Source organism: Papaver somniferum, chromosome 11 (genome assembly GCF_003573695.1).
Source record: "Papaver somniferum cultivar HN1 chromosome 11, ASM357369v1, whole genome shotgun sequence".
NCBI classification, from domain to species: domain Eukaryota; kingdom Viridiplantae; phylum Streptophyta; class Magnoliopsida; order Ranunculales; family Papaveraceae; genus Papaver; species Papaver somniferum.
Window position 1 is genome coordinate 76,970,331 of NC_039368.1, and position 72,089 is coordinate 77,042,419.

A 72,089-nucleotide genomic window follows, 5' to 3' on the forward strand; every position below is an offset into this window, starting at 1 on the left:
TTAACATATGACTTATTCAAATACTTCACCAAATTGTTGAAAATAAAAATAAGGATGATTTTAGGTTGAAGGAGCTGTGAATGAGGATGGAAGAACTCCGAGCATTTGGGATACCTATTCTCATTCTGGTTAGTCTCTCTCTCCTTGTGTTAGTAGAAGGATATGCAAGAGGAGGAATTGTATGTCCTTGACACTGTTGTAACAATGTAATATCCTCGTGAAAATTTTATAACGAAGACAGCCAAAACATGGATTGTAGTCCCACTGGATTCGTGCAATACAAAAACAGTCTAAGCCCATTCTCTGTGTTGTAAAAGAAAGATTTTTTTTAGGGACCATGGTTTTTTTGAGAGGACCATGGTTTTATTAGGCCACCCTCCCTATAGTTATAACGGATGTCCTAAAGCGTTGACTAACCTACTCTTAACCTAATTTAATTTAAAACCAATCTAATAACCACCTCTATATATATATAACCACCACCTCCTCCCACCACCCCTGATTACCACCACCAACTCCTCCCACCACCCCTGATTACCACCACCACCTCCTCCGATTATCACCACCATCTCCTCCCACCACCGTCGCCCACCACCGCCGGTTACCACCACCGCCGCCCACGATATCACCACCACCAACCACCGATTACCACCACCACCACCTCCGATTACCACCACTACCTCTATATATATAGCTTAATTTAAAACATTAACAAAGATATTCTCACAAACTCATTACTTGTCATTTGTTTTTGGTTGAATAAATGAGAAGTAATCATCAAAATGAGTTGAAAATGGAAGTTGCAGAGAGGTTTAATGGAGTTTTTTTTTCCAGAGAAAAGTTCGGTTACGTCGCAAAACGTTCGATTTTGTCGCAAAAAGTTCGGTTATCACGAATTATTCTTTTCTTAACCGAACTCAGAGTTCAGTTGATTCGCAAAAAATATTTTTAACCGAACTCCTTGTATTAGAACAACACAAGTCCATAAGTTCGGTTCCTTCGTAAAAATGTTAAGTTTTCTTTGTAACCGAACTCTACCTTTGAAACTTCGTAACCGAACTCTACATAATTCGCCAAGAAATAAATTTCGTAGTAACCGAACGTTTGCCTAATTGCATGTATGCATATATAAGCCCAGTTGGGTTGATTCGCAAAATATGTTGAAGTTTGCGAACCAACCGAACTTCTAATACTAGGTTTCTTTTAACCTGCAGTTCGATTGGGAGCTTGGTTGCGTTGAAGTTTGCGAACTAACCGAACATACCTCTGTAAATATTATTACTAAAGTTCGGTTACCTGCGTGTTTGAAGAAAGAAACCGAACTCTGTGTTCGGTTATATGTTCTTGACATTTATTAACCGAACTCCGTGTTCAGTTACATGTTCTTCACACTTGGTAACCGAACTACCTGAACCTAGCAGGAATTTTTTATAAAAATTTACAGTTTTATGAATATTTGGACCAATTCAACCACCATTATCTAGGTTTGAAGCATACTTGGGTACCCAAATACTCTTTCTCCGGTTGTGGTTGGTAAAATCCATCATTTTCATCTTGAGATTGAGTTTGTGGAAGAGTACATTCACCATCTAAGAAATAACTCATATCTAGATCATTGTGAAGATTAACAAATACTTTAGGAGAGGATGGAGATGAAGAATCAGATGAGCTATCATCACTTGAATACTCAAGCTTAGTGAATTGAATTTTTTTTTCCATGTTTTTCTTCTTCATCTTCTCTAATTTTACTCTCTCAATAATTCTACGTCTCTAGCTTAATCATTTCACTAATCATTACCCAAAATTAATCAGGAGGGTAGTTTAGGTATTAATATAAATATCTAGATAAGGGTGACCTAAATTTACTTCTAAATGTCTTACTAAAAATAGAACCATGGTCCCTCAAAAAAACCATGGTCCCAAAAATATCATTCTAACATTCTTGTAAAAGGCAAGCGCATCGCCAAAGGCCCACTAAGCTAGGACCAGCGCCAAGCAAAAAAAGGCGCCAAGATAAAAGAAGGCATTGTTGGCGCCTCGCCTCGCCCATGACCAACATTTGTGTTTTTCACTTTTCCTAGATTTCTGATTCGTAAATTTATATTTAGCATGAAAAGTGTGTTGAACTTTTTTCTTAAGATTTTTGGCTTTGAAAAGAAACACAATTTTAAATTTCAGGAAATATACCAAACAACAGCAATGCGGACATAGCTGCCGATCAATATCACAGATATAAGGTTTGTAATGTTTGCTTTTAGAAGTTGAAAGAGCCCGGCTTCTTAATTTGGGCATATCAATGTAATTTTTCTTGTTCGTTGCAGGAAGATGTTAAACTCATGAAGGATACAGGTTTAGATGCCTACAGATTGTCCATCTCATGGCCGAGGCTTATACCAAGTATGATCCTACTAGTTGTCTCGTTTGTGATTTTTGTACACATTTGAAACAAAAGAAACTTAAATGTTTCCTCAAAAATGTTATACACATCATTTCTATGGTTATGCAGATGGAAGAGGACCCGTGAATCCTAAGGGTGTGGAGTACTATAAAAACCTCATCAATGAACTTATCAGCCATGGTATGACCGTGTTGACTTAATTTCGAAATCAGAGGACAATATCTTAATTCATGATTATTTTGACATCGGCTTACTCATATATATTTGTTTATGTTTGATTAGGAATTCAAGCTCATGTTACACTTTTTCATTACGATCTTACTCAAGCAATCGAAGATGAGTATGGAGGATGGTTGAGCCGAAAGATTGTGTACTTCTCTACCCCATCTTAATCTAATACATGTGTTCTAGCCTTATAACATTCTCTGATTGATTATTCCAGTGATACTTGGATAATGCTATTTTGGTGTAAAATGGTTCAGGAAAGACTTCACATCATATGCGGATGTGTGCTTTAAAGAATTTGGTGATAGAGTTTCTACACAGACAACGATGAATGAGACTAATGTGTTTGCTTGGGCTTCCTATGGCATGGGAACTCTGCCGCCGCAAAGGTGTTCTTTTCCATTTGGGGCCCGTAATTGTACAAGTGGTAACTCCACAACAGAGTTGTATATTGTTACTTATAACTGTTTGCTAGCTCATGCATCAGCTGCAAGATTGTACAAGAACAAATACCAGGTATGTCCTAGCTTTGGATGTCTTTCTCACAAGTTAATTTTTCGTTATAATTTTGATATATAGCGTTGATAATGCAGGCTAAACAACATGGACTTATAGGATTCAACCTCTTCGGTTTTGGGTTCAGTCCTGTAACAAATTCTGTAGAAGAGCCAATGATTTCTACTTGGGTTGGTAAGTCTCACCTGCGGCTACGGATATAAACATGGGCCAAGTTTTGAAAGAATAATGTATTTCATCTGTGTCTAATTTCAGGTTTGCTAGGCCTTTTGTTTTTGGTGATTATCCTGAATCAATGAAGAGAAATGTTGGCTTGAGACTTCCTTCTTTCACTTCACATGAAGCAAAACTAGTTAAGGGCTCTTGTGATTTCTTTGGAGTGAACCATTATATATCGATACAAGTAAAGGATAAGCCAGAGAGTCTACTGATCCAACAACGAGATTTGATTTTGGATATGGCTGTCCAATACATATGTAAGTTAATCTGGTTTACATTTTTAAAACTAAAAGAGATCATTTGTCTTGCAACTTGTAAGAAGACTAACCAAAAGCTTTATGTTTTTAACATGTCACTCGTATTGTAGTTAATTGGTCAGGAGAGGTGTATTGCCTGCCGAAGTAAGGAAGAAAACATTGTTTAACTTCATTCTACAGAGTTAGTATGTCAATTTCTTAACTTATATGATGTTGTCCTGATTCAGTTCCCTATTACACCATCGGGGATGCAAGAAGTTCTGGAGTATTTTAAGCAATTCTATGGAAACCCCCTCATGTTTATCCATGAAAATGGTATTACTTCCTCTAAGTTCATCTTCCCATCGTCTCTATTGTATCCTAATTAGCTTCCCATAGTAACATCCACGACCATTCACCAAGAAAATAGTGGTGTTGATTATCCCTTCTCCCAATTTCACATGATTATTAATTGGTAGTTATAGGGAAGAAATGTAAGCTTTTGTTTTTTTTTACAGGTCAAAGGCTGTTAAGCGCACCGCGTGAAAAATCAATGAATTACACGTCGAGGGTGAATTACTTGAAGGGTTTCATTGGAGGTTTGCTTGATGCAGTGAGGTACCAGCTTACTGCACTGGCTTTGCTTTAACCCTTAGTCTCAAACATACAGAGGATCAAATTTGACATAGTTTGCAACTTTGCAAGTAAAGCTAGTTATGTTTGTCAATTGCATACACAATATTTTCCGATTTAAAAGTATATTAAAGGGTCTATAGCGTAATTCGTTATTCCAATTAAAAACTTTATTTCTTAATCTCTACCTCGCAGAGTACAGATTTGAGAAAGAATATACACCCTTGTGATTGTGTTCCATTTTTTACTTACCATTGTAATCTTTTTGGAGCAGGAACGGATCCAACACAAAAGGGTACTTCGCATGGAGTTTCCTGGACTCATTCGAATTGTTAGACGGCTACACTTCATATTTTGGCCTTTATTATGTGGATATGATCAATGACCCGGATTTAAAGAGATACTCAAAGCTTTCAGCACATTGGTATTCAAATTTTCTTAAGGGAGGGAACAAAATAATCAGTACCATTTCGACGTCAACAAATGAAATTTCTCATTTTTCACAGTAGAAAGTTGATTTTCATTCACATGTAATAATAATATCCTCTTGATAGGTACTCCCTCGGTCTAAGTTATATCTGCGGAGAACCGAAATATCTTAGATTCAGAAAAAATATATTCCGGTTCATCTCGTTTCTTGTTTTATCCCTTTCTATATTCCCAATGCTAGAGACTGTAGTTGCAAGTTTCCTCACAACTACACTCCACTATAACTATAATCAATATTAGGTAATCATCATTAAACTCTTCATTGATTATCAAGACTTAAGTCGGTTTACAAGATGGATACAAGTATTACAACAATCTTACTTGCTCCTAAATTTACTTTCTCTCTCCTAATTTCTTGTCTAACACTCACTAACTAGATCTCCCCACAAGTAATAACCTCTTCTCTTTATATAAGATCTTACATAGTGGATGACAACTAAGAGATCCTTTATTTTCGGAATCTCTATGCGATACACTCGCTCATGTACAATCACTCGTTCTCGCACAGACTACACTTCACACAGATCTTCATACTTTACTCATGACTTTGCTGGCATCATCCATTACGTCATCTCAACCTTGCTGTGTGCGATCTCCCTCGTTTAAGTTATATAGTCTTCACTTCGCATACTTATTAACATGTACGATATCGCACTCCTACAGTCTGCCTCTTCTCATTTCGCTTATTCTACAGGGTGAGCGATATGAGAAACTCCCGCCCTATGTTATCACACATGCTTGTCATTTCAGATTTTGCTTTGTTGACAATTCTCCGGAATCCAAGTTTATCTATTTACACGTGTTGATTTTCTTCCTTTTTACTGGTTCAACCGTTTGCAACCGGTCATATTCTTTTACCTATTTACTGATTCTTCGTGGAAAATAATCCTTTCCTCTTTCTTTCATCGTCTGCAACTACAGTTCTCTTCTATTCTCTCTCTTGTCGCTGATGTTCCTTTTTGTTGCTGCTGCTGTTTTATTTCTGCTATCTGCTACTATTTTATCATCATGAATCCCGAATCAAAGTTTGTTTTCTTCTATCATGATTTATTTATTACAACTGTTACTTTTGGCTAACCCAATTCCCATACTGTTGCAGGAAAAGTTCTTCTCTAAGTGCTCTTAGAATAACCTCTAAATCTTCTTCTGGTGTCGAGAGTAAAGAATCGCATAAGAGGAAGGCTTCGCATAACAAAGAAGTAAGAAACACCCAATTTTTTTAAAACAATATTGTTGCCTCTATTTCTTAATTATTTTGTTTTCGCAAACTTCCAATTCTGAGATGGGTGACGCTAAAGGACCTAAAACTAAAAAATCTCGCAAGCTTACTGTGATTAAGTCGAACCTTTCTATTCTTGATTTTAATATCGGAGATGTCACCCCTATAACAACAGTTAAACCTTTGCACACAAATTCTCCTGTTACTCCTGTAACAACTCAAACTTCTGAGGAAAATATTTTTATTTCTCCAGTTCAAGCTTCTGATGCGAATGCTTCTGTTACTTTTGAAGAACTTTTTCCTGAAAAGGAACCTGCTGCTGATCAAGGGCTAAAAGGTGCTTCTACTATTGCCTTTACGAATGTATTGGATATGGATCAAACTTCCTCTTCGTTCATCAATACCGATTCTCAACCAAACCCTGCTGATTTGTCTATCCCTACAGATTTCTCCATGACTTCCCCTTCTATGTCTATTCCTTCTCCTTCATCTTCTCCTTTTTACTAAATTCCCTTTCTCTGAGTAAGAAAGCTTTGGATAGTGTGAAGTCTGCTTCTCAATCTCTATCTGATATTATCAATTCTGCTCAATCTTTAACCAATGATCCTTGCAAACTTCGCATATGTTCAGCTTTGAGTAAGCTTATGTGTGAATTCCCTTCTGATAAAGCTACAAGGAATGAGATCCCCTCTCAAATTGATCCTAGTTTCCACGTTTCTCTAGATGTCTTGGTAACTATCTTTCATATATTAACTTTATCTTCTTTCATATTATTTTAATTATGACTTCTTAATCTCTGAACTCTATCTTCTTTCTTCTTTAGAACTCTCATCGTCACATGATTTTAGCTGAAAGGAATTTTGAATATAGTTGTTCCCAGCTGGAACTTTCGCAACAGAATGCTTCTTTAGAAAAGGAAGTCACTAGACTAAAAGGGGAACTCCGGGAAGTGCAAAAGTTGAGAGGAGAACTCGAAGTTGCGAATGTTGATGCCGAGAATCTTCGTAGCGAAAATAGAAATCTTAGAGGTAGTTATCATCATATCCAAATTTCTTGTTGTACTCTATTATACATTTCTTCCCCTTTCCACATTTTTGTACATTTCTCCATGCATTTATTAAGATTTAAACCAGAAGTGAATATGGGAAAAATATAATTTTCAATATCTTGCTGATAATACCCAAGCGAATAACAAGAAGTTGTAGACTCAACTAGATCAATTATCTAACCATCATTCATATTCACTTGATCAGATTAACAATTTAACCCATGAAAATAATATTCTCATTCAAGAAATAGAAGAATTAAATAGTCAAATATCCCACTTTTCTAAATTGTCATGCGAAGCTGATCTGGTACACGAAACTTTATCAGAAGAAAATCGTATTCTTTCTAAGGAGAAGCGTTCTTTCTTGAAGAAGGAAGCGATGTTTTCGCACCAATATTCAATTCTTCATGAAATAAACGATAACCAAGCGCGAACTCTTCGCTCGTTAAAGGAGCAGTATGAAACATCATCTATGGAGTTAAAGTCTGAGAATGAAAGAATTATCCAAATTAAAATAAATCTGACTGTGAAGAACAATCATCTTCAAGAACAATATGATCATCTAAAGCATTCCCACGATGTCCTTACGAAAAAGAATAAGTCTCTCTCTGCTGACGAAAAGAAGATTCGATCCCGTCTTCGTGGTTCAGTTGGTGATGAGTTTGACAAGACTATGAAAAATATGAAGGATAATACCCTTGCTCTTTCTAACTTCTGCGAAGGTAGTCAGCTATAGTTGACTGCCTCATTATTCTTTAGTCATTTCTTCGCATCTTGTTGATGTAGATTTTTTATTTAATATTGTTTACTACTCTTTGCAGATTCTGAAGATTGCATCAATCCTCTATTACCCAATTGAGATCTGATTTATCCAAGGCTCGCAAAGAATGTACGAACCTAGAGTTTTCTCTTCCTGCTTCTCGTGGCAGAGCGCATATCAACAAATTTTTTTGGAGATCAATGCTAGAAACCTTGAAAGAGGAGATATTCGCAAGGCTCATGCCAATTCTCAATCTGTAATCAATGGAATTCTTCTAAGAAACTCTCTTCCTGAAGTAAAAATCCCTTCTCTTACCATAGGCGAAGATGAAGAATATCCCGAAGCAGACAGTGATTATGACTTTGTGAGTGATGATGAAAGAGCGAAAGAGGGTGAAGAAGATCATCTTGAGAAGGACAAGCCTGTGAGCGAAACCAATGCTGAAATTGAGGATCCTGGGCCCAGTATGGATGCTCCTTGGTTGAGAAAAATGTCGTTGTTGAGCATTCTTAGTTTTCTTTTCATCCAGATTTCCCTTCTTTGTTTTGATGTACTTATGTTTTAAACTTGTTTGTTACAAGAAAGATAATATTTTGTTACTTCAATTCCCATACTTGTCTCTTATTATATTTCTTGTATGAAACAAGTGTGCAGTATTATGTCTTTGAATTTTACCTGCAAAACGATAATTAGCCTATATAATTTTTCTCATGAGGTCTTATTATGACTTCCTATGTAAAGGTCTTAGCTTGCCTTATTTCTGTGCGACGATATCGCAGGCAGCCTTTACACTGTAGTGTATCGACCCATTGATCTCGTCTTACCTTTTTCTTGTATTATTACCTCTTCAGGTTTTATCGCATAAATATGACAAGTCTTAATACTCCCGTAATTCTCATGACATTTACGTCTTTTGACACAATTCAGCTCCCTAATGGAGGGTGCCATCCTTATCTTCCTTTCTGATTGCCCCTTCAAGGAATCTTACCTCTACCGGGTTAAGGTTATGGCTCTTCCCATCCGGTAATTCAACAACCAGTTAATTTCGCAGTCTCGCATACACTACCGATGAGGTTTATGGTTGTGAGACTGCACCCTAGGTGGGGTATCTTCCGACTGAGTGCATCATAGTCAGGACTTGTTAAGAGTGGAAAGGTACGCTCCAGACTCCCCGTGCACTATTGACTCAACCGGCTACCTTGGCTCCCTGATCGAGTTTCTGCACTCCTTGAGAGAGACTTTCCCACCTTAGGCTCTCAATCTAAGATTATTATCTTAGACTGAAATTTAAGGTATCTCTCCCGGATGGGCATTTTCGTTTATTCTCACCCCAAATCTCCACAACTCAAGTTCCAGGGTCGGTATTGCTTTCCCTTGAGTCATGCTTTCTAGGTTTCTCCGACTATGACGTGCGATATGTCTTATTTTTATATATTCTTTTGCCTCTTGCCTGTATGCGAACTAGGTTGCACGCCACATTCGGATTCCTAGTCTATCTGATAATAAATATCATTTTTGTTGCCTTATATCAAGGTCTTATTTTTCTTTCAAGAAAAATTTCTTAATTCTTAATGAAATATGCGCATTCACTTATTATATTCGATATCACATCCTTGCTTAACTTTGTATTTGTGCGATTTATCTCGCAAGCTTCTATGGATAATACTTCTTTAAGTATAGCCTATTCCAAGGTCGATCTAGTTTACGACCTGTATCTCTTCCCTATGGATCCATTAAAGGATAAGCTCCATTTCCAACTACCCGTTTTATTATATAAGGTCCATCCCACTTCTTTTCTAACTTCCCATCTCCTCCTTTCTGGTAAATTGGAATTTCGCGTAACACTAATTCACCTGGCTGAAACTCTCTTATTTTAACTCGCTTGTTGTATTCTCGGTCTAGTCTTCTTTGATAATTTTCCATATGTTGTAAAGCGATTTCTCTTGTTTCTTCTAGATCATCCAGTTTTGTTAAAATGAGATCTGCGATTAGGTTCTTCTCCCAGGCTTCTTTCTTTGTGGTAGGAATAATGACTTCTGTTGGTAACACTGCCTCTGCCCCATATGTCAAACAGAAAGGTGACATTCCTATTGCTTCCCTCCTTGTCGTTATGTAATCCCATGCTACATTATGCACTTGTTCGCACCACCCTTTATTATGCCCCTCTAACTTCTTCTTCAAAGTTTCTGCGATCATTTTGTTTGTTGCCTCTACTTTTCCGCTGCTTTGTGGGTATAAAGGAATAGATTTTCCACTTTGAATTTTGAACGCATTAAGCAACATTTCTATATTTTCGCCTTCAAACTGTTTCCCGTTATCAGATACCAGCTGTGCAGGAATGCCAAATCTGCATATAATATTTTCAAAAATGAATGTGAATATGTCCTTGTCTCGAATATGTTGAACCGCCTTTACCTCTACTCACTTTGTGAAGTAATCTGTTGCGACGATTAAGTATCTATTTTGTCCTGTTCCTGGTACGAAAGGTCCAACAATGTCTATTCCCCATTTTCCAAAGGGCCATACGTTTGTTGATGTATTTAACATTGCTCCGGGTGCATGTATTTTTGCCATGACGCTGACATTCTTCGCATCATCTTGAGACTTGTTTTGCGTCTTCATGCATGTACGACCAATAGTATCCTTGAATCTTTGCTCTGTATGCGAGTGACCTTCCTCCACTATGATTGCCAGCATCTCCATAGTGTAATGCCTTTAATATTTCCATGCCTTGTTTTCGCATAAGACATTTGAGCGAAGGTCCAAGAAATGATCTTCTATAAATCACACCATCTCTTAATTCGTAATTTGTCGCACGACTTTTTAATTTATGTGCTTCTAACCTTTTTCTTGGTACTTCTCCCTTTTCTAAATACAAATGGATCTCAGTTCTCCAATCCTTATCTTCACTCACATTTTCCTCCTCTGTATCTTCTACTAGCATCACATTTGTTTGTTTTTCTTCACCTTTTTCTATATATGTTAAAAAAAGTGTTTGTATTTTGATGTCCCTTGCAACCGGATCTACTAACATGGATGGTATGAAGGCCAATGCATCTGCGAGTCTATTGTCCTTTCTGCATATATGTCTCCATCTTATTTTTGGAATTCGCACTGCTAACTCCATAACCAGCTTCCTGTATTTTTGTAAAGATAGTTCATTTGTACTATATGTACCTTCTATCTAACGAATTACCAATTGGGAATCACAAGTTATTCGCGTATCTTCTGTTTTCATTTCAATGGCTAGTTTTAGTGCACACACCACTACTTCATATTCAGTTTCATTATTTGTGTATGCGAATTCCAACCTGAATGAGTAAGCCATTCGTGCTCCTGTTGGTGAAATGAATACAATACCAATTTCATTCCCTTTTCCATTGGATGATCCATCGAATAATATCTCCCATCTATTTGGATTTCGATCAGTTAATAAGTCTTTAGGATTCCCATGTTCTTCATCCACTTCCATCATATCTTCTACATATTCATCTTCTTCTATTGGAAACTCTGCGAGAAACTCTGCGATAACTTGAAATTTTGGTGAAGATAAAATTTCATAACCAATTTCATAGTTTCCTAATTGTGTATTCCACCTTTCAACTCTCCCTGATCTTTTTGAATTCTTCATTGTGGCTTCAATTGGCACTCTTGTTAATACCTTTATCTTATGAGCTTGGAAATAAATGCGAAGCTTGAATGATGCATACACCAGTGCGAGAATTAATTTTTCAATTTTTGAATAATTTTTCTCTGCTGAGTTGTATGTTTTACTTATATAATATACTGGTTTTTATATTCCTTCATCCGAACGTAACAATGCTGCACTTAATGCATGCGATGTTGATACTAAATAGAGTAACAATTCCTCTCCTGGCTTCGCCTTTTGCATAATGGATAAATTCACCAAGTAATTTTTCTATGCTTCGTAATGCTTTATCACATTCTTCCGTCCACTCAAATTTGGTTCCCTTATTTAATATGTTGAAAAAGTGTTTACACTTATCCGAAGAACGCGAGATAAACCTTCCCAACGGTGCTATCAACCCATTTAGTTTTTGAACATCTTTCACCGTTGCAAGGGGAGGCATATCTCTAACTTCCTGTACTTTTTCTGGATCAACTTCTACTCCTTTTTTTGATACTATGTAACCCAAAAATTTTCCTGATGATACACCAAACACACATTTTTCTGGATTCACTTTAATATTGAATTGTCGCATATGTTCAAATATTTCTCGCAAATCGTCAACATGATCCTTCGTCTCTTTACTCTTAATTAGCATGTCATCTACATACACCTCTAATGTTTTATGTATCCAATTTTCAAATACTTTCTCCACTATTCTTTGATACGTCGCACCCGCATTCTTCAATCCAAACGGCATTTTTGTATAGCAGTATAAACCTCTTGGTACGAAGAAAGCAGTATGTTCTTGATCTTCTTCAGCCAAGGGGATTTGATTATAGACTTTATACCCATCCAGCATCGAGACTCTGCCATTTCCGGATGCCGATTCTACCATTTGAGGGATATCTGGTAAAGGAAACCTGTCTTTAGGACACGCTTTATTTAAATCGGTGAAGCCTATGCAGATTCTTATCCCCTTATTCTTTTTTGGTACGACTACCATGTTTGCTATCCATTTTGGATGTTTTGCTGGCCTTATAATTCCTGCATCCAGCATCTTCTGCAACTCCGCTTCTATTTGAGGATGATAATCAATTGCAATTTTCCCTATTCTTTGTTTGAACGGCCTTACATTCTTATTAATGTCCAATTTATCGCATGCGACAGACGGATCTATTCCTGGCATTTCTTCCATACTCCACGCGAAGATATCGTTATATTCTTGCAAGATATTTATGTTTATTTCTTCTTCTTCTTTATCCATTTTAGTTGCTATTCTTAATATCTTTGGCTTGTCTTCGGATCCAACGTTTATCTCTTTTGTTGGTTCAACTGTAGTAAAGTTTGCTTTTGGTTCTCCCATTGGTGTTGGTCCTTTAATTTCTTTAATCTGTTCACCTTCCTTCATTGGTACTTCACTTGGTATTACTTTTCCATCCTTCGCTCTGATCATATATGTCCGAAGCTCATCCTCTTTTTTTAGTTCTTTTTCTTTTCTCCATCGTTCTTTTCGATTTTTTGCTCTTCCTTCATAATTTCGTGCATATGTGCGATTGCAAATCTTCGCACTCATAAAATCTCCTTTAATTTCACCTATACCACTTGGAATTGGGAATCTGATGCATTGATGCAATGTTGATACTACAGCCGTTATCGCATGCACCCATGGCCTTCCCAATAACATGTTGTACGATGATTCTATATCAATCACATATAGTGTTATCTTTGTTTCTATTTCTCCCAGTAATATTCGCATCACAATTTCCCCTTTTGGTTTTGTGACTGCTTTATTGAATCCATGTATATTATAAGTTGGACGTGTCATCTCTGCATCTTCGTATCCCATTGCTTTGAATGTGCGATAAAATAAGATATCAACTCCGCTTCTTGTATCTATCAGCGTTCTATCGATCATCCATTCCTCTGATTTCTTTTTGATCGCAATATTTTTTCCTCGTTCAGCTGTAACTGTGATTACCAATGGATTTTATTTGGTTTAGATTTTCTTCTGGAATTTTATCTGCTGCAAATGTAATCTCCACTTTTTCCCATTCTTTTAATGGAGACTCCTTTTCTACCGTTTCCACCTTCTTTCCTTCGTGATTTCGCTTATGAATCCTTCCAGTTATTCCCGCTTGAAAATCCGCATCAGAGATTGATTCTTTGTTTATAGAGTTACACTGCATATCTCTACCTCTTCTTTGTATTGTTACGATTCTTACTTTTTCCATAGATTCTTTATTGTTCTTTCTTAGTTTTTCTTAAATCTTCAGATCTATCTTCTTTTTCAAGATTTTGTAAACTTTCTAACAGGATTTATCACCCAAACCTGTTTCTAGCGCCAAAAATGTAGTTGCAAGTTTCCTCACAACCACACACCACTATAACTATAATCAATATTAGGTAATCATCATTAAACTCTTCATTGATTATCAAGACTTAAGTCGGTTTACAAGATGGATACAAGTATTACAACAATCTTACTTGTTCCTAAATTTACTTTCTCTCTTCTAATTTCTTGTCTAACACTCACTAACTAGATCTCCCCACAAGTAATAACCTCTCCTCTTTATATAAGATCTTACATAGTGGATGACTGCTAAGAGATCCTTTATTTTCGGAATCTCTATGTGATACACTCGCTCATGTACAATCACTCGCTCTCGCACAGACTACACTTCGCACAGATCTTCATACTTTACTCGTGACTTTGCTGACATCATCCATTATGTGATCTCAATCTTGCCGTGTGCGATCTTCCTCGTTTAAGTTATATAGTCTTCACTTCGCATACTTACTAACATGTGCGATATCTCACTCCTACAGAGACATCGAATTAATTATGGTGATACCTATGCAACATTCATAAGGACATATATGTCAAAAATAACCTAGAAATATGAACTCAAGACAAGCAAAAACTACTTGTCCACCTCTATAACTTAGACGGTGGGAGTAATATTTTTCATTTGTAAGCCATGGAACACTGGAGTTAAAATTTTATTGATGGAAAAATGAAAACAGTCTGGCCCAATTTCTCCAGAGTCCAGAGACACTGACTAGACCCTTGCCGCTCTCCTATCAGCATTAAGCACCAGATTGACCGAGCAGTTTGCGATAATAAGCTTAAACTTTTCACCTCAATGATTCTGGAGTCAGTTAGGTCTCTTGTTTGCTAATCTGATGACATTCCTTTCACACCAAATTATTGCAGAAGAAATTAGATCCCGCAAGAGATGAAAGCGTTGTAAATTAAGAGTTATTAGATTTGAAACATGATGTAGGTGATAATGGTAGTGCTGTTTGGTTTAGTCAAGACCTTGCAACTGAACAAAACGCTGAAGGGACCACAGATATTGAGCAATCAGGAGTTTTCACGGCAGATGGAATTCGTTACCGTAATACGGCAGTGATAATGACAACAGCAACTGGGGAGATGAAGATTTCTAAGGGACGGCAAGGTCCAGAAGCGCAGAATCATGTTAAGGTTTATGTTGCAAATTTGCGGGTAAGGAAGGAAGTTGGGGTGATTGTCCCAGCAGAACCATTTGTGAAAAATCCTCTGCGTGGGAGTGCAAATTCTGTTGGAGCTCGGGTGATTGTCCCAGCAGTGCAGTCTGGATGTACACCAATGTCTGAGGTTTTTAGACTTGTTGATAACTTCAAAGTCCATGACTGGAACCGTTACACTGCTTGAAGCTTGAAAGAGTTTGGAATTTAGGGAACTGTAGAACTTATTTTTGTTTATTTAGCATGCAGCTTCTTGAATTTCCTAGCAGTGCAAACAGTTTTTGAATGTAAAGCAAATGCTTTGGTGGTCCTCTAAAAACCATTTGTTTTAAGAAGCATGACCCATTTTGGATTCCTCTTGTTATTTGTCATGTTGCACAAAGATAGCATCTTTCTGTTGGTGATTTTGTAGCCAGAGAATAATAAAGTAACCATATCATCAAGATAAGAGACAGTATATACGAATTTATTGAGAGTACTGGAAGATAGTAGAGAAAGAGAGATGAGAAGGGTGTTATGTACATTTTCTTCATTTTGGTCTCTATTTATCATTCTTCTTTTGGTATGTTCTCTGGGATTTTGTAGTGGTCAAAACGAGAATGGGTTCAGCAGAAATGATTTCCCACCAAACTTTATCTTTGGTGCAGGAAGCTCAGCTTATCAGGTACCTTTCTTTTATTAACATATGACTTGTTAAAATACTTCATCAAATTGTTGAAAATGAAAATTAGGATGGTTTTAGGTTGAAGGAGCTGTAAATGAGGATGGAAGAACTCCTAGCATTTGGGATACATATTCTCATTCTGGTTAGTAAAACAGATCACTGTAACAATGTAATATACTCATGAAAATTTTATAACGAAGACAGTCAAAACATGAACAGTCTAAGCGGCCCAAATCCATGGATTTTACCCAAACCAATCCGTATTTTGACGGGTGGATATCCAATCCGTTCTCAGCGGATTGTACATGGTTAAAATTTTGAAAACGGTCACTTTTACGGGTTGGACGCGGATGTGACATCACCCATCCATTGGACACCTGACTCTAAAGATAAGGCTAGCATTGTAGATATATGAAAATTATTATAGAAAATTGGTAGATAATATATATAGTTTGGTATTGAGAAGTATCGAAGATCCTCGATGATACTCCAAAATTATCAATTTTGGATTGATCGGACGTCTTCAAATCACTATATATATACATTATAATTTTGGTTGTTCATAAATCATTTTATTACTCTTGTTATACTAATTACTTATATTTTATTCCCTCCGTTCCATTTTACTTTCTTTTGTGTTCCAAATTAGATGAGCGTTTAAACTTTTTTCCCAAATTCTCATTAATTTGTCCTTGCTTTGGAATCATACAATACCATTAATTTTCATTGAAATTAGTAAATGGATAATTAATATAATTTTTAAATCCACTCCATAAAGGATAAATACTCTATCCCAAGTAAAATACAATAGGATTCACAATTTACACTAAATATAGAAACTAAAAACTAGGTGCTTTAAATTTTTAGAAAGCTATTAATATGGGTAGATTTGGAAAAAACTTACTCTCTATGTTGTTTCTTAATCTGCGTGAAAAACTCTACAACATCAAGTAAAATGGAACTGAGGGAATAGTAATCTAAGTTTTAATTAAATTATACTTTAATTATTTATCCGTTTTGCTACAAAAAATAAATAAATCATTTATCCGTTTTGGTTTATAATCTTTCTAGATTCACAAATCCATTCGTATCCAATCCACTCAACCGGGGGTGTAACATCTGACAAGTAACGAGTTGCACGTGGGTGAAAATCTCAAATCCATTTAGATGAATTGGACGCCGGTGATACCAAATTCGCATTGTTCATCCCTACTTTTTCTAGACTTCTAATTCGTTAACTGTTGTTTAGAAAATAAATAATGCAACAAGACATATAAAGCGTGTGTTGAACTTTTTTCTCATGATTTTTAGCTTTAAAAAGAAACACAATTTTGAATTTCAGGAAAATTACCGAACAACAGCAATGCGGCCATAGCTGCTGATCAGTATCACAGATATAAGGTTTCTAATGTCTTCTTTTAGAAGTTGAAAGAGCTTAGCTTCTTAGTTTGGCCATACCAATGTAATTTTTCTTGTTCGTTGCAGGAAGATGTTAAACTCATGGCGGATACAGGTTTAGATGCTTACAGATTTTCCATCTCATGGCCAAGGCTTATACCAAGTATGTTCCTACTATCTAACTCGTTTGTGATTTTTGTACACATTCACAAAAAAGCTGAAATGTTTCCTTAGAAAGGTTATATACATCATTTCTTTAACTATGCTTATGCAGATGGAAGAGGACCCATGAATCCTAAGGGTGTGGAATACTATAACAACCTCATCAATGAACTTATCAGCCATGGTACCACCTTAGATCGTTTTGAATTCAGATGACAATACTTTAGTTCATGATTATTTAGGCATCGGTTACTTATGTTGGATTAGGAATTCAAGCGCATGTTACACTTTTTCATTATGATCTTCCTCAGACGCTCGAAGATGAGTATGGAGGATGGTTGAGCCGAAAGATTGTGTAGAACTCTACCCCCATCTTAATCTAATACACGTGTTCTAGTCCGTCTAACTTTATCTTATTGAGTATTCCACTGATACTTGAATAATGCTATTTTGGTGTAAAATTTCTCAGAAAGGACTTCACATCATATGCGGATGTGTGCTTTAACGAATTTGGTGATAGAGTTTCGACATGGACAACAATGAATGAGGCTAATGTGCTTGCTTTTGCTTCCTATGGCACGGGAGTTCTGCCGCCGCGGAGGTGCTCTTTTCCATTTGGGGTCCGTAATTGTGAAAGTGGTAACTCCACAACAGAGCCGTATATTGTCACCCATAACTGTTTGCTAGCTCATGCGTCAGCTGCAAGATTATATAAGAACAAATACCAGGTATGAATTAACTTCAGATGTCTTTATCGTATATCAATTTTCGTTATTATTTTGATATATATTAGTAGAGCAGAATAAGAAAACAAAACTGTAATTCATTGAGTTGTAAAGATATCTGTACAGGGCATTAAATACAGGACAAATAGTCACAAAGTAAAGCTTGACCAAACACTGACCACACATGTGACAAAAAGACAACTCATTAAAGCTGTAATAACAGAGACATTATAATATTACTACCCTCCCGCAAAATGAAGGGGTGTAAGAACCTTCAGTGTGGACTTAAGAAACTCAAACCTAGGTGTTGCAAGACCTTTAGTGAACATGTCAGCTTCTTGTTCAAGAGTAGAGAGGTAAATAACCTGCAAAGTCTTTGACTGAACTAGCTCTCTGACAAAATGAAAATCAAGAGCTAAATGTTTCATCCTGATATGAAACACTGGATTTGAATCTAGAGCTATTGAACTTTTTTTGTCACAGGCAATAGTTGGATAAGTAGGTAAGAAGATATGTAAATCTTTAAGTAGTTTGGCAAAGCCAAACCACTTCAGCAGCAGTTGAAGCTAGACATCTATATTCAGCTTCAGTGCTTGATCTAGAAATTGTAGCCTGCTTCTTAGATGACCAGCTGACAGTATTTTCACCAAAAAATATACAAAAACCACTTGTTGATTTTCTGTCATCTGGATTACCAGCCCAATCTGCATCTGAGAAGCCTTGCAGAGCAGTGAAACCCTTTGCAAAAAGAAGTCTATGATCCAAAGTTCCTTTAATCTCAATACTCTTTTAGCAGCAATAAGATGTGCAGAAGTAGGTGGTTGCATGAATTGACATAGTTGATTGACAGCAAAACACAGCTCAGGCCTTGTCCAAGTGAGGTATTGTAGTGAGCCAACTACGGACCTATATTCTGTTGAATTAGTAAGTTGTTCACCATCATTAGCACCTAATCCCTGAGATGAAGAATAAGGAGTAGAACAAGGCTTAATTCCCACAAGATTTTTTTTTCCTAACAAATCAAGTGCATATTTTGTTTGACTAAGAAAGAGACCCTTATTATTTCGTTTCACTTCCAGACCCAAAAAGTAGTACAAAGCACCTAGATCTTTCACTGGAAATTTAGTACTCAAATATGCAATGCTATTATCACAATGTGTAAAGTTGTTACCTGTGATGATAATGTCATCCACATACACTAAGATAATAGTAAGTTTGGAGCCAATCTTCAGAACAAAAAGGGATGAGTCAGCTGAAGAAGATTTGAAATCAATGGCAATTAAGACATCCATAAGTTTCTCATACCAAGCCCTAGGGGCTTGTTTGAGACCATAAAGTGATTTATGTAGTTTACAAACATAGTCTGGATGTTCTTTGTCTTCAAAACCAGGAGGTTGCTTCATAAAAACTTTTTCTTTTAAATCACCATGTAAGAAAACGTTACTTATATCTAATTGTTTGATATTCCAATCAAAGTTTATTGCTAGAGAAAGAACTAGTCTTATAGTTGCTGGTTTCACTACTGGACTGAAAGTTTCAGTGAAGTCAAAACCTTCAAGTTCATTGTAACCCTTAGCAACTAGTCTTGCTTTATGTCTGTCTATAGAACCATCAGGATTGTATTTTATTTTGAAAACCCATTTACAACCTACTAAATTTTGATCAGGACTAGGTTGTACTAAGGAATATGTACCAGCATCCTGAAGAGCAATATTTTCTTTCTCCATAGAAGAAAACCACACTGGTATCTTAACAGCTTGAGAGTAACTTGTAGGAGTAGTGTGACTCAAATGAGATAAGTAAGCAGTAGGTAAGACATATTTAGTAGATAAAAGTACCTTAGGCTTGAAGGTACCTACTTTAGCTCTTGTTGTCATGTGATGAGAAGAAGTATGTAAAGAAGTATCATTCTGAGGTGATTTTGCAGAAGTAGTAGAAATAACAGATACTGAAGTAGGTGCAACAACCTTAGAAGTAGTAGTTGATGTAGAAATATCTGTAGTAGGAGAAACAGAAACAGCAGTAGGTGCAATAGTCTTAGAAGTAGTAACTGAAGTAGATGTAGCAGAGTCCAAAATAGCAGGTATGACAGGAAAGTCTAGAAATGTATGAGAATCCACATTTGTATGTGTGGATAGACTTTTGTATGTCAAATTATCTTCATGAAATACAACATGTCTTGAAACGAAGACCTTACCAGTAGACGGTTTAAGCATCTATATCCCTTATGATTTCCACTGTAACCAAGAAAGACACACTGCACACTTCTTGGTTGTAACTTATTATCAGTGTAACGTTTTAACCAGGGAAAACACATACATCCAAAAGTCTTTAAAAAGAAATAATTTGGTTCTTTCTTAAAAAGAGTTTGAAATGGATTTGCAAAAGATAAAGATTTTGTTGGCAATTTGTTGATAATAAAGTTTGATGTTGATATAGCATCAAACCAGAATTCAAAGGGTAAACCAGCTTGATATAAAAAAGTTCTTGTAATCTCCAAAAGATGTTTATGTTTTGATTCTGCCACACCATCCTGCTCAGGTGTGTGTGGACAAGTAATCTCATGAGAAATACCACTATCAACCAAAACATCTGTAAGAGCATGATTTACAAATTCACCTCCACCACCTGTCCTAACAATCTTTATTGTAAAATTAAGTAAATTATCAATATAAGACTTGAAATTAGTGAAAGTAGTTTTGAAATCTGACTTGAGAGTTAAAGGATAAGCCCAACAAAACTTAGTAAAATCATCAATGATGTTTACTTAATATCTGAAGCCATTTTTAGAAACAATAGGGGAAGGTCCCCATACATCCATATGTAGTAACTGTAATGGAGCTGTAGTGAAAGACATTGACATATGAAATGGTTGTTTATGACTTCTACACATTTGACATTCAGTAAATGAGAGATGTGCATTTGAAAATTGAAGAATCCTAGCTAGCCTACTTAAAGACTGAAAAGAAGTATGGGCTAATCTCCTATGCCATGTTGTTGAAGAAGCTTTAGAACAAGCAAGAGCAGTTGAGGTGGGTGAAGAAGCTGCATTGCATTGCATTGGATATAAACCATTTTTACTGGGCCCTTGAAAAAGAATCTGTCATGTCTTCTTATCCTTAACAGTAAAGTCATTTGAAGTAAAAATTAGAGAACACTGATTGTCTCTAGTAAACTTATAAACTGAAATAAGATTCTGGGAAGCTAAAGGAACATGTAATATGTTGTTTAGAGTAAAATTTTGATTTGGTACTGAAACAAGAGAAAATCCAGTTTTGTGTATTTCCATACCTTCTCCATTTGCTGTAGTAATAGTCTCATTGCTGCCATAAGAAGAAGTAGAAGCAATATTTGAAGGATCTGCAGTTAAGTGATGAGTATCTCATGAATCAACAAACCAAGGATTCTGACCCATTACATTTGCAGAAGCTAACATGGCATGTAAATTTCTTGGGCCTTGATAAGAAAAGTTGATACGATTCCAGCACTCATCAGCAGCATGTCCATATTTATGACAGATTTGGCATGTTGGTTTATCTCCAGAGGATATACCAGAATAAGATTTGTCACAAGAATTAAAGGAAGTTGGTCTAGCAATGGATGTAGGAAAGGAAACATTAGATGATGGAGAAGGGAAAATACCATTGCCTCTACCATAACTTCTACCAGAATGAGAACTTCGACCACCTCTATGATAACCTCGAGAAGAACCACGACCATTATTGTTACCAGATACATAAAAATCTCTATTTGTTGACTCAATAGAAGAATTAGTGATTTTATTGTTGATTACTAATTCTTCACTTAAAAGCAAGTTGTGCAATTCCAAACTGGTAACTGGTGGGTTACGAATTCTTACAGAAGTAGCGAAAGAATTGAATTCTGAACCCAAACCTCCCAAAGTGACAACAACAATTTCAGCATCAGATATAATAGATCCAGCAGCAGCTAGCTGATCAGTAATCAACTTAATCTCACTTGCATAAGCAGCAACATATTCACTAAAGGTCTTGCAGCACCTAGGTTTGAGTTTCTTAAGTCCAAACTAAAGGTTCTTACACCCCTTCGGTTTGAGGTTCTTACGAATTCTTCTGTTGCTGCTCTGATACCATATCAGAGCAGAATAAAATAACAAAACTGTAATTCATTGAGTTGTAAAGATATCTGTACAGGGCATTAAATAGAGGACGAATAGTCACAAAGTAAAGCTTGACCAAACACTGACCATACACGTGTGACAAAAAGACAACTCATTAATGCTGTAATAACAGACACATTATAATGTTACTATATATATCATTGGAAATGGAGGTTATACAACATGGACTTATAGGATTCAACCTCTTCGGTTATGGGTTCAGTCCTGTCACAAATTCCGTAGAAGATATTTCAGCAACTCGAAGGGCCAATGATTTCTATTTGGGTTGGTAAGTCTCACCTACAGAAATAAACACGGGTCAAGTTTTGAAAGAATAATGTATTTCATCTGTGTCTAATTTCAGGTTTGCTGGGCCTTTTGTTTTTGGTGATTATCCTGAATCAATGAAGAGAAATGTTGGCTCGAGACTTCCTTCTTTCACGTCATATGAATCAAAACTAGTTAAGGGCTCATGTGATTTCTTTGGAGTGAACCACTATGCATCGATGCAAGTAAAGGATAAGCCGGAGAATCTATAGATCCAACAACGAGATTGGACTTTGGATACGGCTGTCCAATACATATGTAAGTTAATATGGTTTATATTGGCAAAACTAAAAATAATATTATCTTCTTCTGTTAGAAATTTGGAACAGTTTCCTCTCCCATTTTCCTTGAAACTTGTAAGGAGACTAACCAAAAGCTCTATCTTTTCAACATGTTACTTGTATTGCAGCTAATTGGTCTGGAGAAGGTGTATTGCCTGCTGAAGTAAGTAAGGAAGAAAACATTGTTCGACTTTATTCTAGGAGTTAATATGTCAATTATTTTAACTCCTGCGATATTTCCTGATTCAGTTGCCTATTACAACATCGGGGCTGCAAGAAGTTCTGGAGTATTTTAAGCAATTCTATGAAAACCCCCTCATGTTTATTCATGAAAATGGTATTACTTCCTCTCAGTTCATCTTCCCATTGTTTTTTTTGGAGCCCGATTAACTTCCCATAGTAACATCCGCAGCCATTCACCAAGGAAATAGTGATATTGATTATCCCAATTTCACATGATTATTAATTGATACTTATAGGGAAGAAAAAAAAAATGCAAAAAGCGTGTTCTCGAACTATGGTTAAAGAAATGTAAGCTTTTGTTTTTTTACAGGTCAAAGGCTATTAAGCAAGCCGCGTGAAACATCAATGAACGACACGTCGAGGGTGAATTACTTGAAGGGTTACATTGGAGGTTTGCTTGATGCAGTGAGGTACTAACTTACTACACTGGCTTTCCTTTACCTATCTACTTTTCCCCTAATAAGCTCAGAAATCTGAAACAAACAGAGGATCAAAATTTCAGATATATATTTTGCAACTTTTCAAGTAAATCTAGTTAGATACACTCTTGTGATTGTGTTCCATTTTTTACTTGCCATTGTAATCGTTTTGGAGCAGGAACGGATCCAACACAAAAGGGTACTTCACATGGAGTTTCCTGGACTCGTTCGAATTGTTAGATGGCTACACTTCAAATTTTGGCCTTTACTATGTTGATATGATCAATGACCCGGAGTTAAAGAGATACCCAAAGCTTTCAGCACATTGGTATTCAAATTTTCTCAAGGGAGGGAACAAAATAATCAGTACCATTTCGACGTCAAGAAATGAAATTTCTCATTTTTCACAGTAGAAAGTTGATTTTTCTTCGCATGTAAAATAATGAAATTCTAAGTAATATTTTTCATTTGTAAGCCATTGAGCACTGGAGTTAAATTTTATTGAAGGAAAAATGAAAAACAGTCTGGCCCAATTTCTCCCGACACACTGAATAGACCCTTGCCACTCTCTTATCAGCATTAAGCACCGGAGTGATCGACTAGTTTGCGATAATGTCCCTAAAGGAAATGGTGCTAAACCAGCGCAGAATCATGTTGAGGTTTATGTTGCTAATTTGATGTTTTTATTACTGCATATGAACCGTTTGTGATAAATCCTCTTAGTGAGAGTGCAACTTCTCTTGGAGCTGGATTGACTGTCACTGCGGCGCAGTACAGCAATGTTGACTCGTTGTTGCAAACTTCAAAGTCCATGTCTGGAACCCTTTTTTTTTGCTGCTTGAAGCTTGAAAAGGTTTGGAATTTAGGGAGCCGTGGAACTTATTTTTCATTCTTCAACTTTAAACTTGCAATTTCTTAAATTTCACAGGAGTGCAAACAGTTTTGGAATGTAAACCAAATGCTTTGGTGGTCCTCCAAATTCATTGGTTTTGGGCTATTTTGCATTTCCTCCCCTTCCAGGATTGCAAAATTAGCATTTCCTCCCTAAAAAGATTGAAATTAGTGTTTCCTTCCACCGTTAATTTTACCATCCAAATCTCAGTTAGGTGAGTCAGCAGGTATACACACGTGTCAAAAATATACACTGTTAATCAAAGTTACTAAAATACCCTCCCCTATTTCGATAAATTAAACCGAAGTCCAATCGGAATTGATTTTACCTCTTCGTCTCCTCAACAGGTTCTTTGTCCAAAACCAAAAAAATAAAGAAAAATCGTTAGTTCTTCGTGAAAGATTAAAAGAGTTGCAGTTGAAGGAAATTAATATCTCGAGTTAATGGTGAAGGAAGAAAATAACTCGATGGTTTGAAATAATGGTGAAGGAAGCTTGAACTTGCAGACGACAAAATAAAGGGTTTTCATATGTAAATGATTCTCATCAAAAACTCTAAATGGGATTTGTTTTCTTACTCTAAACGGGATTTGTGATTCTGCTGAAATAAGATTGCGAGGTTTCAGATATATAATTTGAGGTTTGAATAATTAGAATAAAGTCTAGGTTTTTGGAATGAATCGAATGATATAAACATGAGAAATTGGATTAATGTTGTTAGAGTTCTTAGAATTGAAGACAATGACGTTTGTTTGCCGGCTATGGGGATTTTCCTGGTGAGATTTGTTTAGTTATGTGTATAAAGATCAAATTCGTGATTCGTGACAGGTAATGGAGAATCAAATCAAAGATGCCATCCAAACTGTTTACTGATAAAAGATCAAATGTCTAATTTTTCAATTGCAAGACGGATGTCTCACTGGTGCTGCAGCAACACTAATCAGTAATCAAGCTTTGTTTTTAAGAATCCGACTAATTAGGGATTTACTATTTTTAAAATCGAGTTACCCGATGGTTTAGAGTATTTTTATTCGTGTTTTGGTGACGGAGATGCATGCAATGATTTTTCAGATGGTGAGCTTTCGGTGACGGACCTCAAGAAGATGAGGGTATTATAGGAACTTCATGAAAATAATTTTTTTATGTATGTCACGTATACAGTAGTGTTGACTCGACTAACCAAATAACGGATGGAATACTTAACGATGGGAGGAAATACTAATTTAAATCTTTTTGGAGAGGAAACGCTAATTAGCAATTTTGGGAGAGGAGGAAATGCAAAATAGCCCTTTCTATAAAGAATCATGACCCGTTTTGGATTCCTCTTGTCATTTGTCTTGTTGCACAAAAAAGAAGCATCGTTTGCAGCCAGAGAATAGTAAAGTTACCATATGAAGATAAGAGGCAATATATAAGATTTAATGAGAGTACTGAAAGACAGAGTAGAGAAAGAGAGATGGGAAGGGTGTTATGTACATCTTCGTTTTGGTCTCTAGTTATCATTCTTCTTCTGGTAAGTTCTCTGGAATCTTGTAGTGGTCATGATGAGAATGGGTTCAGCAGAAGTGATTTCCCACCAAACTTTATTTTTGGTTCAGGAACCTCAGCTTATCAGGTACCTTCCTTTATAAGCATATGACTTCAACCATTTATTTGGTACTTGACCATAAATGTTGGAAATGAAACTGAAAATTTTAGGTTGAAGGCGCTGTGAATGAGGATGGAAGAACTCCTGGCATCTGGGATACCTATACTCATTCTGGGTAGTCTCTCTCTGTCTTTATGTTCTAGAAGGATTTGCAAGAAGAGGAATGGTGCTTCCATTTTATTTTGGTTAAAAACAGATATAGTCATGTTTTTTTTTTCAGGGTTACAACCATAAATCCGTTTTTTTTGAAAATTACAAATCTACGCCGGTTTTGACCGTTTTATTAAAAAAACGGCTAATGGTAGTTATATACCTTTTTGACGCCGTTAGTGTAGAGTAAAAATACTTTTAAGCCCTTTGAATCCTTAAAATCGCCTAGTTGTCATTTAAATCATTGATTCTACCAATAACTCGGTTCTGACTGGGTACACACGTGTACATTGTCCACGTCATCATTTTTGCCACGTGCAATCAAAGTCGCCATCTGTTTTACGCTTTCCACTCACGAATTGGCTTCAAAATTCTCTAGCAACCCATGACGACCAAATACACATCACCACCGATAAACAACTGCTCTGTACAAATAGCAATCCATCTTCAACAGCATTTACCTGCAATCATGTCATTCAATCCTGCAACACTACAAGAACTTCACCTGCAATTACCCATTTCTTTCTCAGCTATTACCTATCTCAACTCTGCTTTGCAGCATCACCAGCAAAACCTATTAAGAAACCACCATTTCTTCTTGTCACTATCTGTTGCAGCTCATGTCACTATCACTATCTGCATTCCACTGTACCAACACTTTAACACGCAAACAATCAATAAAATCACCAACAAAAGTGTTGTAACTTAACTCTTGGCCATCATAATTATTGCAAACAATCACCAATGTGCACTTGCACTCACACGTACACCTGCAGTACTCAATACAAGTAACAGGTGAAGTATAACACACGAACAAATTCTGAATCCATCACTATCAGCTCCAACTGAACTAACTAGAAACAACATCCATGAAAGTGAACCAAATACTCATTCCATAAGCACAGCCACTGAAAATAATAATCCCACACACAGCACCAGTAAAATGCAGAAAGTTCTTCATTACACTACAACATCATCAAAAGATGCATCTATGCTTAAAAAAAACAGAGATGCATCATATTGAACGTCCATACAACCAACATTACTGAATGAAATTTGCATCAGAACTGGATGCATTAGTTGTATACAGGAAACTACCTTCATAGAGCGACCGATATCACGAAAACAAAGCTTGCATACACTTAATCTTTTACACATCCTGTAATCATTCTTCATTTTACAAGCTGCATTACTTTCTCACAAACATTTATCTTATCATGTATCTTATATTTCCCAATATCTCTGTTCATAAAAATCTCTAACATATCATCATCTTTCAACCCATCAATTAGTAACAATCAATGCCCAAAAAATCTGAACACCTTGATTTCTCAAACAACTACAAACCCAGATTACTTCAATTAGATCCTCTAGAAGACATTCTCAAACAACCACCATTCTTGAGTCATTTGTGCTGCTTCTTCTCAAGAATTCCATCAAATACCATCACCAATTGCACCCCTGAATTCATGACCAAACCACATTATCAATAAATTTTCTACAGCTTCAAGATCACCCATTACAAATTCCTTTTCAACTCAAATCTCTGAGACTCAATAACCACAGACTCTAACTCTTCTTTTGTACCAATATATCATCATCATTCACCATCTGTTGTCTCATTTCTTGGAAAGAACAGATTCTCTATTTCCTTGTAAGTTAACTCACACACATTAATTCATCACCACCACCAGCATTTTCATCTTTATCTGTTTAAACCACAACAAATTCCTTAACCATCTGTTACAACAAACTCAACAACAACCACAACCACTCCAATTGAATTTCCGGCCAACAAAACCTATTAGAGTCTTCCTCCATCATAAACCCATCTGAGTCCAACCAAATTTGCTGCTTAAAACAATGGTAACACAGACAAAACTTGAAACGGAAGAAAACCCAATTCATATCAGAGTATCCATTGTTATATTTCAACACAATTTCTAAAACACCCAATAAAATCCCCAAACTTATAAAACCCTAAGTTTTCAATTTAGATAAAATTCGAGAAAAAATTGAAGCTTAACTAGGAAATAGAAGAATGATTCATACCTAATTCAGTAATAATCACTAATTTCTCCAGATACCCGTTAATTTTGATTGAAATTGATCAAATTTTTTGTTATTATCATCATTAGATGTAACAGAGGATGAAGAAGAAGGAAATGGTGGTGACGGTCGTTGTACTGGTGGTGGAATGAGTGGGGATGGTGCTGAACTGAAGGGACGTGGTAGACATTCTCTGAATCCGAAGAAGGTGGAGTCGGAAGAAGATGGTGTTGTCGGTGTTTATGTGAAGAAGATGGTGTTGCTGGTGCTTATGAAGAAAAGAGGAAAATGTGAGCATATCTATCAGAGCATGCATCTAAATAAGATGATGTCGCCGGTGCTTACGTTGGATCTCATAGAGATTGCTATTATAAGATGTGTGGACAAAATAAATACAAATGCCACTATCACTTTTGTCTAATCTCTGCCGTTGACTTTCAGTGAGATAGTCACAGCTGAGATCCATACTCAACCTTGCAACACGTGGCGACTTTCAATTTCATTTAATCTAAACTGTTGATTATTTCCGATATTTACACTATATTTAGATAATCCACCAAAAAGCTTACACGTGTATTGAGGGTAAAACAGTAATTTGATGTGAGTGTCATCAACTCATCTCCTCTGATGAGAAATTGACGGTGTTGACCGAGAAATTGACAAAAATAACGGAATTGGATGGAAACATGGATGGAGGCCTAGATATGCAAAACTGAAAAAAACAGGACTATGGTTGTCTATCGGGTTGAAAATCAGGCCTATAGCTGTTTATAACTTTTTTTTTCTTTTTTTTTAGGGAAGCACCATGAGTAGAGTTTGTTATAAGAACTTTCCAATTCAACTTTACTAGTTCACAACTTCACTGAGAAGGTTCCTTGACACTCTTGTAACATTTTAATATCCTCATGAAAAATTTAATAACGGAGACAACCAAATCATGAATGATAGTCCCATTGGGTTCATGCAATACAAAAACAAGCTAAGCCCTTGATCAAGATTTGTGTTCTTGTAGTAGACATCCGAATCAGAAATTGACAAGTAGCTTGAAAATATAATCCAACAAGACTATGTGTTGAACTTTTTTCCTGAGATATTTGTCTCTAAACAGAAAGACAATTTTAAATTTCAGGAAATTTACCGAATAAAATCAATGGCGACGTAGCCGCCGATCAATATCACAGATATAAGGTTTGTAATTTTTGCTTTCAGAAATTGAAAAAGCTTAGATTTTTAATTTGGCCGTACCAAATACTTGTTGTTTGTTGCAGGAAGATGTCAACCTCATGGTGGATACAGGTTTAGATGCCTACAGGTTTTCTATCTCATGGTCAAGGCTTATACCAAGTATGATATTAATAGCTAACTCGTTCGGGATTTTTGTACACACTTGCAATGGAAGAAACTAAAAGGTTTAGTCAAAAAGGTTTTATATATCACTGTCTAATGTTTGCTTATGTAGATGGAAGAGGGTCAGTGATACCAAACTATATAGAACAATGGTTTATTTCTTCCTTCAATCATTCGGGAGAGGTCATCCCTTCTTCTCTATTTATCGTTACAGAGTTTATACACAATGAATGCATATCATACAAAATCTACATATTACAGGAAACAGGATAACTACGTATCCTTGGCAGAATATTCTTGTGACGACACAATATCTTGGACAACTGGTGATGTCGACACAATATCCTTGACACGCCCCCTCAAGCTAATGTCTGTGTCAACAACATTAAGCTTGTCTCGCAACATGTTGAAACGGGATGTAGAAAGACCCTTAGTTAGGATGTCTGCTATCTGGTCCTGTGATGATATGATCCGGACAATGAGATGTTTCTGAGAAACCATGTCTCTCACAAAATGGAAATCGATTTCAACATGACGGCTCCGTGTGTGGAACACCGGATTGGCAGTCAAATACGTAGCCCCTATATTGTCGCACCATAGAGTAGGGTCAATGATTTCTATTTGGGTTGGTAAGTCTCACTACAGATAATTAACATGAGCCGAGTTTTTCAATCATAGTCTCACTACGCATCAGCTCAAGTAAATGACAATCCAGAAAATCTACTAACCCAACCACGAGATTTTATTTTGGATATGGCTGTCCAGTTGGTAGGTAAGTTGATCTGGTTTATGTCGGGTAAAATTTGATATCTTGTAAGAAAGCTAACCGAAAGCTTTATCTTTTGAACATCTTACTTGTATTGCAGCTAATTGGTCTGGACAAAGTGTATTGCCTGATGAAGTAAGGAAGAAGTTCTATAATGTTGACTTTATTCTAACGAGTTAGTGTGTCAATATCTAACTTCTATAATGTTGCCTTGATTCAGTTCACTGTTACACCCGCGGGGTTGCAAGAAGTTCTGGAGTATTTTAAGCAAGTATACGGGAACCCCCTCATGTTTATTCATGAAAATGGTAGTACTTCTTTACATTTCATCTTCATATTCTTTCTTTTTTAGCCTAATTAACTTCCCATAGTAACATCTGCGGCCATACACAAAGGAAACCAGGATATCGGTAATTTGTCCTCCATCTTATAGTTATTGATACAATATTTTAGTAGCGTGTTCTTAAACTGTGGTTAAAGGTAAGCTCTTAGGACCAACTTTATTGCTCTCTTTTATAGGTCAAAGGATGTCGAGTGCACCGCGTGAAAAGTCAATAAACGAAACATCGAGGGTGAATTACTTGAAGGGTTACATTGGAGGGTTGCTTGATGCAGTGAGGTGCTAACTTACTTCACTGGCTTTGCTTTACCTATTCCCATATATTAACAATTAGATACTGTGCAGGTTTACTAAGTTCAGCTAATCATCTTCCAGGATGTTAGTCCTCAAGGGGGTTGGGGGAGTTGGGTGTAGTTGTGTTTTTTCCCGTTAGTCGTCAGGAAGTTCGAGGGAGTCTCTCAAAATCCCCGTTAGTCGTGGGAGAGTTTAGAAGAGTCTCCCAAACTCCCTAAAAAACCCCGTTAGCCGTGAGGGAGTTTGAAAGAAACTCTTAAACTCCCTGTTAGTGGTAAAAATTAGAATGATAGGGAGTTTGTTTTTTTTGGGAGTTCTGGGGAGTTCTAGGGAGTTTATAGTGTATTTTTGCCTCACTCCAAATCTCTCAAAAAAGTAGAGATTTTGGGAGAGTCTCTCAAACTCTCTACACTCAACACACCAAACTCTCTCAAACTCCATATACTCTCTTACACTCCCTCAAAATCCCCAAGATTCAAAATACATTAAACTCCCTCCAACTCACTCGTGGATTATGTGTTCCGTTTCCTTGGAATTTTTTCCTTATAATCATAATCTTTTTGGAGCAGGAACGGATCCAACACAAAAGGGTACTTCACATGGAGTTTCCTGGACTCGTTCGAATTGTTAGACGGCTACACTTCAAATTTCGGCCTTTATTATGTGGATATGATCAATGACCCGGATTTAAAGAGATACCCAAAACTTTCAGCACTTTGGTATTCAAATTTTCTTAAAGGAGGGAGTGAGAGAACTAGAATATCTCCTACAACTGATGAAAGTTCTCATTTTTCACAATAGATAGTTGATATCCCTACCTAAAGAGTCTACTCTAAGAATCCTATTTTCATTTGCATGTAAAATAATAAGAAGGGAAACTATAAGAATCTCTTGATTAAGTGATCATTTTTATCAGTAAACGAATGAACACTGGAGTTGTGGATATGTTTTTTTTTTTTTTTTTTTTTTTTTTTTTTTTTTATTGATACCAACGAGGAAATCATTTAGGCAAGTCCAGTGATTCACAAGTACACTCTAAGAAGAAATAATCATCTCCTTTTAACCAAATTCATATAAGACAATGCATTATCCAGTTTGCTTAAACGAATTTAGTATATTTCCCGGTAAACCTGTATCTCGTTCCCAACTATGTTTGAAAATTGTGAAATGTATCAATTTTTATTTTTGCCAAAAGGTTTCTGAACATTAGTACTGTGGTCGGTCAGCGGAGCCCAAATACACTCGATTACGGTGAAAGAATGGAAGTTGCCTATAAAATATCTTGTTAGTTTTTGCTACTGTGATCAAGGAATGAATTTACTGGCTATCTAACGTGGATGGTATACGTTCACCGTTTACTTGTCTTTGGGATGAAGATTTAATTGGATCTGAAAATACCTTAGTAGCCAGGAACGTGAACAGTCATCACGAATCACAGTGAGAACCGCGAATTTGCGTTCGTCAGTGAAAACCGTGATGGGAACGCGTTCCTGGCAAGAAGGAAACGCGCTTTTAACAAGGGAAGAACGTATATCTTAAAATACCCACAATTTCTGGCTACTGAATCTGGCTAAATATCCTACTAACTGTATATTATCTTCACATCTTTGTCTAGTATATCTATCCTATATCTAGTTCCTATATTCTAGGATATCTAGCTAGTTTATCTCAGAATCCTATAAAATAGATGTAATGGTCCGTATATAACAGATACTTTTGGCTCTACACGGGAGTCTACACCACTTCCAACCCATGCGTGAGTCTACACCACTTCCAACCCCAGGTTCACATGATACACAAGCACTAAATCGGATTTAGAAAGTTGTAAATAATGAGAAGAGACAAAAGAAGTGAATGAACGAGAGCTATATTGTAGGATACTAGTAGTAGAAAGTTGATGCTTCATTAAGATTTTCTAAATATTGCAGGTTGTTGTCTTGGTCCAGATTATAAATTTGGAGAACTAGTAGTAAAACTAAAGCTAATTTACGTTCCCGACTCGTTCCTCGATTTTCATTTTTTGAAAAATTTACGATTCCCGTTCCCGTCCTCGCTCTCGTTCCCGACCCCGTTCCCGCTCCTGGCTACTAAGGAAAATACTACTAGCATGCAAGTAAGCCGGCCGTTTTGTTGTGTGGTTGGTTTAGTAAACAGCGAGGTCCGTTCAACAGACTATCATAACGTTGCCATTATCTGAACAAATTCTCCTGGTAAAACTTATAATAATGAAATGAAGTTACCATGAGGACACTTGGTTAAAATTTAGGAGCTAGAGGTTTATAGGTTATGGTTTTCTTTCTCGAAACCTGGTACTGTGTTGTGGACATATAGTGTGTTGTCCTGTCCCTGTCTACATAATTAAAGCTCGATGTTGATGTATCGGCAAAAAGGACTATAAGGTGATTAGTGATACACGTAAAGTATTATTTTGGTGTATTTCGCGTGGTGTTATTGTATTTGTCGGTGTTAATTACGTTTGATTCCCGATGGCTAGATAGATGCACGACCGGACATGGAAAGTCTTTTCTAAACCACCATTCAGATAGGAATCATAGGATACAATTGAATATCACGTTTGTTTGTTTTTAGCTTGCAAGGTGATTGCAGACTCTAGGAACAAAAGAGAGAGTGAGAGATGAAGAGGGTTTTATGTACAATTTCTTCGTTTTGGTCTTGGGTTATTCTTCTCCTTGTTTTGTTTGGTTGTCTAGAGTTATGCAGTGGCCAAATCAGCAGAGATTAATCGAAAATAAAGTTTCCCTCCAAACTTTATTTTCGGCGCCGGAAGCTCAGCTTACCAGGTGCCTTCTTTTCCTCATTCCTTTCGGTTTTGGCCATAACTAATACGATTTTTGGCTTCTCGGTACGTACTTCACCAAATTTGTTTGACTTTCAGGTGGAAGGAGCTGCATACGAGGATGGGAGGACTCCTAGCATTTGGGATACCTTTACTCATGCTGGTTAGTCTATATATATATATATATATATATATATATATCTCCCTTTCAATTCAAGAATTGAGTTTTCAATTTCACTTGCAAGTTTTGAAACCTCAGATAAGTGGTGAACTGAAGATCATCTTGACAGTCTTGGATAATTTTCATACGTATTACCAGAAAAATTCGCATGTAATGTTTAGAGAACAACCGATTTGTTTCCAAAAACAGTTTCTAGCCAGTTTAAATTTTAAAAATTTCAGGGAAAATGTCCGACAAAAGCAATGCCGACATAGCGGCCGATCAATATCACAAGTATAAGGTCTGTAGTGTTTGCCTTTATTTTTTTTTAGTGCTTTGATTTATGATTTCGTACAATAAAAGTGAAAACGTATCGTGTAACTTCTATTTGCTGTAGGAAGATGTTAAACTCATGGCGGATACAGGTTTAGATGCCAATACATTTTCTATTTCATGGTCAAGGCTTATACCAAGTATGATCCTATTTTCCCACTCGCTTTCTGGCTCGTGATTTTCGTACACTAATGCAACCAACAATATGGTTGTACATATCATTGACCAATGTAATTATGTAAGCTTATGCAGATGGAAGGGGACCTGTTAGAGTACTATAACAACCTCATCAATGAACTTATATTGACTTGAGTTTCGTCACAAAATCTGCATATATATTTCGATATTATCTTAGCACTTATATCTATTGGTTTACATAATTTGATTATAGGAATTCAAGCACATGTTACTCTTTTTCATTGCGATCTTCCTCAATCACTTGAAGACGAGTATGGAGGATGGCTAAGCCGAAAGATTGTGTACTTCTCTACCTCAATGTTATCTAATTTCTCTGCTTCTAGTCCCTATAATGTTGCTTGATTTGGTACTCGAGTGATAATCAACGTATGTTGTTTCGGTGTTTTAATGATTCAGGAAAGACTTCACATCATATGCTGATGTGTGCTTCAAAGAATTTGGTGACGGAGTTTCGACTTGGACAACAATAAATGAGGCTAATGTGTTTGTCTTAGGATCCTATAATACGGGATACAATCCACCAGAAAGATGCTCCTCGCCATTCGGGAACTGTACAAGCGGAAACTCCACGACAGAGCCTTACATTGTAACGCATAATTGTTTGCTAGCACATGCATCAGCTGCAAGACTGTACAAGAACAAGTACCAGGTATTTCCTGCAACTCCAATATTTTTCTAGACAATACAAATGTCAGGAAGCACTTGTACCACTTAGAGACATGGCAATGCAGGCTAAACAACGTGGATTTATAGGAATCAACCTCTTCGTTTTTGGGTTATCTTACTATAATAAAGAAAAGGGGTATTTTTGGTGGTAATGTGTACTTGATAATACCAAAATACCCTTCCACGTTTATTTCAATGAAACACAAATCGTTGGAAAAATAATACCCTCTTCCTTGGACACCATTAATGGTTCCTTCACTGTCACCGACAGTACCACCTTCACCGCACTGGAACCACCTGCATCTCCATTGCCTTCACCAACAACACAGCGCTTTCACTTTCGCCACCAATGCCACCTCCATCACCAGCACCACCTCCACTTCCGCCACCAATGCCACCTCAACCTCTACCTCCACCTCCATCACCAGCACCACCTCAACTAATTTCACTACCGCCACCAGGAGCACATTTGCCACCAATACCACTTCCACCATCTCCACCTCCATCACAAGCACCACCACCAGCACCACATCCACCAAATGACATGATTATTACAACTACCGCTCCACCACCAATATGAGATGCATCATGAATATTACCACCGCCGCTCCATTTAACCATGATCACCAACACTACCGTTATCTCTGCAACAGCCACCATCTACTCCGTCGCCACCACCATCATATATATAATTTGTTAGAGATTAAGAAGAAAATATATAAATTTCAGAACAATACTCGATCAAACTTATGTGATATTCATTGGATATAAGAGTACACCACCGGACATGAGTAATCAAAATCTCTGCAGTTATAAATAAAGACTAAAATTTTAGATCAATTCAAACATAAACTTCTTTGCCTGATGATAATCAAATGAAAATCTTATAAATCAATCGTGTAATTTAAGTGTTCCGGTACTGCTTCTTTTTGTTTTTTCTGTTCTTGATGATCAACCCCAAATCCACCTTCAATTCCTCAATACCACCATCAACACCTCCGCCGCTACCACTGGAACCACCTCTGTTGCTCAAAAATAAATAAAAATATAATTTAAAACCCAGGTTTGAAGTAATACTACGGTTCAAAATCTACAGAAAACAATGAAATCAAAAGAAAATAAAAATGTGTACTTATTAAATGTTGATCAGAAACTATTAGACATAAGTAAAACGAAAAAAAAAACTTATCGCCATTAACAAATCCATAATGATGTCTTCAAACTCTTCCCATGACCAAAAAAAACTTATAAATCCACCACCGAGAGAAATATAACAACCTAGTTGATCAAATCCCCATTGCAACGACTCACTCCAAAATCACTCTATTTCACCCCTCTAACAAGAAATCCTAATTTTTTTCATTTTCCTCTCACTCTCACAGACTCACAGTTTAGATGTTAAGAAAAGAAAGAGACTCGATATCCCAAAAAATTCCACTGGTTTAGTATGCGCTTTTGACCATTAGTCAAGACCAGTCGAAATATCTGATAAAGTCACACGTGTATGCTAAAATTTTTATGCGTGGGATTGAAAATAAGGGTATACCATAGATGTGATCTTCGAGTTTGTCTATAGATTATTTTTTTCCCGGAAGAATAAATCATGTTGTAAATCAAAGATTAAAATGCTAACACCTTAAGCAATTAGCATACATAAGCTCAAAGACTATAAGACCTTTTAAAATCAACATATGTAAGCCAAGTGCGGCAGGGACCACCTCCATCATCGCAGCCACTACGGTCGTCGCTGTCATTGTAACGCCGCCACCATTGACATGTCGTTATGGCTTTATGCCAGAGATTATCTACCAATAGCAGTCGCCACTATTAGAGTAAAAACCATTGGATTGAATACACCTATAAGGAAGTGGCAGAATAAGTGTATCATGCATGCGCAAACGACGACGGCAGATCACATCTATAGCTTCTAAATTATGTAAAGCAAGTAAGCAACAAATTCGTTAAGTACTTATAAGTAGGGGTGCCAACGGGTCCCATCGGGTCTGGGTAATATGCTGCCTGGAACCGGAACCGGTAATTTTAATCGTTTCCGGGTCTTAATGGTTCAGGATTCAGTTTCTAAATTGATAATTTACTTTTATATTTACTATATTAACTTGAATCTAATATTTTTTCATATAAAATTATTATTATATCTTTATAAATGTCCTAATTAGAATTAAACATAAGAATATGAATGATGAATGAAAAAAAATTGAACGAAGTTATACGAAATCTTTCTATTTTATGTAAAATTAAAAAGTAAAATATAAATATTCGAGTTCGGATCCTAACGGGTCTTACCCGCCAGATAGTGATTTTACTACCGGTTCTAATTTTGGGACCCGGAACCGGACCCAACACACTCGAATCCGGTTCGGTTCCGGATAATCGGATACCCGTTGGCCGCCCTACTTATAAGATCGCATAAGCCTCGTATGCTTCCGGTTTTTAAAAACGGACAGGCAAGTGCATCGCTGCTAGTGTGCTCTAACAAATTATACCGAAGATGTCGCAGCAACTCAAAGAGCCAATGATTTTTATGTAGGTTGGTAAGAATTTTACTATAAAAACAAAACATGAGGCAAAGTTTCCAAATTATGGTGTTTTAAAACTATGTCCAATTTCCAGGTATGCTGATCCGTTGTTTTTTTGGTGATTATCCGGAATCAATGAAGAGAAATGTCGGTTCAAGACTTCCTTCTTTCACTCCGTATGAAGCTAAACTAGTTAAGGGTTCATGGGACTTCTTTGGAGTGAACCACTATCTCACGCTTGACATAAAAGACAATCAAGAAAGCCTAACGATCCAACAAAGAGATTTTGATTTGGATATGGCGGTCCTGCAAATAGGTTCGTCGATCTGGTTAACATTGCTAGTTCAATTCGGAATCTCTTCGCCCCCCAAAATAGTGTTTTATGTTGTAAGAACTAACCAAAGGCTTTATCGTTCGACCAATTTACTTGTGTTGCAGCTGATGGGCCTTCGAAAGAAAAGGACTAGCGTTACCTGATGTAGTAAGGAAAAAAATTCATTAATATACTTAATTATAAAGCATAAACGAGTAGAAATTTAACTTTGTTTTCGGATTCAGTACCCTGTTAAGCCGTTGGGATTGCAAAGAGTTTTGCAGTATTTTAAGCAAGTTTACGGAAACCCTCCTATATATATATATTCATGAAAATTACTTGATGCATTTCCCTTACAGGTCAAAGATCGTTGAGGGCAGCTCGTGACACGTCAGTAAACAATACATCGAGGGTTAAATTACTTGAAGGGTTACATCGGAGGATTACTTGAAGCAGTAAGGTATAGAGTATAAGATCTGCCAAAAATAAACCAAGTCATTTTACCAAATCTTTTGGGAGCAGGAATGGGTCTAACACAAAAGGGTATTTCACACGGAGTTTCCTGGACTCGTTCGAGTTTTTTTGACGGATACGATTCAAATTTTGGTCTTTATTACATAGATCTGATTAGTGACCCAGATTTAAAGAGATATCCAAACTAGAAATTACTGGTTAATTCATCCTAGAGAAACCGTTTACTGTGTAGTCCATCCACCAATTAGTTTTACTCGCTCGTCCAAAAACATGTTTTTGGACGAAGAAATTTATCTCCAGGTCCAGAGAACGTGCGAGCCACTTAAGGTGTATTTTATAAATTCCCGAAACGCCCAAAACTCCTCTTTTCTATTAATTTCTGGATCTAAGCTTTGGCGGAGATTTTTATTCCTTTCTCTCGAATGAATCTCAGTGATGGAGTAGAAGAGGAGAAGCAAGTGATAGTGAAGAAGAAGAAGGTTCGATAATGAATCAGGCGAAAAAGGTATAGATTCATCAATTTTGGGTTTTTTCTGAACTTTTTGGTCTTCCTATTCATCTGGAATGCAATATTAAATGTTAGAAGAAGAAGGTTGTTTATTCAAACAATACGATTTAGTCGATTAAAGTGACGATTACTGTGCTTTCTGATTCTGGATTTCAACTTTTTGTTAATTTTGCCTATTTTAGGTTTTAATTTCTCAATGTTTTTTAGTTTCATTTCTTAGTTACTAAAAAAATTCTGTTTTTTACAATCGGTGATGAATGTAAATATGTTGGTGAGGATATAATGCTTGCTTATAAGATTAATTATCTCTTTTAGAAAAAATGTACCAGGGTAGAGAAAAAATGTACCACGTTTATGCTAGTCATTCGTTTAATTCATGTTTGATAATGGAAGGAAGTGAGCTAATGGTTAACAGCTTGGGAGGGTTATGCAAGACTTAGTATGCAAGGTTTCCCACCATCCATTGAAGGTGTATCAGTATATATTTTGTTTGTACTATTTTAATTTATGTTTTTTTTTGCATGCACAAATGATTTATCATCATTTATTAGGTTTTCGATCCTTATTTTCTCCGTACACGTGTTTATGTACTACAATATACTGTTTGGGTTTTGAAATCAGCTTCGGTAAACAAAATACGATACGTGCCTGGTCATCCCGTCATGATCCAAGGATAATTGTATTTGATAGAGTATATATTTTTTTTATGTCAATTGAGTACACATATTGTTTTTATCAGTACATGTGTATATGTATTGTGATTTCATAGTGTTTTTGTGTGATAAAAATAATGGATTTGATGAAAAATGAGACAAAATTTGGTTTCACATTGATTGTGGATGTATTCTCTCTGTAACCGCTAATTTCCAATGTTTTCTCTATCAGGGTTGAGAAAAAATATACCTCGTTTATGCTAGTCATTCGTTCAATTCATGTTTGATAATGGAAGGAAGTGAGCCAATGGTTAACAACTTGGAAGGGTTATGCAAGGTTTAGTATGCAAGGTTTCCCACCATCCCTTGAAGGTGAATCAGTACATATTTGTTTTGTACTATTTTAATCTATGTTTTTCGCATCCTCAAATGATTTATCAATATCTATTAGGTTTTCGATGCTTATTTTGTTCGATACATGTGTATATGTACTGCAATATACTATAGATATCTTAGGTACTTATCATTATGTACTGTAATGAAAGTTTGTACTTACATTTACCTTCTTCTTATGGTTAAGTGAGATATGGCATTATGTACTGGGGTTTCACTCAGTACAAAATAATATGTACTAGCTCTAACATGTAGACTTGTGCTAGAGCTTGCAATTTTTTGTATAAATATGTACAACAAAGAAACAACAGTTGGCAGGAGAAGTACTGGGGTTAAGTCTTGACTTTTTGTATTTATTTTTCCGTATTTGGTAGTTGGCAGTTTTGCGGCAAGAATCAGATAAAATGAAGTAAGGTTATGGTGGAGACTGAGAAAAAACTCAAATTCAACAAAGAAATGGCCGTCGGAGATCTAGAAGACAAGTCACTGAGGTTACCAGACTTGCAAGCATCAAGGATGAAAGAGAGACTGGAAGAATTATATCATCAACTTAATGAATTTGACACTCAGTACATATTGATATACATTATGATTTCGCTCAGTACATATGCACATGTATTGGGTTTTCACCAAGATTATATAAATATGTACTAAAGTTTGTTGAGTTATAGGCAGATATGTATTGCTAGTATTTCTGGCAGGATTTTCTTTGCGCCAGGTTTTACAGTATAGGCAAATATGTATTGTTAGTATTTAAGGCTTCATACTCTTTTTCTTGGTCTATTCTGCTTAGTTGATACTACTAGTATGTAGCAGTATTATAACAAGCGTTGTTTTTTCTTGGTCTATTATGCTTAGTTGATACTACTAGTATGTAGCAATACTATAACAAGCGTTGTGACATATTTAGTTTTATTGTTGCAGGTCATTTTTATAATAAAAATTTATGAGTTTAAGTTTCAGTTTCAGTTTTCTTATATGCGCCAGATTTTACAATACATGCAGATATGTACTATCAGTACATATCAATATGTACTGTCAGTTCTGATCATAAAGCATTTCATAATGTACAAAACTAATATCCATATTGTCAGGATGTCGAATCAAAACAGTATTGTACGAGAGACAACATTATCTATCATAGAATCATAACTCTACATACAATATTAACCGTCAGTTTCCACTCCCATACTGCTACGAGACAATTTATCAGTCCATACCCAACCACAATCCCTTACAAATACTATGTACATGCTAACATCTCCATATCCACCAGCGTCATTGAATACAAAGTTAAAACCATCACCAGACCAATCACATATCTAGATCCTCATTTGGTCATCTCCCACCACAATATCAACCAACGCGTCCCAATTCACATCCTCTTGCACCATATCCATGATCACGAACGAAACTAGTTTCGCGGGTGCTTCGGTAATCTTTTTTATATTCTTCATATTACCTGAATAATCAACAAGGTTATTTTTGTCTGTACAAATAGATATATGTTGTAAGATAAAGAGCACATATCACGTTTTACTATTGGATAATAACAATTTGTACTGCCAAAAACAAATTGTTGGTATTCAAGGATCAGAAACCTAGTACATATCAATATGTACTGTAGGATCATATTCAAGCATAAACTAGGGCTAAGGGTCTATGCGATACATAATTATATGTTCTGTATCAACAAATCACTTTTGGATATGTACATATTGATATATAATGATGCTTATGGGGAGCATAAAAGAGATTTTAGTACAACAAAACATATTAATATTCACTGATGCTTACAAAGAACTAAAAAAAATTTTACATAGTACAATAGAACGTATTGACAAATGCATACACAAAACAACAAGAAAAACAACACATATTCATATGTACAAACACAGTACAACAATACATATTGATATGTATTGATGCTTATAGAGAGCATAAAGAGGGTTTCATATAATACAACAACACATATTCATATGTACAAAGTAACATATTGATATGTATTTATGCTTATAGAGCATAAAGAGGGTTTTACATAATACAACAATATATATTCATATGTACTGCATCGTACACACAAAAGTAATCCAAGTATTCAACATTACATATTAATAAGTACTACCAATATGTAATATGTACTATTAGATCATGCACATAACACTAATCTAACTATCCAAAAGTACATCTTTGATATGTAGTGTTCCTTTTAGAAGCGAAATTAGAAGTGAATTTTAGATTTGTACCTTTTTTTGGTAAAATTGCTTTCTTCCATTTTGTTGATGAATGAGTAACAATGTTTTCTCTGTATTTGTTTTTGATGGTGGAGGAGTAACAATGTTTCTCTTCCTTTTTGTTGTTGGGTGAAGGAGTAACAAGAAAACGAATAACAAAATCAGATCCAAAACGAATTTCCATAAAAAAAAAACTAGAGAAATCTTGTTTGATTTCATCGAATCTAGGGTTTTCCCGTTGATTTTCTTCTGCTTTGATGATGATTTATTTGGGTTTTGTGATCTAGATTTTCAGATAAAACTCAAAATTGTGCCCTATATTTTCAGTTTTTAGTAAAATAAAGAAGATGAAATCAAAATCGGGAAAAATAAAGAGCTGGAACTCAAAATCGTACCATAGATTTTCAGATTTGAATGAAAACAAAAGAAGATGAAATTGATTTCTACCGCCGGACTGTAGAAGATGAAAGTAAAGAAGATGATTAAAGTTTTACACTGACTGTTCTCATGAGTAGCTTTGTAATTTTACGCTTTTTGAAACTTTGTTGGACCAGCCAACAACTATTTTATCCCGCTGGACTACACATTAACCCGAATCGGGTTTTGTGGACTAAACAACAAATCTCTCCATATGGGGAAATTATGGGGATACCCAAAATAAATAATATTCTCATTGTCAGACCCACAATTAATTTTGGGTACCGTGAAACCCATAACTATTTCTGTCACACCCATAATTATATAAAATTATTATGGATATCTGCATGACAAATTATGCATCTGCATGACGAGTTATGCATCAGGGGTATAATTGGCAACGCAACTTGGATATAACATATCTAAAAATCCGCGCATTGGAATTTTACAAATTTTATATCGTTGGAAATCTTTTTAAGAGAGCTAAGCAACGAGTACAAACAAGAATATCAGATTTTTATTTTTCACGAAAAAAATTGGAGGTGATCATCATTTTAGGCAAAATTTTCGAAATTTTGATACATAACCATTATGCAGCCACCAAAAAAGATGCATAACACATTCTGCAGACGCATAACGAATTATGCAACCATTTTCTCGACTGCATAACAAATTATGCATCTGTATAACAACGTTATGCATCTATAACAAGTTATGTAGCTATTGTTTTGGTTGATTTTAGTGCGTACATAAAAAATGGATGCATAATACAGTATGCAATCATATTTTCGGATGCATAACAGGTTATGCATCAATTTTCTCGATGCATAAAAGATTGTGCAACAATTTTCTCGATGAATAATGCATTATGCAGCCATATTTTCGGATGCTTAACAGGTTATGCATCAATTTTCATGACTACATAACATGTTATGCATATATTATTCTAAGTGCATGACAAGTTATGCAGTCTTTGTTTTTGTTGGTTTCAATAGTAACGAAAAAGTTGATGCATAACGTGTTATGCAACCGTTTTCTGAACTGCAGAACAAGTTATGCAACAAATTCCGTAGCTGCATAACAGATTATTCAACTATACGAATACAAAATACTTTCCTAATGTAAAAAAAATTACACTATTTGCAATTGAGTTCAAGTTCTATCCAAGTAAATTGCAATTTGATCAAAAGCGTGACTGAAAAATCCTAAATTGCAATTGAATCTAAATGCCAGCAAAACCTTCTTCCACTTCTTTTCTTTCTTGTCTCCGCTTCCTTGGTTCAACCACACAACCACAGCTCGCATTCCCTGTAATAGCATTAGCACATTCCTTCACTGGCAGCTGCATTACTTGCATCTTTACTTCCACCCTGTAACCAATTCATCACCAATTTCCCTTCTTCTCTGATATCACAGCATCGTTGCTGAAGCACACACACCAGCCATACAACACCACTATTTTCTCTCAACCATAGCTAACTCGCCAGCAACACTTCCTTCAATTCAACTGCATTTCTCAAGATTCAACAACTCAGTACCGAGTATCATCAACCAACGAAGCCATTTCAGCTGCACAAACAATACAATTTGTGCATGGAATTTCATTTTAGCTTCAATTCTTCTCAAACAACACCAGACCCATCACTGCAATCAGCTGCAACTCCCATTGCAGCATCAACATCATCATATTCTAGAGCCTCACCTGTCCTAAACATACATCTAATCAACTCATAAGAGAAAAAAAATTATCCTCAATTCCTATGTTGTTTGTTGTTGGTGCAGGTACCGTCTTTACAACTACATGTTAACCCACACAGCTTACCATTTTTACGGCAAATGAAGTTTTGCATTCCACAACATAATATGTAAGTAACTTTTCGATAAAAAGAATACAGAGAAAACAAATTCAAATCATAAGAGAAAAGTATGCAACTTAGCATTCATAACCTCTAAATCCCATACATTCATTACATGATAGCCTAACCACTGCAACAACAGCGCCACAGAACTCAAGACTTGACTCAATTTGCTCCACCAGTCACTTCCCAGTAACTGAGTTCAATTCATACCCACACAACACACATCACCTGAGTCATTGAAAAGCATCGACACCACATGCCATTCATTCACCAACAAAGCTCATTTCCTGCAGCTTGCATCTCTGTAATCACAGCAACCAGTAACACAACTTCTTGTTCCTCTCAGAATCAGCAAACCCATCCTTTTTAACATCTAGTTCTTTTAAACTCAACTTCACATCCACCAGAACTCGAGCTCAGAGACCCTTGATTTGATATCTCGAAACCAATCAATCAATCTCAACAATAACCTATTATTCCTTGTTCTTCCATTGTAATCTGAGCTTCTAAAAGTCTTCAATTCATCACATCGAGCATCATAACAGACTCAAATTCATTTTAAATTCATACCACAAAATTAAACCTATCACAACCATTTCTACTTCAATTAAGAACAAAAACATTGACAATTGATCGATTAAAATCGATTGCACACAAAATATCAATCAATTACGAAACCCTAAATTAGCTTACTTTTTTCTTCTTCTTCCAGTGCTCAATCGACTTCAGCACCATCACCTTCTCTCGATTCATCAAGCTACTAAACTTCCTAGAGATTATTCACACCAAATCAAGATCGATTCCCTTGAACTGAGGTCGATAGAGAGACAAAAAGAAGAGCAGTAGAAAATGAGAGAAATAACAAAAAAAATCGAATATTAGAAAATATAGATTTGTGAATAATTTAGGCGACAATAATGGTTGAGCCCGTGAGTTTTCACGCCCGTGGGTTTGAGAGTAGGAAAAAACTGAAAAATGGGTGTGGTAGTAGTTTTCACATATCAATTTCAATATAACATCGGGCTTATCGCTACTTTCTGTCAATTTGAGAAGCCTAGATATAGATGTAATATGTTTGTCGATCGGGGAAATTAGGGGGAGACCCAAAATAAATAATATTCTCATTGTCAGGCCCACAATTAATTTTGAATACCGTGACACCCTTAATTATTTCCGTGACACCCAAAATTATCAAAAATTATTAAGAATCAATACATAACTCGTCATGCATACTATTTTTTCAGGCATAACTCATTATGCATACTATTTTTTCAGGCATAACTCGTTATGCAACCTAATTTTTCAGGGGTATAATTGGCAACGCAACTTGGACATAACATATCAAAAATTCGCGTCTTGGAATTTTACAAATTTTATATCATTGGAAATCTTTTTAAGAGAACTACACAACGAGTACAAACAACAATATCAATTTTTTGTTTTTCACGAAAAAATCGGAGGTGATCATCATTTTAGGCAAAATTTTCGAAAACTTGATACATAACCATTATGCAGCCACCAAAAAAGATGCATAACACATTCTGCAGACGCATGACGAATTGTGCAACCATTTTCTCGACTGTATAACAAAGTTATGCATCTATAACAAGTTATGTAGCCATTGTTTTGGTTGATTTTAGTGCTTACATAAAAAATTGATGCATAAGTCCATATTTACGGATGCATGTCAGGTTATGCATCTATTTTCTCGATGCATAAAAGATTGTGCAACGATTTTGTCGATGCATAATACATTATGCAGCATAGTTTCGGATGCATAAATGGTTATTCATCCATTTTCACGACTGCATAATATGTTATGCAGATATTATAGTAGGTGTATGACAAGTTATGTAGTCTTTGTTTTTGTTGGTTTCAATAGTAACAAAAAAAATTGTTGCATAACGTGTTATGCAGCCGTTTTTGGACTGCATAACAAGTTATGCAACAACTTTTATAGATGCACAACAGGTTATGCATCCATTTTCATAGCTACATAAAAGATTATAAAATAATAAATAAGAAAGCAAACCAATTAGTAAAGTCAAAGATGTTATATAGTTAACTTGACACAACGTTAGGCTAGAGACTTCATCTGAAGCATAATCTATATAATGCAAATGCATTTACTAATAAACTAAAAGTTCAAAATTAGTTCTTCTGTTCATTTCAGAATCTATAGTAATAGTCATCTTGGGTAGAAATCATCACGTAAAAAGGGATTCATCGGAGCTAAGAAAACACATCAAAGCTTCTAGCAAGTATCAAAACAAGGAGTAAAAGAGGCCGTAACCTCATAATCATTCCAGTAAAATTGAAGCTTCTTATTCGGGAAGATAATCATTCCAATTTGTTTAGGAGAAGCCATCTTGATCACAGGAACCAAAAGTGGAAAAAGAATATGTGTGATCAAAATCTAACTAAAGCAAGGACTAACCATTACTTTGTCACAAGTATAGACAAATCCCAGAATAATCAATGGGAGCAGTATGAATCTCTACCACGAGCAAGCAATACAACTATCCGACTAATCCTTTACTTGCAAGGAGTGAAGTACAGACAATCCAGTGATCCAACGAAGACGAAGGAAGAAATCAATTCGCTTCAAGATAAAAATTCAGCAGCTAGCAATACACAGTTAGGGAAATTCAGTTCGTGGGTCATAGAAGCTCGTAAAATTAAACAAGCCTAATTCGTCAACAAGCATAGAATTTTACGTAAACCCAATTATGACTTTCAATGAATTCAGCGAAGTATCATCATAAGCAAACAACCAGTCTAAAGTGAAGTTCAGTTAACTTTAGCAGCTCACCTCGTCAACCAGCCATTTCAGCAGGTAACATCATCTCATAGATCGAACCCATTTCATCATGGTAACATCATATTTATCATTTCATAGATCGAACCCATCTCTGATTCAAAAAAAATCTGGAACCTAATTTTCTTATTGTCGATATCATCATCTCTGACAATTAAATCTGAATCAAACCCTAGTTTGTGTTTCACTAATCTTGTAGCTTGATGGAAATTCGAATCCAGTACCACTTATCTATTGAATTTGACTAGAACCCTAACTGTCATTCATCACCAAAAATTAAGCCTACCATAAAACCTAAAAATGAAGTCGATCTCTACGATGAAAAAGAAGAAGAAAACATAAATAACACAATTTCAGAAAATATGGGTTTAGGACTAATTTTTTCTCCAAAAATGGGTGCGTGCCTGGAGATTTTTGGGCGTGGATTTCTCAGTGGAAAAAATCTGAAGAATGGGTCTCACTGTAGTTTTAACTTGTCGATCAAGATGAAGAATGGAAGTGTTGCTAAAAGAAATAAGTTAACTATCATATAGTTGTAAGAATAATATATTAGGGTGAGTTTGGTCCTGTTGACCTAGTCAACTGTCTGTTTGGTATCGTTTGCTCCTAGGATGGATAATACCTACGCGGGATGACGTCATCAATGACGTAATTTTCTTTGGATAGTGGTATAAGGACCATATATATACTCAATTATTAAGAGAGAAGGAATCATTTTCAGATTTGTTTTCTATCTCCTCATATTTTCAGATCCACTTTTTCTCTCTATTGTTTCTTCTTTTGTTGATAAAGATTTTCATGATGAAGACGACGATGATGATGAGGACAACAATGATGATGATGCTGACGACGACAATGATGATGATGAAGAAAAGATGAAAATAATTCTTCTTCTTCCATTTTTATAGGTTTGTGATGGAGATGATGAAGATGATGAAGACGACGAAGATTTTTGTGCTTTTTTCTTCTTTTGTTGTTGTTGATGTTGTTGAAGATGATGAAGATTTACGTTTCTTTGAACTTTCAATTCTCCGATTTCACATGAACTTTCAATTTTTTATGTATTTTTGTTGTATGTTAATGTTAAATAATGAACTCCATTTTAGATATTGAATTATTAGGCGTTCATTCGAAAGAATTTGAATTAGTTTGTGTTTGATAGGTGTGCATTTTGACAAATGAACTAGAGCTGATTTTTGTTCATAATAATGAATTTTGTTTGGGTGTTCATTTGAAAAAATGAATTTTGATTTTTGTTCATAATAATTTGGTGTCCATTTTGATGAATGAACTCTGATTTTTGTTAATAATAATTGGATGTTTATTTTGATGAATGAATACTGATTTTTGTTCATAGTAATTGTTGATGGGGTAAAATGTGGGAAGGAGGAACTAGCCCTGATCATAGAAAGTACTCCCAAGGTGAAGAGAGTTTTATGAGAGGTAATGGTGGATTAATGATGTCTCAATTAGTGTGCCCTCTTTTCTTTTTATAATGACCATCTTATGAATAAGTTCCCATAAGATTAACATATTACTAAACTACCATTTCCCTTTCCTTAAGTTAATACCAAACTAGGGTTGTGCAAAAAAACCGGAACCGCGGATTTCACCCGTATCCGTCCGCAAAACTACGGGTGAAACTCAATCCGCAAGAGATATGGGATGGATACGGGTGGGATTTTCAAATCCGCATATTTACACGGTTTGGTTGCGTTGGACTTTACAATCCGCGGATTCATCCGCACCCGCGGTTAATCGATTAAATTCAAATTTGATTAAATCCATGGTGAACAATTACTTCTGTAAATTCAGAGAACATGTGGTTCAAGACTTTCCACAAACACTTTATGTCCGTGAAACTGGTGATAGTGAAAACAGTTTTGCTGCTGAATTTATTTGTCCATTCCTTCCGTGCAAATTTGTTCTCTGCAAATTAACATGTAAACCATTCAACAACCAAAATCAACGGAAATATAATCAATTTGTCCTTGTTTTATTACTTGAAATGGTTCCCATGAAATAGAGCAAATAGATACACATCAAGTATAGAATTGGACATTAATGAAGTACAATCATCAGAGAGATCTCTTTAATATGACCCAATTAATAAGACCTTTATAACAAGTATTTCTGAACCACACGATCCTTCTCAGTGATATGTCATTCTTTGATCTCTACCATTCATGTCCATAAATTAACATCATAAAAATCTTTAGTCTCCAACAACCATCATTCATGGTAATCTGCTCGGACTAAATAAGAGAAGAAGAGAATCTTGACAGGGGAAAGTAAAATTAATGGAATGCAGGAGAAAATTCATGTATTTTTTATTTTTTTTGAATAAATCCACGGTTAATCCGCATCCGGTCCATACCATCCGTAGATCCATGTTAAAATCCGCTGGTGATTGGACCGGACACGGTTGGATTTTACAAATCCGTAACTTTGACGGATTGGACGCGGGTGACCCCTAATCCGCATCCGTCCATCCGTTGCACACCCCTATACCAAACCCTAAAAGGATTTCTTCTTGGGCTGAAGCCCATCTAACCTGACATGGTCTTGGATAGACTAGAGCTACCCCATCCTAATGGGTTAGGCCTAGTCCCCTAGTCTCTCCATCCTAAAGCGTCCCTTGGTAGGTTAAGGGGTCTTCTATCTTATGATTGGTTATTTTCATGTATCAACATTAATCCCTTGACTGTTTGACCGGTCAAAAACCGTGTCAACAATCACATGTTGATGTGGCGGTTTAAGTTCACGACCCTTGGAATGCTACGATTACTGGCCTATCCAGTAACCGCTGCCTCTTTTACCTCTCTATAAATAGAGGAGGCCCCGCTTTCTCGGTTATTACCTTTTCACTGCCCCCCCTTTTCTCTTTTTTCCTTATCTCTTTATTCATCATGTCTAATGAATCGCCTAATCGTGACGCGCCCTTCATACCAGAATAGTATACACTGGAAGAAATAAGGGGTAGTGCTCAGCTTAAAGATCAACTACGTCCGCCAACGGAGGACGATGATACTATTATTTTCATGGCTGATGACATTTGGATCTCACGCATGCTGAATCCTCATCCGTTTCATCTGCCCGCTTCCGCGAGTTGGCTCATCCGTCCCCAAGCGGAATCACCTCCCATACCTTCCTTTGAGGATATACCCCGCTTGACAGTTCATAGGGGAGATTATGATTTTCCTTCAATCATATAAATTATAAGGATTATTCGTTCTTTAGGTATAGAGGCTGCTTTTGAGGATTCAAAGCTTAGATACGTCCGGAGAGACCATGATAGCTTGGTCCCTTTATGTGCGCTGGGGAGTCAATCCTCACATGTTTTTGTTTTCTTGGGGTGAGGCGACCCCCATCCTAGAAGATGTAGTGGCAACCGATCTACCTGTACATGGCGATACAATTTTTGACAGTTGCTGCCTTCACAAGTCTTTAAACAAGAGCGACAGAGACCTTCATGATCATTTGATTGTTTCCAAAGCGAACTCCATAACATTCCAACTACCGGGAGAGGTCAAAACTGAGGTCCCGAGTGAAGTAGAAGACTCGGCAAGTAAAGGGAAGGGTAAAGCAACCGCGTCTGCCACCCATGATCCTCCGGCTAATGTTCCGACTTCTTCAAAGCTTATGGCATCCGCCATAAAAGCTGTTCAGCCAAAGCCATCCGTTGTTGAGGAATCTGATGATGTACATGAGGTAAAGAGCGGCCAAAATCCGAAGTCCGGGAAACGCCGGGCCTCTTTCTCATGTTGTATCAAATATTGGGTTCCTCTGCTTTCTAGCCTGCTTTAAAGTGTTCCTCCTCGTGAAGGGGAAACAGATCGAGCAGAGTTGGAAGCCTTCCTTCTCTATTGGTTATGTCATGATGTATTCGAGTACAGTCCCCGGGATACCATCAAGAATGAGCTTATACCTATGGCCGTGTTGATCTCCCGCGGCGTGTCATTCCCACTTTCCCCTATGTTTTTGGACAATATGTATCATCATCTAGACTTACTGGTGCGTGATACTCGTCGTGTGGACGGATCTTATACGGTTGAGACTTTCCTTCCCGTTAATTTCATTCAAGCATGGGCTTGGGAGCGCTTTCCCTTGTATAGGCCCACTCAGCTGAATCCTCTTGCTCTCTCGCGGCGAGAAGAAGTCACTCGAAAGGATGGTTCCAAGCATTTCGTGACAGTTCCCGATTCTCATTCTCGGATGGCTCTTTATCACAAAAAGGGATTTCCGCCTAAGACCAAACTCAAGGATTTCATGGACAAGGGCGCCGATTTCAACCCTATCACTTATCAAGACGGTCGTACCGGTCCTTCGCATTATAATTTTGTTATTAAATCTCAGAGGAGAATGTCTTCCGCAGAGACTCCTTCAGCCGAAGATTTTGACATCATTGTCTCTACCTTACCCGGACGTCTTCCTGGTTTTTATGGAAGGAAGTTTTCATCTGAAACACAACACCGTTCGTGTGGCTCGACAGCTGGGTTTTGACCAAGGAGTTCCTTATAACCCTCCACTCCCCTCCCCGACTGAGGAAGATAGGGAGGTCCGGAAGAGTTTTGATTGTTTTGTTTTCATAAAAGGTCTTCGGATGAGTGATCGTCAATGTCATTTTGATTTCTTCCAACCTCAATCCCGTCGGAAAGTTAGTGTTACCAGCAAGTGGCTTGGGTATCGTGATGGCGTCAGTAGGAATGTGCTAAACCTTCTCCTCAAGGAACCGTATGCTTCTCCAGCTCTAACCAAGGAGGATTTCAAAGAGATGCACGCATCATGTCGCGTGAGGTTGAACGTGGAGACTTCCAAGAAGTATAAACTTTCCTCGAGCAATAAAGGCCGGCCTCTTCGCCCGCTGGTTACCAGCTGGGACCCTCTTCCGGGTGACGAGTCTTCTCAAGAGGATGGAAAAGGTAGTGCTTTACCACCTCTGTCTGGTTCCAAGAAGAGAAGACGTCCTCAATCAGTGAAGCCTTTGGATATTCCTCCCGTCGTGTTTCCTCCTGCTAAGGTACCTTTTCTTTCTTCCCCTTTTTCGTTTCCCAATTAATTATGTTTTAGTTTCTTTTATATTTGTTTGCCGCATTCTTTAGAAATCCACGCCTCTTGGCTGGAAGCCTAGGATCCTCCTCTTTGAATAATACATTAATCTGCCTCTCAATGAATGGAGGGATGATCATATAGCTAAGTAGATGAAGCGATATGCTGGCGTGTTACATGTTCCGCGATTTCCCTTCATTCGTACCGCTAATATTTCCCCTCCATTTTCCCCGCAGGATCCAAAAATGGGGTCACCGTCCGCAAGTACATTTATTGAGTGTGTGGAACGCCAATTGGGTCGTTCAGTCAGTCAAAGTGGTCCTGAAGTGCTTTCTCCTCGTATGATTCTACACTCCACTCACACTCTAATTGTAAAGACGATTCAATATCCTAATCATCTTTTTCATACTTCTTCCGATATTCTAGGTGCAGCGAGCGAATCTGGGTCGGATCACTCTGTTCATGATTATTCCCAAGAGGACAGTGGTCTTAAAGGCAGTGGTGGGAATCAAAGTTCTTCCCCTTCCAAGTCTCGTGAGTACACTATGTTGTCCCTTACTAGGTTTGAGTACTGACACGTGCCAGTCAAGATATTATGTTATTGTTATTAAATGCGTTTGTTGATCTATATATACATCTTCATTCCTTATATCCTTCTGATAAAAGATTATTTTACTTCCTCATTATCTCTTGCTTGCATCTCTTATTAAGTCACTCGGAGGCAGCTGCATTGAGCTCTTATTCCTCCTCTCGCCGATCGGTTCATTCTCCTACCAATCCTCATCCTCTTTCCAACCTGCTATATATTATGCATTTTGGGTCATTATTATTACTTCATTGTTGCATTGGAGTACTTATTTATATTTTCTTTTCTCTTTTCAGGATAAGGGAAAACGGGATGGTGCCCATGGTAAAGGGATCGGCTCTAACCAACAGGTCAAAGGCAGCGAGTCCGGGAGTGCTAATGATAAACGGGAAAAGCCTTCCAAGCCGACTCCTAAGATTTCTCGTAGCGTGGATGCCGATGCTGAGCTAATGGCTACTCCGGAAGATCCTCAATTTCAGTATCCTCGCATTATTTCAGCGGCGGAGGCTGGTGTTGATGATCGCTTCGAACTGGTGCAAGGATTTTGGGTCCCTTCATCTAAAGCGGCCAATTATCGGCGCATAGTGGAGAGATTTGGTCATATGTGTGTTCATGAGGGGATGGACGCAAACTCCTTAATCGTGGCTAATGAGGACTTGCTGGATATAGCGGATGGCCTTTCCCAAGCGGAGGAGACTCGCATTGATCCGACTAGATTGAGTAAATGGGATGCCTCTATTCAAACGTATCTGGTTCTTCAATTTCCCATTCACTGGCTTAAGTATTTGTTGGATATGGCGAAGGAGAGTCACAATGCGCGGAGCAATTTGCCTCGCGAGATTGAAGAGCTAGACCAGGAGTACGGGCGTTTTCTTAATGTTGCTAATATCAAAAGGAGGCCTATGATCAGCTAATGGCTGACGTTGGACTAGTCACTGGTGAGGTGAGGACCGCCCGAGCCGCTGCTGAGGAGGTTAATACGCGCCTTGTCAAGAAGAGGTCTGAGCTGAATATTAATTAATTTCTTATTTGTTTTTTATGAGTGGGTTTTGAACAATAATTTCTTCTTTGCTTGGATCAGTCAGGATATTTGATGCTTTTAAGACACATTTGGTTATTTGCATTTATTATTATGGTTGAATAGTAATTAATGTGATGTTATCGTTTTGATTCTATTAATAGAGGTAATTAGGGTTGCTCTAGTTAGTAATTTCAAGTTTCTTTCATTGTCTATGTGAATTGTGATTTGTTGCAGATGACTCAGCGTTTACATGGTTATGTTTTAGCCTTAGCTCATGTGCCAACGCTAGTCATTCTTTATGAGAAGAATCACGAGCTAGCTCGCTTGTTGCTAGTAAAGGATGAAGTAGAAATGCTTCGAGACGTCTGGATGACGAGTAGAGTGGCTGCGCGTGCACAGTTTGATGAGCAGCATGAGACATATTGAATGGCTCAGAGGGTACATGCATCCGGGAGATTGACCCTAGCGGTTGCAGCGCGCGCTGGATGACACTATTGCTGCTCGGAATAGGCATGAGCAGTTATTCCAAGAATCAGTGACTATGAATACTGATATTGAGCAGGAAATAGCTGACTTTCGCGCATTCATTACTCAACAAGCGGGTCCCATTCTTCGCGGGTGTGTTTTAACTCTATGTGTTGTATCTGCTCTTGTTCATCCTACCGATAAAATGCAGAATTAAATCATTTATTAGTGTCAAAAAATGAAGTGGGTGTGTCACAAACTCATCGACTGATTGCTTTGGATAAAGCGCACAAAGCTTATGAGGAACATAAGGAAACATTGGACATGGCTCGAGGATCCCATGCCTCTAACGACGTTATGCATAAGATCCATCAAGTACTTGAGGAAGTACGCATGGCTTATACTGACTCTACTACTCAATATGGTGAAGTGCTTCTGATGATGCAAGACTTGGACCAGGACATTGCATATTGTCGTTCGCTTATAGCTGATCGTTCGTGAGGGGATTATTACCATTATCCTCCTCGTCATTTCATCATCATCATTTTTTTTTAGGGATTCATAAATATTGTCTTGGGTATTTTGTTTTTTGGTTATGTATATATATGTTGAGAATTATTTTTAACTTATCACAGTAAAAATTTCTTAAGTTCTTTATCTTTTATGTTATGGTTAATCGTGTGAAATTAGTTTTAGAGGAATTGTACTTGAATCGCCTTTTGATGGTAATGCGTCTTGCGCGTGATACATTTGAGATCGAGAATTCGTGTAAGCATGAGAAGTTGGCAGATGCGGACCATTTGGTGATGAAGGTTCAGAGTGAAGGCGGGTTGCCCAATATAACTTTTCTTGCATATCACATTCATTGCCACGAGCAGCGCCTGGTTACTCACTTCCAATGCGTAGACACGGACCATAGTGTTAGATCTATTGAAATGGCTCTTGCTGAAGATCACAGGGCGCTTCAGGTGCTACCCTAATTATTATATATATATGTATATATATGCTAGAGGTTATCATAAAAGTGATTAGGAACTATGGGAGAATCAATCAATGCTTTATGTTTGTCTCTTAAGAAACAAAGACTTGAACTGTTACAAGCTATTGTTATTGGAAATGATCGACTTCTTCGTGAGTGTGAGGGTTTATTTGAAGTTAGCCAAACGCAGTATCTTAATGCGATGGATTTGTATGTGTATCATTTGAGTGCTTGTAAAATTAACCCTTCAGTGGATAACATCATGGCTTCGGACAAGGCGCTTGAAGCATTTTCCGATGCTCATGTCCGGATGGAGCACAAAGAGAATGACTTCGCCATTGCGCGCAGAAGACTGAGGCACGCGAACTTGGATCTATCTTCGGTTCTTTGACATAAGGAATCTTTATCCATAAGTTGTTTTATTATTTATTTTCGCTTTATGTATTTCTCCAGATGTTTGTGAATGAATATATCTATTATGTTATCTTTTATAATTCTAGTGTACTTTACGCATTGTTAATGCTCTTAGTGTTTCACTTGGGTTACACCCATTTTAAATTTTCATTTACTTTGTTCCATTTTGCACTTTATCATCAGTCACACTAGTCAGGATTGACACTTATCCAATATATTACGTCTATGGTTCCCTTTGGGAATCTTAGCATGTTTGCTAAGGAGCTTATCCGGTTCTTAGATTATCGGTGCACTTCATTGATCATGCACGGAACCTAGCCGAACTCGGGGATATTGATGTACTTCATCAATCATGCATAGACTCTAGCCAGACTCGTGGATATTGGTGTGCTTTATTGGTCAAGCACAGAACCTAGCCATACTCGGGGTTATCGGTGCACTTCATTGGCCATGCACAAGACCTATCCAGACTCGGGGCTATCAATGCACTTCATTGGCCATACACAGGACCTAGCCAGACTCGGGTCTATTGGTGCACTTCATTGGTCATGCACATAACCTAGCCAGACTCGGGGCTATTGGTGCACTTCATTGGTCATGCATAGAACCTAGCCAGACTATGGGATATTGGTGCACTTCATTGGTCATGCACATAACCTAGCGAAACTCGGAGCTATTGGTGCATTTTATTGGTCACGCACAGAACATAGCCAGAATCGTGGCTATTGGTGCATTTCATTGGTCATGCACAGAACCTAGCCAGACTCGGGGCTACTTATATTTTAACACATCATATAAGATAAAGATTATTTATTATTGATAACCAGCCACTCGGCGTACACTTAGTTTATCATGCATAGTAAGATTTTAACCATTTACCATTAATAGGGGTGTTGATCCGAGATCCTTTCATCCGCTTATGATAATAGTATCCGATTTTCGCAGCTTCACTGATCATGTATGGGCCTTTCCAGTTTGCGACAAAATTTCCTGTTGTTGCATTGCGCTGGACGTGCGGAGAAATCTTCATGACCACATCGTGTACTGCAAATACACGCTCCTTAACCTTTTGATTGTAGTTTCTTGCTGTCCGCTGTCTGTACTTGTCCGCGAATCGTTCGGCTTTAGCTCTATGCTCTTCTAAGATATCAAGATGTGCGAATCGACTTACCTCATCTGGGGTGGTTAGACTAGCCATAACAACTCGTTTTGAAGGAATATCAATCTTCGCTGGTAGTATCGCATGTTATCCGTACACTAGGGAATATGGAGAAGCTCCGGTGGAACTTCTTTTGAAAATGCGGCATTCCCAAAGTGCAAGTGGGAGTTATTCATGCCAACCTCTCTGATGATCATATACTTTCCGGCTCAATATTCTCAACAATGTTTTATTAGTGGCCTCCACCTGCCCATTTCCCTGGGGATAGTAGACAGTCGAAGTATGAAACTTAATGACATATTGATCCAATAACTCCTTGACAGTTTGATTAACAAAAGAAGTTTTGTTATCCGAGCGGATGATCATTGGCGCACCGAATCGATATATGATATATTCTTTGATGAACACGGCAATGGTGGCTCCAGCGTAATCACGGAGTGGGATTGCTTCCACCCATTTTGAAGAATATTCAGTTGCAGTGATAATGTATTTGTGTCGTCCGGATGAGGTCGGACTAAGTGGTTCGATAATATCAAGTCCCCAACTGTGGAAGGTCCAAGGGGTAACAACACTATGCAGCAGCGTGTGTGAGGCGTGGATGAGTGGTCCATGGCTCTGGCATTGCTGAAATTTCCTTACGTGTTCAGCTGTTATCGAATTCCATCGTAGGCCAGTAGAATCCTCCTTCCTATAGTTGTAAGAAGAGTTTCTTCATGCCCTGGTGCTCCGCATTGTGAGTATTGGTCATCAATACCCCTGCTTCTTGTGATAGGCAGTGCAATATCGTGTTCCCGTAGCTTTTCCTATAAATAATTCCTTCGCTTATAAAGAATCGGCCCGCCTTCTTCTGAATTTTTAGAGCGTCTTGTCTATTTTTCAGAAGGCGTTCGTGCTGGATAAAATCTATATATGGTTGCCTCCAATCTTCTATCTCGACACTGCATATCTCTGCTTGCTGCGGAGGTGCTTGACAATACTCGCACTTATCATGTACCACTGCTGCTTGGGCATCCATGCTCGGCCAATATACTCCCATTCTCTGTAGGCGTCGGTATAATGGAATTTATACCGTCTGTCCGCAAGACTCCGTATAGACTCGGCTCAGTATGTCTTGCGCTTTTATTCTCCCTACACATCACGATAAGGCGCCTCCGGATGTTCGGTAATACAATGCTCCACGTATCATAACAAATTGTTTAACACTTTAACGGGTAATAGTCGTTTGCCCGCTTCTTTGGTTATGTCCTCAATATATGATGTTCTCCAATCGTCCTGTTGTTCGAACGCTGCATCTTCTTCCATGTGCTCGGTAATTCCCTTATTTTCACCACTACTGTTCCTTCATCCGCCTCACTTAATTGTAGCTTTGCTTATAAAGTGGCTAATGCATCAGCGTGTTTATTAGTAGATCTTCCGGTATGCTCAATGACAGTACTTCCTCTCTTTGCTACCAATTCTTGGGCCTCCGCTCGGTAAGGAGCTAAGTGCGCCTGTTTTACTTGGAAGTCGCTTGACACTTCATTTGTGACTAATTTCGAGTCTCCTTTGATATATATTGCTCCCAGGTTGAGCTCCTCTGCCATGCGCAACCCTAAAATCAACGCTTCATATTCAGCCACATTATTGCTGCATTCAAAATCTAGCTTGAAAGCGAATACAATATCTGGCATTTTTGAACCCGGGCTTAAAGCCCGTTTCAACTCATAAGAGTTGACATAGTGATTTGTATATTTGTGGGTGTACAAATCCTAGTTAATTTGTTATAATTTTGTGATGGTTTTTGGGGTACATATAGCTCAAATTAATAGGTGGCTAAAAGGAAATAGTTAGCACATGGAATGATAGGGTCACTACCTAGTAGAGCACATGATTTTTATGTGCAGTAATAGGTGTGGGAAACAGAATAAGTCTTTCTCTCTTTTTTGCATCTATTTTTAGGGTTTTTACATATATTGTTTTGTCATTTTCCCAAAATCCTAGAAAAGAAAAAGAAACCATATCTCTTTCTTCCTCTTTTCATCTCTTCTACTTTACAAAAAAAAAAAAATAATCTATTTTGTTACTTTAATGATTTGGAATACTGATTGGCTTGGATTGGTAAGGATTTCAGAATTTTTCTTGGATTGCGTCCGAGATGGGGGTTTCTCGTAATAATAAAAACTAAACTATTTCTCGTGATTTAATTTTCTGATTAGTTGTGTATGATGTTTTTAAACTATGTCTTTTATGATCTCGCACATGTCATACGTCCATAGGTTGTCTTGTAACTCTCATTTATAAAAAACTTCATTGTTTTCCTGATCCTAGTCAGTGATCTGATGTTTAAACCTCAAAATGACCATTTGGTCCACTGGTACATGGAAGAAAACATTTGGAAATAAAAAAAAAGAGGATTCTTTATACACTATGTCTGTCTCTAGCTGCATCTATTTTTCTTCTCGTCTACTGTGTTAACCCGGAAATTTTGAAAGAAAAAAAGAAAGGGAGAAAGAAAGAAAAAGTCAGTCAGAAAACTTGATTTGTATTACTTCAATTTTATCACTGACACAATAGTATCCCACAATTTGTATTTTAAATAAATATATCAGAATAGTACCTCACAATTTGTATTTTAAATAAATATGTCAGTGCAGTGAACTCTAAATTCCTTTCAAAATTCACACAAATATTATTGCTTGCTACCACTTTTAAACATCATCTCAGTTTCGAAAATCGTGACAATATTAATCCTTGGGTACCACATATATAGACGGATGGATCAATAATCTTAAATTAAAAAAATTTTATTCTATGTTTTTTATTTGTTTATATGTTTTTTAAACTTTCTGTTCTACTCTATACTTCGTCCGTGCCACATATATAGGCGGAGAGACCAATTCTCTTAAATTAAGAAATTTTTATTGATTTTATGCATTTCTGTATTTTTTCCTGTTTTACCCTTAATTATATTCCCAATGTTAGAGACATATATTCAATTGTGTTGATTCTCAAGCAAATAAATAGGGATAATATAAGTAAAAACCGTTTTGAAATTTGAACTCCGCCTATATAATGGTACAAGGAAAAATGAAAATTACATCTATATAATAGATACGGAGGGGGTATTTTTTTTTCTACTCGTAACCTTTGCCTTTATTATCTCAACTATTTAATTGTTTGACATCTCAAATTCCATAAAGTGAGAGTAATCAGACCCTTTACAAACAAAAAAAGAATGTTTTATTAATTGTTTAATTAGGGGTATGTTTTTCCATCTGATTCTTTTTAGTACCTCCACTTTTCCCTTTATTATATAATTAGTTGTGTGGTCCATTTTAAAACCAAATTGGAGTACATTCACTCCATTACTTGTTAAGAAATTAGTCTACCTTGTAATTTAAAAGTAGGGTCTTACTGACATTTTCCAATGAGTCAAAACCCCTTCTCGTTTTACGTGTTAACCGAATTATATGATTTGATTCCTTTCCGAATACAAATTCAGTGAATTAATGGATGGTACTGTTTGATATTTTCATCTGTAAACTCTCTGTTTAGTGACACGGTAAATGGTCAGGGCATACGGAGATGGTTTCTGTTTTGGAGTATAACTGCATTTTTTCCTATTATTATAAATATTATGTATAAATGCATTGAATTGGTCTTATCGTATTATGGGCGTGTTTGATATTCGTACGGAATTAAATGTACCTGTAAGGAAATGAATTTTGGATACACAATTTTTGTTGATGTTGAAATGTCAGGCCTTTATGGCATCCCATCAATGATGGAAACCCTGGGAAGACTGTTCCGGGAACAGTGTGGTTTGTTACCGGAATAACTCTGATACTAGATTAGGAACCTACAATTATAGGTTGGTTATGTGAATAAAAGGTGTAAGTAATTTCTGATAATTTTGGCTGGTATGGATTTTATTATTTTGTCCGCTGCATGGTTTAATTTTCGATGCACTATATTATCTTTTGAAATTCCTACTGAGTTGTGGTTTACTCACCCCAAATTCCTTTTTCCTCTACCCATAAAGTTTGAGGACCAGTTAGCGCAGTAAGCAGACTTGGAAGCTTACATTATAGTACTCAGATGTTAGTATTCTCGCAAGACGCTACTATATGATATCACCGAGGTATTGGGTATTTTTATTGATTATCATTTTCTTGGATTTTGATTCAACTATTTTATTAATAGACATCATTTCAATTTGATTCAATTATTTTATTAAGAGACATCATTTCAGTTTAACAGTTTTTAAATAATTTCTCTTACTTTATGAGTTTTGGAATATTTTTGGTGATTATTATTTGGAACCTCTTTTATTGGAATTTAATTTGGAAAGACATTAAGTTATGCTGTCTTTATTCATTTTGTATTTGTATTCTGTTTTATTACTATTCTTTAAAAAAAAAAAAGCCTTTTCCAAAGTCATGTCTCAAGAATCCGGTCTTGCTAGTTGGGTTGGGATTGATCCATTGGATCAAATCTGGCTCAATAGAATCCCGAATGTTTTGCGGACATGACAGCGAGTGATAACAGTTCCTTCTTGGGTGTCTCAAACACTATCCCCCTCCTCCGTAAGAACCATATGAGGATCCGTCGAAAAACATGGACCAACGTTCTTCTTCCTCGACTTTTGCAACTTCCCTAGGTATTTCATCACTTATTTTTGTCATATACATACCTTGGAATGCGACTAACAAGTCTGTGAATTCTTTCCCACGTACTCTTTTAGACCGCTGATACTTTAGCTCAAATTAAGACAATTGTAGCAACCAGCGGGCTGTCCTGTCGGACAGGATTGGTTTTGTAGCTAATTTGGCGATTGGATTGGCAGATGCTACCACTATGGTTTCATGAGCAAGCAAATAGGATCGCAATTTTTGTGTAGCATATATGAGCGCTAGGCATGCTTGTTCCTCTTTCGAGTACTTAAATCCCGCATCTCTGAACCCTCTGCTGATATAATGGATCGGACATAACTGATCATTTCCGAGATCTTGAGCCAATAATGATCCAATTGCCACGTTGGTGAATGTTGTGTATAGATAAAGGGACTCGCCTTTAACGGGCGGTCGCAAGACTCATGTACTGATTAGGCACTCTTTAATCTTCTAAAAAGCTCGCTCTTGATCATCTCCCCATTCGTACAGTTTATTCTTTTATATAAGGGTGAGTACGCGGAAAACAATTGTTCCAATCCGGGGATGAATCTACGGACATAGGACAGTCTTCCTATGAAAGTTTGTAATTCTTTCATATTTGCAGGCGATCTCATGGTGGTTATTGCTTCTACCTTGTCTGGATCGATCTATATCCCTTTGCCTGTCACAACGAATCCTAAGAATTTACCAGAAGTCACTTCGAAAGCGCATTTCAGGGGATTCATCTTCAGGTGATACTTTCTGCATCTGTTAAAGACGTGCCTTAAGTGGTCTAAATGATCCTCCCGTTCTCTTGATTTTACCACGACATCATCTGTGTATACTTCCATTAATTGATGCATCATATCATGTAAAATAGCTACCATCGTCCGCTGATAAGTCGCGCCTGTATTCTTCAATCCGAATGGCATCACAACATAGTAGAAATTTCTGTACGTCGTCTGGAAAGCTGTCTTGTGAGCGTCCTCCGCGACCATCCTTACTTGATTGTATCCGCTAAACCCATCCATGAAAGAAAACATATCGTATCCGCATGTGTTGTTCACCATCACATCTATATTTGGTACTGGGAAATCATCTTTAGGGCATGCGCGATTCAGATCTCGGTAATCGACAAAACATCAGACTTTTCCATTTTTCTTTTTTACTGGTACGATATTATCCAGCCATACGGGGTGTTGGATCGGTTTAATGAATTTAGCTTTTAGCAGCTTCTCCACTTCTTCCTTGATAGCCAAATCGATCTTTTCTGGAAAACTGCGACTTTGTTGTTTAACTAGTTTGTACTTGGGCGAGATATTGAGGTTATGCGCGATCAGACTGCTATCCAAACCGGGCATCTCATCATATGTAAATGCAAACACATCCTGGTATTCATGGAGCAGCTTAATCATCCGCAGTGAGGGTTGGGTCGGCTTTTATCTTTTCCTCTGGTAAACTCTCTATTACTTCTTCTTTTAAGATAGGAACTTCTTCCTCTTCTTCTGAATCTTCAATCACCGGGGTCATCTCCGCCATTTCTTCATCTGCTGATGACATAAAACCGTCGTGTTGACGATGGGAGAATTCCCAGGATAACTGCTATAAGCGGTAGACATGTCCGCCTTCTGGACGCGAGAAACGTTTGAACTGGATGTTCTTTGTTTTTGTCGCCATACTCTTACTTCCTTTGGCAGGTCTCATTCGCGACGGACTGAATACTGACTTAGTTTTCCCTTTCACTTGATCTTCCGGATAAAATTCTTCCCATTTTGGGAGTGGTGTTAAATGCTCCAACTGCTCTCCTTGGTCTAGGACAGGTTGCGTCTAGAAAACCGCATCATCCATGTAAGCTTTTTCCGGTCCGAATGGATTGCTCGTGGTTGGAATCCGGAACTGCTTTCCTCCAATATTAGTCTTAACACACTGATGGTATGTCGATGATACTACTTTGTGGTTCAGGAGCCATCCTCTCCCAAGTAATACATGGAACGTGGTGTCATCCTCCAGCACATAGAAGGGAGTAAGGGCCATGATTGGTCCGATCTTCATCATCAAGTGCACTATTCCCATCGCCGTTTGGGTGTGTCCTCCAAATCCTCTCACAGTTGTTGCACGCATCTTGAATGTTGTTATTGATACTCCTAAGGATTCTAGTGTGTGTAGTGAGATCAGGTTGAGGGAGGCTCCGCCATCTATGAAAGCTCGCTTGAGGGGTTGTTTGTTAATGAAAGCTATCAGGTATAACAGGCAAAGGTGTTCTCCCGGATAACATATATCTTCATCCGTAAAAGTGCTAGCTTCATTAGGCATAGGGTTGTACGCTTTTCGGGATGCAATCGCAGTGATATCTTTGGATGCTTCCCGGATTTGGTATTCGCTAAAACTCAGAGAATCTAAGAAATGCTGAGCCAAAACAGTCTGAGAAAACTTACTAGAAATTTCATTCGTATCAGGAAAAATTGTTGTTTCAGAGACTTCACAGATTTCTTCTTCCTCCGTATCCTCCCAAGGTATCCACGCTTCTCCCTTAGTAGGTTCGTGTGAAATCATCATAACTTGGTGTTGAGGAAGCGGATCATTTTTAATGCTTTGCTCTCCTATATCCATCTTTCCCATGGATCGTTTTATTTGCACAATGTACCGAAGGGAATAACATTCTATGGTCGGATGGTGAACTCTTCTATGATAGTGGCAATACCGCCCGTGTGTCTTATCCGCCGCGGTAGGTTCTGCTGACACGGGTGGCAGGGTTTCTTCCTTGTTCGACACCCATTGTTCCAAAAGTCCTATTATCCGTTCTTTACTGCACGGTAATGGTGGAAGCGGGTTAGATCTTCCTCTATCCGCTCTTCCTCCCCTTCTGCCGGATTGACCTCCACGATAAGAGCCAAAAACAGCTCCTCCTTTTCCTCTTTCAATTCCTTGATCATTGAAAGCTGCTACAGATGCGGTGTTGACTGAATGTTGTTGCCAAGTGTGACCGTTCGCACAATCTAATATCCGGTCCACAACCTCTTCAACCTCCACAAAGGTTTGAAATTTGAATTTTGTCATATTTATACGAAAAACAGTATCCATTCCTATGATGCAAATTTCCACCAGACGCTCCTCTGGGATATTCTCGTGGCATTCTAACGTAAAGTCTCGGAATCGAGTGATGTAATTGCCGATCTCTTCTCCTACCCATTGGGTGCACCTTCCAAAATCTATTGCCGTGGCCCTTCTTTGAGCGGAGTAGAATTTCTTCAATAAAAGTTGTACCATGGCAGTCTATGAACTAATATTTCCGGGTTTTAAGTTATCGTACCATGTAAAAGCATTGTATGTCAACGACTTTGGGAAAACCTCATGCAAAGGCTTTTATTTTGAGAACGACTCATATGCTCTCGCGCTTTCCTTTTTCCTCTGTAGGTTTTAAACTTGGGTGATGTGTAATCCTCCGGATACAAGTAGTCGGAGACTTCCACGGAATATGGTGATTCCAGCGTGTCATAGGCATCATGCTTTATCACCCGATAATTGGTCTCTAGATATTTTACAATCGCGTCCTCCGTCATGCCCGGGATAGTATTCCTAGCACTGACCATTCTGGGGATTGTTACGTTTTTCTCTCTCGCTCGCTTGTCTCTGCTGCGGTCTTTTCTTTAAGAATTTCCCCTTTCTTATGGGATGCTCCCCTGGGATGCTCCTCCTCCTTGCACAATGGGCGTAGCGACTACTGCTCGAAAGCGTATCTCCTCATCACTTTCTTCACGCACGTCTTCTACAGAAACATGATTCGGGTTTGGGGGTACTTCGCCTGCTAGTATTTCCTGGCTCACACTTGGGAGTATCATGCTGGAAAAGAGGCTAAGAACCTCCCACTATGGTCGCAATGTTGATGGGGTAAAATGTGGGAAGGGGGAACTAGCCCTAATCACAGAAAGTACTCCCAAGGTGTAGAGAGGTTTATGAGAGGTAATGGTGGATTAATGATGTCTCGATTAGTGTGCCCTCTTTCCTTTTTATAATGACCATCTTATGAATAAGTGCCCATAAGATTAACATATTACTAAACTACCATTTCCCTTTCCTTAAGTTAATACCAAACCCTAAAAGGCTTTCTTCTTGGGCTGAAGCCCATCCAACCTGACATGGTCTTGGATAGACTAGAGCTACCCCATCCTAATGGGTTAGGCCTAGTCCCCTAGTCTCTCCATCCTAAAGGGACCCTTGATAGGTTAAGGGGTCGTCTATCTTAGGATTGGTTATCTTCATGTATCAACAATAATGAACTTTGATTGGCTGTTCATTTGAAAAAAATAACTCTGATTTTTTATAATAATTGGGTGTTCACTTTGACAAATGAACTCTAATTTTTGTTCATAATATTGAACTTTGATTGGGTGTTCATTCGAGAGAATGAACTCAGTCTTTTATGAATGCATCTGAATCTACAAAAAACATTACCAAACACCTGATACTTCATCAAACAGAATGAACTCCTACAACAAAATAAGTTGGAAGTTTAGAGTTCATCAGAGAAAATGAACTCAAATAATTATGGAAATAGAAAAGTTACGGAAATTAATACTAATATAGTACGGAAGGGTATTTTTGTCCGTTTTATATTTTCAAATAATTATGGACCAAACACAAAACGCGTTTTCCCAAAGGACCAAATAGACTTGGGGCCACTTATAAAAGAACCAAACGATTATTTGCCCAAAAAATAATAGGTGATGAAATATATTTCTAAACTGTAACGGGCGACTCAACGTACTATTAGTTGCTCGCAATTTGATGTCAATATTTCATCCATGAAATCTCGTGGAAATTGAATAATTATCCCTCATTTCCATGAGTCATCACCAATATCCTTCAAAAACTTTATAAATGTCCTTAATTGAAAAAAATCGAAATTTTTAACAAAAACATGATTATATAATTCCTCATTTGACCTCATCTCTAACCTTCCTTGATTTTTCTTCTCCGAACTCAGGAAGTTTTAATCGCTCTCAGCACCACCATCTCCGTCGCTCATACCACCACTACCATCTCGATCGTTTCCACCAGAACCAACACTACCATTTCCGTCACGTCCACCACCATTATCATACAGTGATTAGAAATCTTCCGGTTTCAAAATTGATTCCAGAAAATATTTGTAAGGCTTCAGAAACCTAATTACGTCAATTTCATATGATTTTCCTAACTTGATTTATGATTAAAGCATAGATCTATAATTATCTCGTCTCAATCTCACTTTTGTGGTAAAATTTCGAAAAGAAATTAACCAGATTTTTTCTAGGATTCTTAGATGAATCATTTAACTCTTAATTTGCATCTCAATTAAAAATTCTAACATCATATTTGAACTCGTGGGTGTTGTTGCATGATTGTTAGTGTGTTTGAGTAGATTATTTATTGATATGTGGATGAATGCACGAGATGTATTTGTAATTTTTGTTTTTTTAATTTGGTTGTTCATATGGTTATAATTCTTGTTTATGGAGCTTCGTATTTAGGTGGGTTTTTTTTGTAAAGAAATGTTTGAAGGGAAATAAAAACTGTTCCAGAAAACAATTACTGTGGATGGTATTGTTTTGATTTGGTTTTATGCTTGTTACTGATTTTTAACATATTTATAGTGAACTTGGTTAAAATGATATATGTTGCATGTAATACTAATGGGTAGTTACAACATAAGTTGGAGTATGTGGGGATATGGTAGGAGTGGTGGTGGAAGAAGAGCATAGTTGTCCCTGTTAAAGTAATGTACCCTCATGAAACAAGAGATTTAGATGTACATAGATGTACAGTTGTATGCCACTGCTTGTTAAGACACTTGTACCATATTTATAACTATTTTGTCTTACTGCTTAGGATCCTAGAGCAATTGTGTTTACATGGAGTAAATGCGTGGAGGCCTAGTCTGCATAAGCCACCTGGGGAAGCATGTTCCAATGTATTATTATGAAGCTATCTGCTTTTCATTCCTCAATGTATAAGAAAATAACGTATAAGAAATCTGGAATCTATTTTGTGATACCTTTCTCTCCGTATATAAGTCATTATTTCTCTTGTGCGGTGCTACAGAGAGTAGGTACAATTTTAGAGTTACTAAGGTAGGTACAAGCTTAGAGGGTAGAACTAAGTGCATGCGTCCCCTTCGTTTGAAATTTAAAACTAGTACTTATGAGTGTTAAATTGTTTTGCAGAGATACATTTACTTGAGCAGAACTGAGAAATGGGATCTTTGTAGAAGGTATCACAAGCGAATAGAGAGAGAATTTGGATCTTTGTAGAAGGTAAGTCCTAATTTTTATGGGATCAATTCCTGTTGTTGATCCCATTTATGGATCAACTCATGTTACTGACGCGACTTTTACGGGATCAATTACGGCTGTTGATCCAATTTTTTATGGATCAACTACTGCTGTCGGTCCCATTTTTATGCTTGGATTTTATAAATGTAGATTCTTCAAATATTGAATTTGTGGTGCAATGGTAGCATGACTGACTCCATGTCAGATGATGCGTGTTCGACTCACGCCAAGTTCACTCGTATGTCATTTTTTTGTGTTAAATTTCGTTGTTGACTCCATTTACATAGATCAACTATTGTTGTTGATCCCTAAATTGGATCAACTTCTGTTGTTGATCCTTTTTTTTTTTGGATCAACTACTGTTGTTGATCCCCTAAGTTGGATAAACTTCTACTGTGGATCCTTTTTTTTTGGATCAGCTACTGTTGTTGATACAAAATATCTAAACCAGTGGTGGCGGCGGCGGGTGGTAACGGTGGCGGATTGATGGCAGCGTCAGTGGCGGATTAGTGGTGGCTGTGGCGGCAGTGGTGGTGGAAGACTGTCGGTGGTGGTGGAGTCAGTGGTGGTGGCGGACTGGTAGTGGTGGTGGCGGACAGGTGGTGGTGTCGGACTGGTGGTGGTGGAGTTAGTGGTGGTGGCAGACAGGTGGTGGTGGAGTCAGTAGTGGTGGTCGACTGGTGGTGGTGGAGTCAGTGGTGGTGGTGTGTCGGACTGGTGGTGGTGGAGTCGGTGGTGGTGGCGGACTGGTGGTGGTGGAGTCGGTGGTGGTGGCGGACTGGTGGTGGTGGAGTCGGTGGTGGTGGCGGAATGGTGGTGGTGGTGGTAGACAGGTGATGGTGGAGTCGGTGGTGGCCGACTGGCGGTGGCGGACTGGTGGCGGTTGGTAGGTGGTGGTCGTTGAAGGTTGGTGGTGGAATGGTTGTTGGTGAGGGTATTAAGGTAATCTAATATCAAATGGATAAGGTTATTAAAAAGTAGGGATATATATATTGTTGTATAAGTATATTTATTGGATGTCAAAAGTTGGAACATATAAATAATGTACCCTTAAATCTTGCCGAATATCTCCTAAGAGATCTAAGAGCATCTCCAATAGAGGGTGAAAGTCTTATTTTTTTTATGACACATAGGATTTTAGACCCTCATTTATATTAATTTTATCTCCAACAGTGGGTCCTATTAAATAGGAAGGGTGTCATAATAAATATGAAGGTCTTAGAAAAAGTCTTATTTAGACCTTTGGAATGACCTCCTCGTCATTTTTTTAATCATATTTTAAATTTTTACTTTTTAATAACTTTTTCTGAACCAATAAAAAAAGGGAATCAATTTTATCATTATCCAAAAAAAAAAACAAATCCTCAAAATAAGACCCCACACTGTTGGAGATAGTCCATGAGCAAAACATTGCTATTTTTGTCACATACATATGACCCCATAAATAAGAATTTTTAAATAAAAATTCCACATATAATTTTTAGAAATACTCTAAGAGATCGGAGGTCCTGGCATTTGGAACACCTTTACCATGTTGGGAAATCTATTCAAGAACTGATGATTCCACTTGCAAGTTAGTACTTCGCCTTAAGAATTTTTTGTTGGAAAATTAGATACAATTTTCACATGCATGCAAACCTCTGCAGTAAACGCCATTCTAGAGTTGGGTTGAGGTATTCAAGGAAACAAAATATGCTTACATATTTTTGTAATTATTTAAATATCAATAGTATATTATCTTAGTGTTTTTAGTGGCGATCCCCAAAAACTTGTGGGTAATTTTTTTATTCTCAACCCATAGATAAGTTTATGGTATGTCCTAATAATGGTTTGGAGAATACCTAAATGTCCTTCTATAATCGGTAGTTTAGGATTGGTTTTAGCAACCGATTATGATTTCTATAATCGGTATTTTAGGATTGATTTTAACAACCGATTATGATTTTGTTCTTCTTTTCTTTGTTTTGAAAAAAATAAATTTGGGCTACTATCAAATCGGTATATAATAAACATCACACAACTACCAATTGTAAAAGTAGAGAAATCCGAAATTTCATTTGCTTTGCAAAAATTGAATTTGGGTCTACTAACACAATCGGTAGATTGTGAACATCACGAAACTACCAATTATAAAATTAGAAATTTAAAATTTTGGGCTACTATCAAAATCGGTAGATAATAAACATTATCTACCTAACGATTGTGAAAATAGAGAAATTCCAAATTCCATTGGTTTTTGAAAATTTTAAATTTGGGGCTACTACCACAATCGTTATAAAATGAACATCATGAAACTATCGATTGTACATTCGGTAGATAATAAACATCACGAAACTACCGATTGTGAAAATAGAGAAATTCAAAATTCCATTGGTTTTTGAAAATTTTGAATTTGGGACTATTACCACAATCGGTGGATAAAAAACATCATGAACTACCTATTATGTTTGTGTAGAGAATTTGAAAATTTAAGAATTTTGTCAAAAATCCAATTTTCGGACTACTTTGTAATCGGGAAGTTAAACGAACATTTACTACCGATTATGTTATTTCATTTACTACCGATTATGCTTGTGGAGAGAATTCGAAAATTTAAGAATTTTGACACAATCCAATATTGGGGATGCATTGTGATCGGAAGCCACTTAAATGTCATTGTCTATCAATTACAAATATATTTTGTCCAAGTAGTTTACAATCGGTAGATGTGGTAATCCATTATCTACCGATTCTGGGTAGCTTGACCATTAAAAAAATTTCATGATGTTTTCCTGATCGTAAACTTAACTACCGATTATGAGTAGTTTCTCCCGATTATAAACTTACCTACCGATTACGAAGGGTAGTTTTGCCATTAAGAAAAAATGAAGATAAGGGATAGCTTCGTTTTACGTTTGCGTGACCCGTTTTTGTCTTATGTGTCGCCCCTAATTTTTTCGGGATCGTCTCTAAAAATGCCATGGTTACTAAGTAATTTTCTCTTTTACTATTTAGTAGACTCTTGGGAAGGGTATGTGATAAGACGACATTCTAAACCTATGCGTGTGTGTACATATATATAGTGGATTTTGTGAGCAAAGTTCGACTTAATAAGGAGGGTGGCATAGGAGGGTGGAATCACAAGATGCTCTAGGAGTTTATATATTAGTTTAGGAAATATATTTTAAGTTTTGGTAATAATATTTTGATATATAAGAAAATGAATTATTATTCGTTATGAGTTATTTATATAAAGAGTTTCATATTTTGATAAAAAAAAATTTAATTAGTAAAAATAGGCTGGACAGTGGTATCTCGGAATTATGAGTTTTAGATAATAAATTCATTTCACGCTTCTGCCCTAGTCAAGTTGGGATCATTATAATGAAATTTTTTGTTCTTGGCTGCTCCAGCCAATATGCCCGAGTAGTTTTTGTGATTATGTTTGTCTCTTTTGCTTAGCATATTTAGTTTTTCTTTGACAAATTGATAAAAAAAAAAAAACCAACAAACAAACAAACAAAGATAAATGATATTTTGAATTTGAGGAAAATTGCCGGAAAAAGCAATGCCGACATAGCTCCCTTGAAATTAAGACAAGTAACAACAGTATAAAAGTGGGAAATAACTAATTAATAATTCTTAAATGAAAATAGTGTTGTTGTGAAGAATACTTCCAAGTAGAGGGCATTGCAATTTTGAGATCTTCTTGTTCGGTGCAGGGAGATGGTCTACTTTATACCTCTAACTTCTAGAAGTTATAGTTGCAAGAAAATCATCAACTGATCTAACAGAAGACCCTTTCGCATGATCATCACTTATATCGTCTCTCATTGCAGCTCTAATTTTTTCAGCAATCACCATCGCCTTCTTCCTCATTAGTTCTCCTTTATTACCATCCATTACGTCGTCAATTATTTTCTTCACATCCTCACTAAACACTTCTCCATCAACTCTAGCCAATTCCGTACAAACACCCATTTCCTCTTCCATCATCTTAGAATTATAACATTGTTCTCCTTCTAAAGGCCACCCAATTATAGGTACACCTTGACTCAAACTCTCTAACACTGAATTCCATCCGCAATGACTAAGAAAAGCACCTGTTGACTTATGGCATACTATCTCCAGCTGGGGTGCCCATTTTTTCACTAACAACCCTTTTTGAGATTTTTTCATTCTCCCAACAAATCCTTCAGGTAACCATTCCCATTTGAATTCAGATTCTATATCAAATTCACTTGGTGGTCTTAATACCCATATGAAGCATTTTCCACTTTTCTCCAAACCCAAAGCTAATTCCCTCATTTTTGATGTTCTTATTGTGTTTTGAGAACCAAAAGAAATATATACAACTGAAGATGGTTTTTTATGATTCAACCACTCTATACAATTCTCTGGAGATATCC

The 72,089-nt window shown here is 37.1% G+C and overlaps 2 protein-coding genes and 3 pseudogenes across 2 annotated transcripts in view; 4 read left to right on the top strand and 1 right to left on the bottom strand.

Annotated features, from left to right (window-relative positions):
• Positions 1–4,866, top strand: part of LOC113323915 — a 6,693-nt pseudogene extending 1,827 nt beyond the window's left edge.
• Positions 4,867–13,354: 8,488 nt separating this feature from the next.
• LOC113324600 lies at positions 13,355–15,103 on the top strand (annotated as a pseudogene).
• Positions 15,104–15,338: 235 nt separating this feature from the next.
• Positions 15,339–23,782, top strand: LOC113323913 (beta-glucosidase 11-like). The gene is made up of 13 exons (XM_026572262.1): positions 15,339–15,548; positions 15,627–15,690; positions 16,891–16,949; positions 17,034–17,109; positions 17,221–17,292; positions 17,376–17,463; positions 17,578–17,836; positions 22,145–22,260; positions 22,336–22,556; positions 22,708–22,742; positions 22,829–22,916; positions 23,133–23,232; positions 23,420–23,782. Exons 1-9 carry the CDS (start codon positions 15,387–15,389, stop codon positions 22,508–22,510), a joined length of 1,071 nt encoding a protein of 356 aa, XP_026428047.1. The 5' UTR covers positions 15,339–15,386; the 3' UTR covers positions 22,511–22,556; positions 22,708–22,742; positions 22,829–22,916; positions 23,133–23,232; positions 23,420–23,782.
• LOC113324601 lies at positions 22,567–40,353 on the top strand (annotated as a pseudogene).
• A 30,857-nt stretch (positions 40,354–71,210) lies between these two features.
• The window catches only part of LOC113323864 (UDP-glycosyltransferase 92A1-like), a 1,769-nt gene continuing 890 nt past the window's right edge, over positions 71,211–72,089 (bottom strand). The window contains exon 1 of the mRNA XM_026572211.1: positions 71,211–72,089. This exon is cut by the window's right edge and continues 890 nt beyond it. Within this exon, the coding sequence (XP_026427996.1) occupies positions 71,425–72,089 (665 nt within the window). The 3' untranslated portion in view covers positions 71,211–71,424.

What these genes read in the sequence shown, in the direction of transcription:
- LOC113323913 (XM_026572262.1), top strand. Translation starts at nt 15,387, where the DNA reads ATGAGAAGGGTGTTATGTACATTTTCTTCATTTTGGTCTCTATTTATC. An exon ending in TGGTTGAGCCGAAAGATTGT is followed by an intron (nt 17,464 to 17,577) that starts GTAGAACTCTAC and finishes AAAATTTCTCAG; the next exon opens with AAAGGACTTCACATCATATG. An exon ending in AATGATTTCTATTTGGGTTG is followed by an intron (nt 22,261 to 22,335) that starts GTAAGTCTCACC and finishes GTCTAATTTCAG; the next exon opens with GTTTGCTGGGCCTTTTGTTT.